Raw genomic sequence first — 71291 nt, 5'->3', positions numbered from 1 at the left:
AAACAAGTCAATTAACGGACACACGAGGGGGGTGATGGTTGCTAAGTGGAACTACCAAATACAAGAAGAGTGGGAGAGGTATGGTTCTATTGCAGCGGAATTAACACAAGGAAGCAAGTTCCCGGGTGTGTAGGGCACTCCAATTACACGTTGTAAACGTTGAAGGCAAGAGATTGAAATAGTGCCATGAAACAGATGGAAGGGATCGCCGCTGCCTTTTCACATGACCCGAAAATCTATAACAGTCTTGTACAAGTTATCGTCAAAGATATTTGGCCATTAACATCGATGCCAATGAGTAGACTTTAATTATTGGGGCCCAGTTGAACACATAGAGCACTTAGAATTAACCCCCACGAACCAAACAAACAAGAGAAGACCAATTCCTCTTCAGCAAATACAGAACACATCTGTTTACGAAGACTTAAAGAAAAAAAAAGCACCACTCCTCCCTATATTCATGAAAGATGTGATAATTATTCGTCCAGTCTAGCAATCTACAGGTCAGTGTGTCATATGATCTGCCCCCAATTTGTGTTCACCGCATCTGAAAATATCCACTCCATATTAATCCATACTATCCAATAATGACTCATGAAGTATCGTTCTTTTCTACATATCTTACATACCGATTCATCAATCGCTCTTCGCAAATACAAACCTTAATGGGCCTAAAACACAGAACCTGGTGAGTGTGTTGTTGTTTTTTTTACTCTCCTGAATTTGACCCCACGAGGACATGATTGTGTGCGCATGTTGTTAGCAAAGCTACAGATAATCACTGATGAGGGAGATTTTAGATGCCACTGAGCTAGAGTTCTCTCAATAAAATGAGGTATTACAGTAGGATGTGTGTTACTTTAAACTTTATCTCCTAATACAAGGTTTAGACTGAGATACTCATGAAATGCTGTATGGGGTGAGGGCCTGGATAGATTTTTGGGGCAGGCTAATTTTGTACAAAGCTTGAATTTCTGGGCCTCGCTCAGCTTTCCCGTAAACACATTTTGTACACGATCAAGACATCTTGCGCCAACTACAATCATGATTGCCTTGAACCTACTGACAAGTATTCAATTTTGCTGAACAGCATCGTACCGTGAAGATAAACAGAGGAGAAGGCCACGCATAAACAGACACTATCATTGTTAAGTTGTGTCATATTCATATGGATCTCCAGTAAGTGTGTAGCACAAACACCTGTACAGGACAGAGAAACTGCAGAAGAAACTTTCTATGCACCACATTAAATACATCTGCAATGTATTTAAAAACATGGTGTATATGAGACAACAGCCATCTTCACCATTTCCAGTGTGCTTAAGCAAACCTCAAGACCTAAGTTAAATCAACACCTTATTGAGTGAACTAAAGCAAATGCAAAAATAAAGGAGCTGATGGACCACATAGCTCTCGTTTATAATATTGTAGGTGAATTGATGAGTTTGGTAAAAAAAAAAAAAAGAGAGAAAGACAGAAGTGAAGTTCTTAATGTGTTGCTAATATATAATGTGACTTGCGAATTATGAAAACATGATATGTTATGGTTATGCATAAATAACTGCCATAATTTGCAGGGTATCATGTTCCGCACACCTTGCTGTACAGTGTGGGCCACCTGTCTTACCTGAAATCAAGGAAAGCAGTGGGCCTGCTGTTTATCATAGCTAACCATCAGTCCTCCGGTCCGGCAAATCTCCTTCACACTTTTCCGCGTGTGGCGAAAATGAAACAAAACGTGCACAACACACGCCTGACGTTACCGTGGAGTTGAAACCGAATCATCGCCACATCTATAATCTGTTTTCTTGACCGACTTTCAAGTCGGCGTTCAGGGCAACGATTACGTCCGTCCAGCGGCTGCCTATAAGAGTGAACTATTCCCCCGCTCTCGTATCGGTGAAGGGAATCGCTCTGCCTGTGTGAGCTCGTGCCCTTCGCGGCCATTCGCTTCGGCAATGGCAGCGGAGGCTGTGTGCGAACGGCCAAATCGTTGACAGATGGCCGAATGTGAAAATTAGGAAACCAAAACGCCTATCGAGGGGGACCGTGTCAGTGTAAGCGGAGGGGGGGGCTGGGGGGGGGAGCACGGAGTCGTCAGTAGACACATTGCATTGTGTCTGAGCCGCGGGGACACCCGGAGACCTCTGCGACCGCGCAAGAGCTATCCCGGTAGTGACCGGCTGCTCGGGCTTCACCAATTATAAACCAGCCTGTTTCACAAGCTCCGCGGCGGATGTTGGAAGCCATGGGAACTGAAACTTGTGTTACTGTTAAATAAAAAATCTATCGGGCAGGAAATTGGTAGTCTGCACACACAGGCACTATAGCAACTACGAACGTGCCTACGAAGGAAAAAAAGGCACACTGTTTACTTCGTAGGCCCGGTGTTGAGAGTGTCTTCCTGAAAAATTGGGCATATATATATATATATATATATATATATATATATATATATATATATATATATATATATGGGCCATCTATCTGCGAGTCATATTGGAAATCATCGACCCTTATTTAGGCCGCCATGGTTCACAGCTATGAAGATGTCCCGTCCAAGTTCGTGGTTCACCTGGACAATATTGACTGTCGAGGGTGGGGGCTAAACGTTAAGTAAAAGTCAGGCGCATTACACGACCATCTCGAGGGGGCTAATGCGTTGAACGACGGGGGTATCACAGGGAATCAGTCAAAGTCAGAAATTACGCTCTTATAAACCGGTTTCATGGTACCACGACACGGAGTCGGATGAGGGTAAACCCTAAGCTTGGAACGTAAACGCATCACTTCATAGTTACGGTGTCGGCGTTTGGACAGACTGACTGCATTATCACGTATGTCATCTCGACACAGAACTTGGGGGTCTCCATACATGTGACACGATTCTCCATAACGCCACGGGATACGGAGAGCCGTAGCCCAACAACTCTCGCTTCCGCAGGACATTAAAAAAAAACTTGGAAAAAAATACAAATATCCAGGTCAAAGTTTGGTGGAGTTTACTTGCCCTCGACGGCGTTGTGCAATGCCCCCTTTAATGCCCCCTGCTCGCCCTTAACGCCTTTGTTATTAGTAATCGCGTGGTATTGCATCGTCTTACCTTGCGCTCCGAACTGCCTACAGAGCCACAAAGCCTGTACACGGCGCAACAAGCTATTGTTCTGTACCGTGATGCCTCCGTGTGGGCCGGGATGTCGTTTGGAAGTAGATTGAAATACAGTATGCAATTTTGCTTGTCCTCGCGATCTTCCCTTATTGCCAGTTTTCAGTCTGCAGCAGCTGGAGATGAAAATCGCGCACCCTGGGTCCTAGCGCCGGGTTAAGCCCTACAGGTGAGAGCAGACGGATCCGGACTGAATAGGATTGTATGGTTAATCGCAATAGTTACCCAAAGGCCGACTTTGGACTGATATTAAGCCACCCGTTTGGCATGTAAGCCGCGATGACACAGAGTTGCACTGAAATCGAATTAAACCATACATATTTACCGTATCTCCAAATGAATCTACAACAACCACACGTATTATGTTAACAGAATCAATGTCACATTAAAATATTTCCAAGTAAACCTCATGCCATTTCACATGAGGGCTCGTATGCAGTCTTGTAAAGTTCAATGAGTAGAACAAGACACTAACACAGACTTGGGGGTTTGATTAATATTGGGGACACTGGTGATAATATATATCAGAATCAGGATTATGTTTATTGGCCATGTAGGTTTGCACAAATATGGAATTTGACTCTGGTTTCATGACTCTCTCGGTGTACTTAAACATAGAATAACAACACTACAACACAATATGTTGTAGTGTTGTTATTCTATGTGTTGTTAATAATAAATAAAATCTCCCTCTCACCATTTGTGAGGTGGTGTGTGTCTTCCTCAAGCTCGGGTCCTCTACCAGAGGCCTGGGAGTTTGAGGGTTCTGCGCAGTATCTTAGCTGTCCCTAGGACCGCACTCCTCTGGACAGAGGCCTCAGATGTTGTTCCTGGAATCAGGAACAACATCTGAGTTATTCTGGGCTGTAAGCTCCACCAAATGGTGCATTATCTGTCCATAACTGAAAGTGAGAAATAGTTAGGCTTCATGAAGTGTCAGTGACTGAGTGAGTGCCTGAGTGAGTGATGGAGTTTCCCCATTTGCCGTGAGAGGTTTTCCATTATGTCATCAGCTGTTCACGGAACCAATGTCAAAACACACGCTTTTTAAACGTAGTCGTATGAAAACAGTCGTTTAATAAATGTAGTTGCAGTCCAGCCATATACTAGGTTTCAACCTAGTCTTGTTTTATTTCAAGGACTTCTGAAATAATGAACATTCCATTTATACATTTCTATTGCAGTAGTCTGATATCTGTTTAAGCTGCTCTGATCACCAAGCCATAGGCCTTACACTGGCCAACCAGTGCTTCCAACTGGTTGAAATCCTAACTCTATAAAATGCTTTAATGCCTGCCTGTTTAATCAGATTGTGATTCTAATATTATAAAGAATTCAGATGTTTGGAGCAAGCACAATCCACATGCCATGCAGATCTACAAAGCTCTTACTTGTTCTTTAGGGCAGCATGAACCAGAATTCATCCTATAAAAATTTAAATAGTTGGAAACAATACTCATGCACAAAAAATTCTCATCAAGATGGATTTGGAGATAGTTGCCTGTTTTAGGTTAAGCATTTAGTTCAGCCTATATAAAGGACAACACACCCATCTGGGTGATCTGATGAAAGCTGTGGTTGGTGGCAGTGGATAAATCAGTAAAGCCAAGTAAATATAAAGTCTGAATCTGCCAGCATAGATGGCCTATAGTATTTTATTAAGCTATGAAAACTACAGGACTTTAGCAGAAATATCAGCCAATAGCTTTGGAGGTGGCTGGGGCATTCGTTGCTTTGGGTATGTAGAAGAATAAAGTGGGGCATCCCAATTAACAATAAAGGGATATCATTGAGTTTAAAATGTGTTTCTCTGTTTGGCTTACAACAGAAGACAAGGAGAAAGTGCAAGAAAACTGTTATTGAGTAGGCTGAGTAATGTCTGTCACAGTGCTTATAAGTTGTATGGCATCTGTAGATGGGCATCTGGGACCTTTCCAACGGCTCTCAACGAAAAAGCAACATCAACTGGCCAAGGAGGAAGTGCAAGCATGGGTTGAGGAAGTTGCCTTTCATGGTGGGGGTGTAGCAACAAGTTACATTGATGAGATAGAAGCGAGCAACAGATTGAGAGATCTTTCAAGTTTAAATTCAGGTTGCCTAAGCCTGAGCACACCAGATTCAGTAATCAATCAGTATACAGTGTCCTACCATATTTCTCCCACCAATTCTTCCAGTATAAGGGCTGAGTCCTCATTATGGCCTCTGTAGGACAAGAAAAGAATGCTGATGCTCATTTGCAGTCTCACCTGAAGATCCTTGGACGACAAATACTAACAGAAGTAATACAACAACATGTTGAGGGTGATGGGAAAAACAGATATTGAGGTGTTCCTCAAGGCATGTCCCTCCTCCATCCAGTGAGGCAAGCCACTGCTTTAATCAAAGGAGAAAGCTACATCCTCAGAGGAGAGTGTCAACTGAGCTCCTCAGAACAGTGCAAGACTGGTACCTAAGGGCTGACCTGGAGAGGCAGCTGAAATTTCAGACGCCATTGTCTTAAAGATCAGGGTAGGTGGTCATGCTTGAGCTGACTATTCCATAGGAAGATCAGATGGAAGCTGCTAATTAGGGGACATGGGCAGGTATGGTGTGTGCCAACTGAGGTCAGCAGAAGAGATTTAAAGACCAGTTTCTCTGCAGGGCTTACAATCTCCTCAGCATTTTAAGAGTGCACAAGAAGAGGGCCAATAAACAAACAGTGGCTGCAGAGAACATCAATGTGGTTGTGCATTAAGAGGAGTGAACTATGCACTGCACATGCAACCTAGTCACAAGGTGAAGACTGATTAACCCTGACTTAATTACTTGGACAAAGGTGTCCAATATTGGCAGACCCATAACATCAACTGACTCCAAGTTACATCACTACTGATGTATTCAACGGCGCAACATATACTTGGCTAATATGAAATAGACAGTAAATATTCAATAAACATTTAAAATCAGTGTTTACTGATCCCCGTGTTCTCTTATGTTGTAATACAAGTATGCTATCGACAATGTTGAACTCAGCAATGTATGAGTACACAGTAGCATTTAAAGTAACATTTAGAGTATGCTGAAGATTTACATGCTGTAAACAACACCAGCCAGGGAAAACGGTGTGAATGAAGAGGTTCTTATCAATTATAACTGAACCTGTTTTTCTTTGCTCAAGGTGTCCTCAAAATTGCAGCTAATCTGTCTTGTATTCTACCCAGCCAGCAATCAAGCATTGGTCTATTAAACCAGGGTTGGTTGTTGACAGTTTGAACAGAAAATAATTACACTGTGAGAACAATCTTCTATCTCAAGTTCCAATTCTCACCTTGTCGTGTGTGTGTTAAAAATGTTCAGCTTACAATTAAGAGGACAACTGTATTTTAAGAACTTATACAAGAAACTGCCCAAAGGCATTTCTTCATCCACGCTCAATAATCCAGTTAAGAAAACCACAGAAAGTTGAACAAGTTCATCTGGACACAACATTTATTGACAGGAAAGTCTCGTCACTCATCTAAGTCACCTCTTCGGTCTCCACTGACTGTAGGTATCCCCACCCTTATAAACAATACAGTGGCATAACGACCGAAAACAACGACTGGTTTCATATGCAAATAGGCGTAAGCATTAACTAGTTTCAATGGCCATGTGTACTATTCACAGAAGACTGGGGAATGTTTGCAATGACAGCATTGTAAGATGTCCGACACGGAGGCTGGGGAAGGGGAGAAATCCCACATGCACTGGTTAAATGTGGTTATCCTAACTGGGCGTTCGTCAAAGCCAGGAAGACGCCCAAACAGTGCACCAGCCGATCGAAGAGAGGAGAAGGACAACAGCTGTCTAAGCGTAAACCAGTAGTGATTCCGTGTGTGGCGGGAGTGTCGGAAAAGCTGAGACACATATTTTCCAAACACTGCGTCTCGGTTGTTACGTTACAATTTCATTCAGGAGACGCTTTTCCATAGACGCGCATCTGAGACTTAATACAACACAAGCAATGATCTAGTCAGGAGACAACAACGCAAGTAAGTACCAAAAAATTAGGTTCAAGTCCGATAAGACTTGGTGTGAACACAGTGCACAAAGGCAATGCATAGGGTGCATAGAAGCGTTGTTTTTTTTATTAATTTTTTAATTTATACGGTAACCGGTTATTTTCTTGCCCGGTGCGGGATTCGATACGGGGTGTACTGCACCACAAGGCGACATCACTAACCGCTCGGCTAAAGGGTCAAACTCGTTAGCTAGGGACTAACGTGTCTTATTAGTAGTTTACAATACCATCAGGTGTGGAGGTGTTCGTGAAATAGCTAGGTCTTTAGCTTCTTCTTAAAGATGGAGAGGGACTCAGAGGATCGAATGGAGTTTGGTAACTCGTTCCAACCCCGGGGAACTACAGAAGAGAAGTCTGGCTAGTGACTTAGGGCCCCAGTTGCTTTCGAACCCCAAAACATGCTGCGCCAGAAATTGGTCCACCCCAGGAATCGGGTCCCCCGACATAAACAGAGCAATATAGTGTACGCTGTTAAGTGCCGGGGGGATTGCCGTGGCTTATACATTTGGAGAAACCAAACAGACGCTGGCCAAGAGGATGGCACAACACAGAAAAGCTAACACGTCAGGCCAGGACTCCACAGTCTGCACCCATCTACAGGCCAGTGGCCACTCTTTCAAGGAGGAGGATGTGCACATCCTTGATAGGTAGGAACGCTGGTTTGAACGTAGGGTCAAAGAGGCCATCTATGTGAAGAGTGAACGACCATCGCTGAACCCGCTGGGGGGGGGGGGGGTGTAAGAGTACATCTGTCTTCATTTTACAATACTGTGATTGCAAACATTCCCAAATCCTCTGTGAATAGTACACATGACGATTGAAACTCTAATTAATGCCCACGCCTATTTGCATATGAAACCGGTCGTTGGTTTCGGTTGTTATGCCACTCTGTATTGTTTATAAGGGTGGGGATACCTGCAGTAAGTTGAGACCGAAGAGGTCACTTAGGTGAGTGAAGAAACGTTTCTCTCAATAAACGTTGTGTCCAGATGAACTGATTCAACTTTCTTTGATTTCCAAAGGCATTTAACCGAGGTGTATCTAAAATGTTGTTCAACAGTCGATATTCACATTTTAACAATATATTTTTCATATTGTAGCGGACTATATGGGCACAATTCACGATAATTGGTTGACGTTCTGTGTCAGTTAGACACGGGCCCTTTAAGAACGGGTTTCCGGGTTGACAGGGTGGCGCTAGAACTAGGAGTGTTGGAGCAGCGCCATGTTGCTCGCTTTGTGATTTTGTACGGAGGAATGAATGACATGTGTTCGTGTGGGGCGTCCGGGTAGCGTAGCGGTCTATTCACTTCCGTTCGTGTAGCCCATGAGATTCCTGCAATTCCCACATTGATGACCCCGATGTTTGTCTGTTGGACGTTTCCACTGACAACTGTTTGTGAACATGACGACCAATGCGGTTTCTCTCAAGCTGTCGGAGTTCTGGGAGTCGTCAGCCTCGGCTTGGTTCGCCCAGACAGAAGCGGACGCCACAAAATACTGTAACGATAACGGATGTATAGGCTCGGTAGCCCTTGGCTAACGGGTCGGGCCCTTTAGTTGACTGGTTAACGTAGTCGCCCGTGGTGCCGTAGTCTCGGGTTCGCGTCCCGGGCGCGGCGGTTCCCGTGAGTGCCCCCTGTGTCCCAAAAGACCCCACTTCTGACACCAATGCAGCGAATTCGGCCGGACTATCACGCGAACTCGGATCTCCCGCGCCGTGGGCGACAACGTTAACCAGTCGACTAATGGATCGGACCCGTTAGCCAAGGATAACGTGTCTACTTATTCATGTACGTTACACTACCCGCCTCCTTCGGGAAACACTTCCGATGGCCTCACGGTCCTTCACGATCTCGCCATCCCACTTCTGACACCACAGCAGCGAATTCCGGGGGCACTCGCAGGAACCGCCGCGCCCGGGACGCGAACCCAGTTCTACCGCACCACGGGCGACTACGTTAACCAGTCAACTAAAGGGCCCGACCCGTTAGCCAAGGGCTACCGAGCCTATTCATCCGTGATTGTTACAATACTATTATGTGGTGTCGGCTCTCGGCATTTCAACAGCAACCAGAGTGGTGAGCCTCCTCAAATATCCTCCGCATCAGGATAAATACGAAACACTCAAGGCTCACTTGTTGAAAACTTTTGAACTTTCTGACCCTGCGGGCCAGCCGGCTCGGTCTCGGTGACAGTAAACCGCCTGAAATTATGGACAGATGCTGGATCTCCTGGGAGAGCACACAAGCCCGACTTCCTCTTCATCCAACTGTTTCTGCGACAGCTGCCTCCTCAGGTACGGGCTGCTTTAGCCAACACCGCCATCACTGTCTGTCGTGTTCTGGCCTAGGAGGCTGATACATGTTTCCCGGCTGGTCAGCGGCACTGCGCGGCCGCGATTTTTCCTGCCGAAACATTTCTCCACTGCCTGGAGACACAACAGTCGCCGCAGCAGCAGCAGCCCCTCAACGGCGGCAGGACCACGGCCAGTGTTTTTACCACGAAAACTTTGGACCCAAGCCCAAGCGGTGCCGATCTCCATGCAGTTTCAGCGCGGCGGGAAACGCCGGGGCCGGCTCTCAGTAGTGGCCATGTGCGTCAGCTGGAGTGGCAGGCTGCTCTTCATCCAAGATACCATTTCCGGACGGCGGTTCCTGTGCGACACGGGCGCGCAGACGAGCGTCCTACCCGCATCGAGAGTAGACATCCTGTCCTGCGGATATGCCCCCCCCCCCGACCAATGAAAGCCTCTAACGGCAACTCCATCCGCACTTATGGCACTAGGTACGTGGAGCTGTGTTTTGGAGGACAGCGGTTCGGTTGGGACTTTGTCATGGCACGGATTTCGTATGTGCCTATGGGCTGCTGGTGGATGTCAAAAACCGTCGCTTGATCGACGCTGTCACTTTCTGCTCGTATGTGTGTACTCTCAGCAGGGCGGACTCCATCAGACTATCTAGCATGCTCTCTGCCGTCGAAGATTTTTCTCCGGCTTCTCGCCGAGTTCCCGGACCTCACACAGCCCACCTTCTCGTCTTCCACTGCCAAGCACGGAATGGAGCGCCACATCGCCACCACTGGCCCACCAGTCTGTGCTCGAGCTCGACGCCTCAACCCGGCCAAGCTCACCTCCACCAGGGAGGAGTTCGAGAATATGGAGCATCTCGGCATCATTCGCAGCTCCAACAGCCCGTGGGCTTCACCCCTCACATCATCCCGAAGCCTGGCGGCGGGTGGTGCCCGTGCGGTAATTACCACCAACTCAACAGTACGACGACAGCGGACCGCTACCCAGTCCCACACACATCCAGAATTTTTCTGCCCACCTGACTGGAAAAGTCATCTTTTCAGCTGCTCGCTTTCTTCAGCCGACAGTTACACCCCAGCTCTCTACCTCGCTGTTCGACACTTCCATTCCCTGCTGGAGGCCCACCAGTTCACGGCATTTGTGGACCACAAACCACTGACATTCGCCATGGCCAAGGTGGCTGAGCCATGGTCCGCCCACCAGCAACAACAGCTCTCCTACATCTCGGATGCACAGCATGTTGCTGGCAAAATCAACCTTATCACCGACTGCCTCTGCCGGGCCATTGCGGGGGCCATCCACTTGGGTCTTGACTATGCCCGCATGGCAGCTGACCAGGCCGCCAACCCAGACATGCAAACTTTCAGGGCAGCTGTCACAGGGCTGCAGTTAGAGGATGTGGCTTTCGACAATGCTGGCACCACACTCCTGTGCAACGTCTCCACGGGTCGGCCCCAGCCCGTAATTCCCACTAGCTGAAGGCGGTGTGTTTTCGACGCTGTCCATGGCCTCTCCCACCCTGGCAAAAAGCTGTTTCAAAGACTAGTGGCAGCCCAGTTTGTCTGGCATGGGCTCAAAAAAGATGTGAGAGACTGGGCTGAAACCTGCGTAGAGTGTCAGCGCTCTAAAGTGCACCGCCACACCAGAACCCCCCTGTCATGGTTCCCCATGCCCAAAAGGAGGTTCGACCACATAAATGTGGACCTAGTGGGCCCCCTGCCCCCCTCCTATGGTTTTACTTACCTCCTCACCATGGTGGACAGGACCACTCAATGGCCAGAAGCCATCCCACTGTCATCGATGTCCACCGACATAGCCAGGGCATTCATCGGGACCTGGGTCGCCCGGTTCGGCACCCCATCTGACCCCATCAGGGCTCACAGTTTGCATCTGAGCTCTGGTACACAGTCGCAGAGAGCAGAGGTTTGAAGCTCCACTGCACCACCGCGTACCACCCGCAGGCCAATGGGTTGTGTGAGCGGTTTCATTGCTCTATGAAGTTCACTCTTTGGGCCAGCCTCAAGGATAGCAGCTGGGTTGACAGGCTCCCATGCATCATGCTGGGCCTCAGGACCGCCCCTAAGGATTTTGTCCCCAACACCACAGCTCACTGGTTTGCAGCCCATCAATGGACCCCACTCCTGGATAACACCAGAGCTTTTGCACCGGTCCCACTTCGCAACACGGCCTCCCACAGTCTCACATCCCCACAAGTCTGCAGTCGGCAGAATACGTTTTGATACGCCACGACGCCCACCGTGGACCCCTGCAGCCTCCCTACGATGGGCTCTTCCACATCCTGGAGGCCAGGAACAAGCATTTTGTCGTGGAAGTTGGCAACAAGCCAGAGTGCATTTCAGTGGCTCGCCTCAAACCGGCTCAGCTGGACTTGGACCAACCTGTTGGACTTGCCCAGCCCCCACGGCGGGGGCACCCTCCTGCCCTGCCTCCATCCCCCAACAAGGCCCCTATGGTTCATCCATCCCCTGCCCTACCTGAATTCTGGGGGGCATATGTAGCGGACTATATGGGCGCAATTCATCATAATTGGTTGACGTTCTGTGTTAGGTAGACATGGGCTCTTTAAGAAAGGGTTTCTGGGTTGACAGGGTGGAGGTAGGACTAGGATTGTTAGAGCAGTGCCATGTTGCTCCCTTTGTGATTTTGTACGAAAGAATAAATGACATGCGTTTGTGTAGTCCATGAGAGAAATTGTCCATCTCTACTTTCCTGCAATTTCCACAATATTTTATATTTAAAACAATGCAAATTCATGTTAATTTTGAGTGAGAATACTGATGAAATACTGCGTAATAAGGACAATGACACTCCGAGGCCCTCCTTAAATTCCAGGTGTAATTCAGTTCAATTCTGCCCATGTGCCTTATTTCCTCATACCTTCTCATGCAGATTTCTGACCAAATTTCGTCCCTTTCACCCTAACCTTGTCCATTTAACATGCTAACGTGACTTATCTCATAGCTAATTTGAGTGAACTGGGTGTGGCAAAACCACACAGCATCTGCTTAGGGGCCAAACGCATGCTTTTCAGGTTTTCATGGAGAAGAACAAACTTTGCAGGTTTTCATGGAAAAGAACAAACTTTGCAAGGCTGCAGTGATATAAAACAATAAGAGGACATTTGTTTTACTAAATGGAGCAAAATCTTTGTATTATATTTGAATCAAAAGTATAACAATGAAATACGGATGTCTTATTTTCTTTACAAAAGTGCACACTATATAAGTATTCTTATCATTTGCAATTAAAGAAATAAACAACTGATTCCTTCGTTTTGTCTCTATTTTGCTCAACTCACACAGGGCCTCAACTGAAACACATTGAACTCATGTATAATGTCAACTATCATACCTGCTGATGTGAAATTATAAGTTTGACTTGCAACGACTCAACTGGGCATGGTTGATTTTCCAGGAAAACATTTATTTAAAAACAAAACTCATCCCATAAGACAATATGCCACACAAGTGGACATCATAGATGGGAAGGTCAATGGCTTGTTAAGATAAAAATAAATGTGGGGGTTAAAAACACGGAGCAGAAACACTGAAGAGCCATGAAACAACTCTTAATATGAACAACATACCATGTCTTCACAACCTACTCGAACCCTCTGAGGAAGAGTTGTATTTTGAAAGTGTTCAAAGTGCTGACCTGAGAAAACAAAGCGTTTGGAAATGTCTTGAAGTCTTTCTGAAAAATATTAATCAAAGAGACTTCCTGAAATGATGATCAAGCCTCAAGAATAAATAATATAGGCTAAATAGTGGGACAAATCAATTTTTAACAGAGACAATAGTAAACGGTAAGAACAATAACAGCATTAAACAACACTCTAGAACACCAACGTAGTGTGTACGTTTGTGCATGACTATAGCTTTTCTGGGTTAACAGTTCTGTAGGTTTTCACTAATTAAATATTATTTTGTATTGTAGGGCAAATGCAAAACGTACTATGATGAGAAGAGTTTTGCCTTTCAGCCTAAAATTATTATCTGATGGACATGAGAGTAGCTTCTGATGTGACACGGGTTTCTTATTACACTTATTTCCAATTCATTTTAACATAGCCTCTCTTAGCTTTGTTTGTTTTTATATATTTTTGTATTTGGCTGGTGTTCTGTACCTGGAGCACTCAGTAACACTTTTAAATTTGCTATTAATGAAAGGTACATTATATTTAAAATTATTATTATTGTTACAATATTACTGGATATACTGTGACTGTCATGCTGGATTATTCAGATGAATGATCTATTTTTGACCTTCTCTGTAAATCAGTTATAGTTCTATTTGAATTCATTGTGTCATGTGCCCTGTGACGGACTGGCGGCCTGTCCAGTGTGTCCTGCCGCCCAATGACTACTGGGATAGGCTCCGGCATCCTCGCGACCCTGACAGCAGGATAAGCGGTTTGGATAATGGATGGCTGTGTGTCATTTGTATTTTGAAGAGTGACTAAACTCTAGTCTAGACCATTTTAGTCAGTTTACTGACATCTACAGGTTAAAAATCAGGTTATGGTTAAAAACATGGCAGGCGGTTCTTGGTACACGGTGATGTTAGCATAGCAGGACAAACGCAGCTACAGTTAATTAAATTAATATTGGATCTATTTGATTTAGGTGTGCAAGCATACACATCATCACTGACAGACAGACAGACAGACAGACAGACAGACAGACAGAGCAGCACTAACATGTGTCAGTAGTACCGTTAATGCTGATTCTTGGCACATCTACATCCAACAGAGCCATTATTAATTTTATTAGCTACAGCGGTATTTATCTTGCTATGCTAATATCCCAGAGTACCTAGACCAGCCTAGCATGTTTGTCCCCCCCCCTTTTTTTTCTCCCCAATTGTACCCGTCCAATTACCCCACTCTTCCTGCTCCACCCCCTCTGCCGATCTGGGGAGGGCTGCTGACTACCTCATCCACGATACACGTGGAGTCGCCAGCCGCTTCTTTTCACCTGACAGTGAGGAGTTTCGCCAGGGGAGGATCACGCTATTACTCACAGTTTTCCCTCCCACCCGAACAGGCGCCCCGGCCGACCAGAGGCGGCGCTAGTGCAGTGACCAGGACACATACCCACACCCGGCTTCCTACTCGCAGACACGGGCAACTGTGTCTGTAGGGACGCCCGACCTAGCCGAAGGTATCACGGGGATTCAATCTAGGGGTCCCCGTGTTGATAGACAACGGAATAGACCGCCACGCCACCCGGATACCCCAGCCTAGCATGTTTTGACCTTTATATGGTTTTAACCTGAAGATGTAAGCAAACTCACTAAAAAGATCAAGGGTTTAGTTACTCTTTAAGGTTATTCATGGATATTTTAAAACTAATAATAAACATTTCAGGAATAAATCTCATATCTTCTATCACATTTATCACAAAGTGATAAAGATAATGACCTAGTGATAACTAAGCCATAAATACAAGCATATGTAGCATAAATTACGATAAAAATTAGCCTTCACCTTTTAATTTTTTTTCCTTAATGAAGATCCAAACTTTTTTTATTTTTTGCGGATTTTTTCCTCCCTTTTCTCCCCAATTGTATCTGGCCAATTACCCCAATCTTCTGAGCCGTCCCGTTCGCTGCTCCACTCCCTCTGCCGATCCGGGGAGGGCTGCAGACTACCACACGTCTCCTCCGATACATGTGAAGTCGCCAGCTGCTTCTTTTCACCTGACAGTGAGAAGTTTCACCAGGGGTGCGTAGCACGTGGGAAGATCACGCTACCCCCCCCCCCAGTTCTCCCTCCCACTGAACAGGCGCCCCAACCGACCAGAGGAGGCGCTAGTGCAGCGACCAGACACATACCCACATCCGGCTTCCCACTCGCAGACACGGTCAATTGTGTCTGTAGGGACGCTCAGCCAAGCCGGAGGTAACACGGGTATTCGAACCGGCGATCCCCGTGTTGGTATGCAACGGAATAGGCAGCTACACTACCCGGACGCCCCAAGATCCAAACTTTTGATCTAGTCTCCATATGAATTTGGCCTGTCTGGATGGCCTTACTGTGCCATAATCACTGGGAATACAACTCTTAGATACCATTCAGAATGCGCAGTTGTGTGCGACATGCTAAACATTTGCACCCCTCATCCACCCTAGCCCGCTTTCAAATATGACTACCCTTCATTCACTAAGCATGTAATAATAGCTAGCTCAGAAATATGGACACATGGGCATGACACAAAGACTTGATGCTAATTTGAAGGACAGTGGCAAACAAACAGGCTACAAACAAACAAACATCACTACTTTCCAAAGAGCCAAATAAACTGACCCAAAGAAGAATTTATCAAGACACTTGCAAACTCTGAACCTTAAAATTGAGTTTAGGTGTTTTAACAAACCTACTACTACTTTCAGCTGCTCCCGTTAGGGGTCACCACAGTGGATCATCCGTTTCCATTTCTTCCTGTCCTCTGCATCTTCCTCTGTCACACCAGCCACCTGCATGTTCTCCCTCACCACGTCCATAAACCTCCTCTTTGGCCTTCCTCTTTTCCTCTTCCCTGGCAGCTCCATATTCAGCATCCTTCTCCCAATATACCCAGCATTTCTCCTCCACACATGTCCAAGCCATCTCAATCTTGCCTCTCTTGCTTTGTCTCCAAACCACCCAACTTGAGCGGTCCCTCTAATATAATCATTCCTAGTCCTGTCCTTCTTCGTCACTCCCAGTGAAAATCTTAGCATCTTCAACTCTGCCACCTCCAGCTCCACCTCCTGTCTTTTCGTCAGTGCCACTATCTCCAAACCATATAACATAGCTGGTCTCACAACCATCTTGTAAACCTTCCCTTTAACACTTGTTGGTACCCTTCTGTCGCAAATCACTCCTGACACTCTTCTCCACCCATTCCACTGTCCGCCCTCTCATTCATTCATATGTATTCCATCTTGCTCCTACTGACTTTCATTCCTCTTCTCTCCGGTGCATACCTCCACGTCTCCAGACTCTCCTCAACTTGCACCCTACTCTCGCTACAGATCACAATGTCATCCGCGAACATCATCGTCCATGGAGACTCCTGCCTAATCTTGTCCGTCAACCTGTCCATCACCATTGCAAACAAGAAAGGGGTCAGAGCTGATCCTTGATGTAATCCCACCTCCACCTTGAACCCATCTGTCATTCCAACCGCACACCTCACCATTGTCACACTTCCCTCATAGGTGTTTTAACAAACCCATTCACATTATTGCAGTCTAACACCGTCTACTGAAGTGTGGACAGTTTTTTTTTCAAAAATGAAAAGTAACAATGTTCTATGTATTCGTGAGGGCATAGAATGAAGAGCAACATATTTGGTCCATTCTTAAAGTGGCCACAGCTTAGAGCACCAAGGAATGATGAACATGCATTAAAGAAAATACACCAGATATCTGGCAGGAACAAAGGTCACAGAATTTTAATTGGCCCGTGACAAAATTTATTGATGTGTAATATTCATGTAAGAGAGGCCTATATACAACCTGCAGTAACACTGCAATAAAAACATTTACTTGAAGTTAGATTACATGTATTATTATATCAAACATACATTAGTTTAATTGAACGAATGCCTAAATAATCAGTTATTTTTCATGTGTGTGTGTGAAGCAAACAAACCAAAGTTGGCTATGTTACACAAGTGAAAAAGCAAATTTATCCAAAATGTTTTATTTTAGGTGACTAAATTGTAGGCAAGCTACACAGCCATGATTGTGTGGTGTTGTTTGGGACAGTAGTTCTAAACCTCAGGGAGCATCAAGGATCATTGCAGGGTGTAAGGCCTGATCTGTTCCAAGGTTCTCAAAAATATATTTATAAAAAATATTGCACAAAATCATAATAACTCACTTACTATGCCATTACTAAAAATATCATACAAATGTATTTAAAACAATGGCTTTACTGGATTTTTCTCAGCATTCTAGCTTCAGAGTTAGTCCTCACTCAGAAATATTTATACATTGTGACCTGCATTCTCAGTGCAACAGTAGGCCAATCCAGCACGTCATAAATCTGTTTAATGATCCTGTTGGAATAGCTAGCTAACACAAACGTGTAGCATTTGTCTGTCATAACATAATTTTATGAGTGAAATATCAATGTAAAGACCTCTGAGAAATTAAGAGAGGCTCATGTTTCATAACAGCCAAAACAGAGGGTTAGCTCCACCTCAGGAGCTTTCTTAACCCTGATTTTGTGGAAGGACATGACAGTTCTTAGCCAGACTGTGTCATTTGTGGCAACAAACTAGCTAACGATAGCCATGCAAAATGTAGAGACAGCAGGAAGCAAGGCATCTGCAGACTGATGATAAAGGCCGTTGGTTGGAGGGGGTCTCAGCTTTTCTCAGATGTATGGGGGGGGGTTCCAAGGAAAAAAATTGTTAGTAGCCACTGGTTTTGGTCACTGTGATAAAGGTGCGCTACATAAGATTGACACCCAACAAAGTACAAGCTGCCTGATCAAAACAAAAACAGAGCCTGATTCAATCAACCTCTGCGCTCCACCCGCAAAATTGCCCTGCATAAATAAATCCCTCTTTGAGAGTGAGGGGAGAATTATCAATTACACTAGCAATTGAAAAGGTAGGTGGAATATTATTCCCAGAGGAAACAAGAAAAAAAGATATCCCTCTATCCCAGACTGGAAGTATGCTAACTTTGAAGGGGGTTAAGTCTTGCCAATATTGATTAATTTGACCACACATTGGCTAGTAACTAAAAAGACAAAACAACCGAATGCTCACTTCCCTCGCGCGTTTGATCGCTTGCCTGAAAGATGAACAAGCGAATTTCGTGCCACGTCACAGCAAGAAAGCTTCATTACAAAAACTCTGCTAGGAAGTTTGTAAGACCCAATAGAAGACAGCTAAATTAAAGCGATGGGAATTCCGGCTCTTTTTAGTGAACCAGCTCATTTATCTCAGCTCAGCAATAAGAGCCAAATGATGTATGATAAATGTGAAAACGTCAAGCACTATTACACATGTGTGTTGAACGTTTTATTTATATTGAACTATGTTTTGTTTGTTGGCGTCTGACACAACAGATAAGTCTCACCGTGCTTGGCTCTTAATGTTATTACCAAAATGAGACATTTCTGGATCTTTTTTAACAAATATATTATAGGATCGTTCTACCCATTGAAATGAAATGAAATGAAATGAAATGACACGATGTTTCGTTTCATTTCACATGAAATGAAACGAAACATCGTGTCATTTCATTTCATCTTCTTCCGTACATGAAATGAAATGACAAAGTGTTCCTGATCCCTGATGAGTTATCTCGGGATCTTATCTTGTGATTATGGATCAGTGATGAAGTAATACTTGGGGTAGTATTGGTCGAGGATCAATGACCACACCGGGTTATAGAACTCAGGTTTAATCGTGGCTCAGTAGGCAGACGTAATAACCATACATGGTAGTGGTGTAACCATAATAACAGTCCGGGTAGTACATAACACCTAGTGTAGTTCCAGTGGATATACATGGCGTTAGATCACTACATCCCCCCTGTTTAGTTTTCAATTTTTACAGTATCAAAATACTCTAGAACATTCCAATGTGGTACAATCATTGATCAGCATTGTACAGTCATTACACAGAGGTTGCCTTCTCTCTTTCTTTTTTTTTTAGACAACACACTCAGAATTGTCCATCTCAAAAAACAATAAACAAATTCAGAGCCCTCCTTTTGTGTGTGATTGTCTCTACTCATAGTCCTTGTAGTGAGCTGGTTTGGAAACAGCTCTTCCATATCTTGTGCGTACTGTCTTGTGTGATTCACAGGTTTGGCTGGAAGAAGTTCCAGCTGCATGAGTGTCCCGTTGAGGTTCTGTGAAGCGGGTTCTTGTGCTCCTCAGTGCATGGGGGTGGTGAATTTCCCGCAAGTGGCTCCTGCCACGTCTGAGTTTGTTCCCATTTGATGTTTGCACAATGTAACTCCTTGGCTCATCGCACTTTTGTACGACGGTGGCTGGATACCAAGTCCCTTTTTCCTTGTTTAGGACAGATACGTGCTGTCCAGGACCGAGTGGAGGTAGTTCTCTGCTGCTGCTGCGGTCATGATGTTCCTTCATGTTTGCTGTTCTCTGCTCCAGGTGGAGTCGGTTTTCCTCCTTGCCTGGGTCCCCTCGACTCGGCACCAGGGTGGTGACTGGCCTTCTGAAGATCAGTTCTGCTGGTGATGGTAGTTTACTGTCAATGGGTGTTGCTCTGACCTGTAGTAAGGCCACTTGTATGTTACCTCCTTGTCTCATGGTTTTCTTCACAATGGATTTGATGTGTTGCACATGCCTCTCAATGAATCCATTGCTTTTTGGATAGGGGGGTGAGCTTGTCACGTGCCTGATTCCCCAGTCAGCCGTGAATTTCTGGAACGCGTGCCCTGTGTACTGGGGTCCATTATCTGTAAGTATCTTGTCAGGCCTTCCAAAAAGAGACATGTACATTTCCATTTTTTGTGCAACTGCCCGGCTGGACACAGGCATGGGCATTTCATCCACTAGAGGGAACTTAGAATATCTGTCCACAATCAGTAAATACTGATGTCCATCGATCTCGAATAGATCAGAAGCTAGGGATTGCCATGGTTTTGACGGTGTGTTGTGTGGGTTGAGAGGTTGCTTTGGATTTGCATCCTGATGTTCCACGCATATGCTACATGACCTGCAGACTCTTTCGATGTCATCGTTCATTCTGATCCAGTAGACACTTTCTCTCGCCAGTCGCCGTGTCTTTTCGATGCCCTGGTGTCCTACATGCAGCTGTTCGAGTATAGAATCAGTCATGGAGTCTGGGATGAGCACCTGTCTGCCTTTGAATATGACTCCTGCTTCAACTGCGAGCTCATCTCTGAATGACCAGTACTCACGTAGTTGTCTTGGTAGAGCTTTGATGTTGTCTGGCCATCCCTGGTGGATCAGCTCTTTCAGTGCATTGAGTCTGGGGTCGCTGGTGGTTTCCGTGCGGAGTGCGTCCTGTTTCTCGGGAGAGAAGTTTATCATTGCAACAGTGAGCATCTCTGGATCCTCGACTTCTGCCTCTATTCCGTCAATGTGCTCGTCCAGCTCGATGTTGCTATTGTTCTCAGGGTTGGGTAGTCGGCTGAGTGTGTCTGCCAGGACCATCTGGTTTCCTGGTCGATACGTGACCTCGTAGTTGTATCCTTGTGTTTTTATCAGCATTCGCTGAAGCCGTGGCGGGGCGGCATGCAGTGGCTTTGTGCATATGGTAACGAGGGGTTTGTGGTCTGTAACTACAATGAATGACTTCCCATACAGGTAGGTATGGTATCGCTGCATTCCATAGACTATGGCCAGCATTTCTCGCTCTATGTTGCTGTACCTGGATTGGCAGTCGTCCAGTGTCTTTGAGCCAAAAACTATGGGTCTTTTGTTCTGCACTAATGCCACGCCCAGTCCTTTCTGTGATGCATCGACCTCAAGTGTCAGAGGTGTGCTTGGATCATAGTACTTCAGGCAGTCATGTTCGTTGATAACTGATTTCAGGTCCTCAAAGCTCTTTTGGTGGTCAGTGTCCCATGTCCAAGGCACGTCACTTTTCAGCAGCACCCTCAGTGTGTGTGCTTTGTCTGCGAACTTTGGGATGTAGGGTGACAGGTAGGTCAGCATCCCCAAGAATCTGCTCAGTTCATCTTTGTTCTGGGGTGTCGGCATTTTCTGGATGTCCCTGATTTTGGCTGGGTCAGGTTTGATACCTTTGTCTGTGTACAGGTTGCCAAAGAATGAGATGCTTGTCTGTTTGATTGTGCACTTGTCACTGTTGAACACAATACCTGTCGTGGCTGCTCTCTCCATCAGGTTCGTCAGGTTCCTGTCATGCTCCTCTTCGCTTGCTCCGTAGACTGCGATATCATCGGCTATGCTGACGACACCGTCGAGCCCCTCCAGGATTTGGTCCATCTTTGCCTGGAAGAGATCTTGAGAGACACTGAGACCAAATGGCAAACGTTTCCAGCAGTATCTACCAAATGGAGTTCGGAATGTGGTTAGCAGTTGTGACTCTTCCTCTAGGTGTATTGACCAATATCCAGCTTTTGCGTCAAGTTTGCTGAATATTTTTGCATTTGCAAACTTCGGGTTCAGTTCCTCCACAGTAGGAATCTTGTGTGGGCATCTCCTAAGGCTGGCATTAAGCTTTTGGGGGTCTAAGCATATGCGAAGGGAACCGTCTTTCTTTGTGCTGTATGCCAGACTCGAGCACCAGTCTGTGTGCTGTTCTACTTTTCTTAACACATCTTGTTCGACTAGGTTATTCAGTTCATCTTTCAGTTTGTCTTTGATGTGAATGCTGCACTTACGTGGTGGGTCTATGAATGGTTCAGCATCCTTTTTCAGGAAGAGCTTGGCCTTTCCACTGAAGTTGCCAATTTTGTCAAACTGGTCTGGGTATGCTCTCTTTAGGTCTGCACTGTTAGATATGGTCATTTTGGGTTTTGTCTGTCTTGTGTTGACTTTTTTCTGGTTTGCATGTCCTTTCTCGGTCACTGCATCTACATTGACAGTCACTAGGTTTAACAGTTCACATGTTGGCAGCCCAACTATGGCTGGCCCTGGTACGTTTACAACATAGAACTTTGCTTTGATCCATTTGGATTCTTTGTACTGGCATGGAATGTCAATGGTGCCTAGGCAGGGGATGGCACGACCACTGTGTGCAGATAGCCTCCTGTTGGTTTTTTTCAGTCGTTTCTGGGTGCACGCATTTTCACCGTACATCTGCTTGAAGGTACGCAATGGGAGTGTGTTGCCTGACGCACCTGTGTCTATCTTCAGACGTAGTGTGTATCCACGACCAGGTAGGTCAGGTGGTGTCACCTTCAGGACTGTGTACGCCTCCTCTCTGGCCGGCTTGCTGTCTATGCTATGCATGCACTTTTCACTGATAGTTATGGAGTGGAACTGTTTCTGGTAAGTACTTTCGTTCTCACTGTCTGTTTCACTGCTACTCTCTACAGCATATATGCGAGTCCTGCTCTGTTGCTTTTTGTCTATATAGGTTTTGCGCTTGTGCTGTTTGTCTTGTGGTGTGTGGGACTTACTTCCCCCGCTCCTGCTCTGGCTGGAGTGTTCCTGGCGCTCTCGTTTGGCCTTCCTGCAGCACCGCTCCCAGTGACCTTTTGCACCACACGCATTGCATTCATCATCATATGCAGGACATCGATGTGGTTTGTGGCTTCTCCCACAGTTACGACATATGCGGTCCCTGTCCACAGTGTGGATTCTCTCATTGTGTGACAGGCTAAGTTTGTCTAACTGTTCATTGCATGCTGTCAGGGCTTCATATTTTCGTCCCTCGGCCAGAACCTCTGCTAAGGAATATCCTTTTGGTTTGCTGTATAGATCATTCCTCAGGGCATCATGGGGAGTGCTCGCAATAATAAGCTCAATCATACGCTCGTTAAGCTCTTCGTCTGAAAACTGACATTTCTGTGCTAGTGTTCTGGCTCTGGTCACAAAATCATCAATATTCTCATCTGGTTTCTGTCTGTGTTGCATCAGTTGCAGTCTATGGATTCTGAAATTTACGTTCAACTTTAGCTGTTTTTCAAAGAAGTCCCATAGTTTGGCAGGCTTTTTCTTTTCATCATCAGTGAGACCACTGGCGTTCAGTCTTTTTAATCCTTCATCTCCGATTCCACGACATATTTTCCTAGCTTGTTTAGCTGCGCCATTTATTTCTTCATCTTCTAAATACAGAGTCATTTTCTGTTTATACAGTGAAATTGCCTCACCCAGGGCCGGGTCTGACCAATTCATCGTCGGTAGATGCGATGCCATGACGTCTCCTGTTACTAGCTAGCTAGTTAGCTTTGCGGCTAGCTCAGCTCCGGCGCACTCTTGCTTGAATGATGACAGAAATTATCCACGGACAATTTTATCAGTCTATCTTCATTCTTCATAGAGAGTACTTTACCGCTGCCACCATGAAGTAATACTTGGGGTAGTATTGGTCGAGGATCAATGACCACACCGGGTTATAGAACTCAGGTTTAATCGTGGCTCAGTAGGCAGACGTAATAACCATACATGGTAGTGGTGTAACCATAATAACAGTCCGGGTAGTACATAACACCTAGTGTAGTTCCAGTGGATATACATGGCGTTATATCACTACAAGTGACATAGAGTCAGTGCATGCTAAGATTTTCACCCAAAGTGACGAAGGACAGGATTAGGAACGATTATATTCGAGGGACCGCTCAAGTTGGACGGTTTGGAGACAAAGCAAGAGAGGCAAGATTGAGATGGCTTGGACATGTGTGGAGGAGAGATGCTGGGTATATTGGGAGAAGGATGCTGAATGTGGAGCTGCCAGGGAAGAGGAAAAGAGGAAGGCCAAAGAGGAGGTTTATGGATGTGGTGAGGGAAGACATGCAGGTGGCTGGTGTGACAGAGGAAGATGCAGAAGACAGGAAGAAATGGAAACGGATGATCCGCTGTGGCAACCCCTAACGGGAGCAGCCGAAAGTAGTAGTAGTAGTAGTAGATAGAGTGAGTGCCGTGGCTGTGCTTGGAAGTCCCAACGAACTTGGCGTGGGGGGCCAGTTTGGTTGCATAGTCTCAACCGGAGACTGGGCAGCTTGTACTCCGTCTTGACTGAAGAGATTTCTATAAAGGGGGCGTGGCTTTTAGCCATACTTGAAGGTGATTGGCTTTCGCCAGGCGAAATGTTCGCTCGAGTTGAACTCCGCCCATTCGCCCCATACCATTGACTTTTCATGCATTCAACGCTGGTCTTAAATTTTGCTTCGCGTTCAGTTAAAACGCACCATACGATTTGACACTTTAACAGGTGCTTAGTGTGTGGATAGCGACGTACTGATAGTTAAAAGTGCGCATCAAGAGTGCCTACACTCCCTCGAGACAGGTGATAAGTACGATCCCTAATCAAAGCAAAGGTTTTGCTTTAGACTTTGTTTTGTCTGGGACTTTTGGAAAGCAAACCATGGCTTCTTTTTACAATCTAACGATTGGCTTCTCTTCACCCGTTCTTGCAGCACATATTTCTCCTCTTAAACTGCGTGAACATGACTGCATATCACAGTGGGTTCAGACACCACAGGAGAAAGCTTCAGGGGAAAAGCATAGAAAGTTGAGTCAGTTCATCTGGACACAATGTTTATTGAGAGAAACGTTTCATCATTCACCTAATTGACTTCTTTAGTCTCAACTGAATGCAGGTATCTCCACCTTTATAAACAATACATTGGCATAACAACACCTTAGTTTTTTACAGAGCCTTTCTAGGAACCCAAGGACGCTTTACACTAGATAACAAAAATAAATACCCCCCCCCCCACCAAAAAATCAAAGCTCAAAAGACTACAGACCATATATAGGACTTAGTAAAAAGATTTCGGTTGTCTTTTAAAATTGTCCAAAGAAGCAGCGTTGCGGATCTGGAATGGAGTTCCAAAGGGTGGGGGCTGCCACAATAAAGGCTCTAGCCCCAAAAGTCCGCAGGCTGGTGTGGGGATGGAAAGCAAGCCCGTGTCTACGAACCGCAGACTCCGGGACGGAATATAGGGGTTGCGGAGGTCTGATAGGTACTGGGGAGGGGTAAGGGCATTGAGGGGTTTATAGCTGAGGAGGAGGATTTTGTGCGGGATTTGACCGGGAGCTAGTGAAGGTGGACAAGGGTGATGATGATGTGTTGTCAGGGCTTGGTGCGGGTGAGCACTCTGGCAGGTGAATTCTGCACATACTGAAGCCTGTCTAGGGCTTTGCTTGGTACCCCCAGACAGGATTCCATTGCAGTTGTAGCGAATTCGGGGGGGAAGTCCGGGAACCGCCACAGCCGGGCCGCGAACCGGTATCTTCCACTCCGCAAGCGACAACGGTAACCAGTCGACTAAAGGGTCCGACCCATTAGTCAAGTACCAACGTGTCTACTTATCCATGCACGTTACACAATAATCCAGACGGGACGTGATGAAGGCATGGATAAGGGTCTCTGCCACGGAGTCTGGAGATGTTTTTGAGGTGAAAGAAGCAGAGTTGGTGACGGATTTGATGTGTGACTGGAATAAGAGGGTGGAGTCCAGAATGACACCAAGGTTGCGGACTTCTGGGATGGGCAGATGGAGCAGCCATCCACGTCAAGGAAAAGATCTCCAAACTTCCGGAGCAGCGCCTTGGGAGTCACAACCATGAGCTCAGTCCAACCTAAAACGATCGATTTCATATGCAAATTGCCGTGAGCATTAACTGGAGTTTCAGTGGCCATGTGTACTATTCACAGTGGACTGGGGGATGGTTGCAATTAGCATTGTAAGATGGCGACTCTTAGGTTTCCCCGATGTACAAGTCACAGAAATTCTCCCGGCACGTAACAGCGTACACTATTGCTCTGTTTGTACCGGGGGACCCGATCCTTGGGGTGGACCAATTTCTGGCGCAGCGTGTTTTGGGGTTTGAAAGCAACTGAGACGCAGTGTTTGGAAAATACGCGTCTCAACTGTTCCGACACTCCCGCCAAATACGGAATGACCACAGGTTTACGCTTAGACAGCTGTTGTCCTTTTCCTCTCTTCGATTGGCTGGTGCACTGTTTGGGCGTCTTCCTGGTTTTGACAAACGCCCATTTAGGATAACCACACTTAACCGAGGCCTGTTTAATGTGGGATTTCTCCCCTTCTCCGGACGCTTTGTCGGCCATCTTACAATGCTGTGATTGCAAACATTCCCCAATCCTCTGTGAATAGTACACACGGCCAGTGGTCACGGTAATTTGCATATGAAACCGATCTTTCTTTCTTTCTTTTTTCTTTTTTTGTCGTTATGCCACTGTATTGTGGGGTGGGGATACCTGCAGTCAGTTGAGACTGAAGAGGTCACTTAGATGAGTGATGAAATGTTTCTCAATAAATGTTGTGTCCGGATGAACAGATCCAACTTTCTGTAATTTTCTTACCTGGATTATTGAGCATGCATAAAGACATTCAGGGGAAAAGCTTATTTATGGTTCAATATCCCAAAAGAGACAAAACAGGTCATTATTATAAACCAAACGGAGAGAACTGGACATGCATTCACTCCACAAACGTATCACTACACCCATATGGTCAAATTTAGGTGAAACTCTTATATAGCATCTAAGTAACCTATACGTTAATAAGTTTTACAGCAAGTAATGTTCGTTTTTGATGTAAATCTAAGTTCTGAAGAAACGGTACACAGCCACGTCTTGTTTACTCCATCGGAAACATTTTAAATAATTACAACTTTTCTACTACTGCGAATTAGAAAAAGGCACAACTAGGCTTAACTGTACTTTAGGCATGCCAATGCAAGTTTATTTATTATATAGGACACTTCATACACGAAAGCAGCTGAAGGTGCTTTACATAAAGGCACAAAAAAGACATTAATAAGAGATACGGAACAAGATAAAGAGACTAGAAAACAAGAAGAATATTAAGATAATAAGCAAAGGAGTTTGTGATATTTTAAAAATGCATCTTCTTTGAAAGTATTTAATTTTAAGAGTAAACACGTTTATGAGCAAGCACGTCCCTCTGTCCTCAGCTCAGTCTCAAGACAATACGCACAAACACAATGAAGTCCACCGGTAGAACGGCGAGACGCTGCTAGTGGGGCTGCTGGGAGTGAAGCAGGCTGGCTTCCACCCGTCCGTGCATTCGCTGCAGCTCACGATGACGATACGCCTTTTAATCGTTCCCTGGAGACACGACTTTAAATAAACGCCAAGCCGAATTTATAAATATTACAGTACACAATAAATCCTACAAAATACGCGCGTGTTTATGTATTAGAAATTGTCACTATCTTCGTCGTTGCCCAACAGGTTCCATAGTGTAGCGGTTATCACGTCTGCTTTACACGCAGAAGGTCCTGGGTTCGAGCCCCAGTGGAACCACATTTTTAGTGGTTCTCAATTTTACCCAATATTTGTCACGATTAATACATAGGCGCGATTAAATGCACTTCGTACTGTATTTATACTCAAACGGCTTCTGCATTCCTGTTATCAAAAGATGACATTTTTTACACATCTGTTCCTACTTTCAGTCTCACCTATTCCTACCGAACCTCTTTTGCAGGTTTAAAGACCTAATAGTTAGGATGACGTTTTCTTCTTCAAATTATGATATAACTTTTACCAATTTCTAATCAAATGACGAATTTAACATTTTTCCATTTCTGACTGGCCATTCCATTTGTGACTATGCTTGCTTTTGCGGGTGCTCTTGTACAGTTCAGTTTACCCTTGTATGAAATAAAAAGTGCAGAATTTATATAATCCCCAATGTTTTGGGCAAACTACCTTAAAATATTAGAGAATAAGTTGTTAAAATCAATAAACATAAACCCTAAGTTGAGTTATACAGCATAAATAAGCAAGTGTGTAACACGCAAAATCTTTCAGGGCAAGAATTTGGATCAACGCTAAATATGTTCACTGCTCCATCAACAAGCAACCCACAGTTTAATACGACTATATTTTATATCACTTTTTAAATAATGGCGCTGAGAAACAATAGCTAGCTGTATACAGTCGTACTTTCCCTGCGATAAGTGTGATAAGATAACAACCGAGGCAAAAGGTTTGCGTAAAGAATCTACTTGGCACAATATTTCAGACCGTTGATAGTTACAAACTAACCAAAGAGCAGCAAACTAGGAGCCCCCAGGCTGTAACATGTTTTCATTCAACATTGTTACAGTGTGTCATAAATCATCTATTAGCTGACTCCCCTTTTGCACCGACGTTCCCATCATCCTTGGCAATTTCATTTTGGGAAAAATAGTTTACATTTTTTTTTTAAACAAATTAGCGTTAGCATCCCGCGGACATCAACTCATATGCTCTATTGCGGACTATTTTGGACCTTCGTGACACACCAAAGATTGTTGGTTATTTCCTTCCCCCCGATTTTTTTTTAACTGTCTCGAATGGAGCAAGGTAGCAGGTTTTCGCATCGGACGTTTTCGCGTGTAATTTGCGGAAAGGCGGCAAAAGAAACTACACCCACGGACAACAACGCCATCTATGGGTTAACCTGCCCAACTGTGGTCCTTATCCCCGATGGAGATAGATCCATGGAGCCCGCTGCATAATTTAGATTATTCAAATTACTCGGTTATAAAAAAAAATTATTTAATTTTTTTACTTTTTAAACAGGTGGCAGACGATGCCATGAAGCTGGTAAAGGTCGTGTTGAACGTTTTTTTTTCTTCCCACCCGCATTACGGGAAGACCCTCCCCTACTCTGCCCCTGATTGGCTAAATCACGAAGGTAGAGAGTACTAGCCAATTAGATACAGAGTAGGGCGGGTCCTCGTGAAATGAGGGTGGGGCGATTCTGAAAGCGGATATTGTTTTAATGTTCGTTTCCTTGTGCAACGTTATATTCCGTCTCCGAAATGGCGAATTTAGCCGCGGCGGTTGCTGCTGCCGCGAGTAGAGATCCAGCGGTTGACCGTTCTTTACGTTCTGTCTTTGGTGAGTTGTTTAACCTTACATTTTCAGAAATAGATTGCTCGTAAGACGCGTTTAACCTAAAAGAATAATACTTTAAGGAAAGCTATGCTGTGATACATGCTAGTTAGCCGGTTAACTGTGTCAGTAGTAAACGTTAGGCAACGAGATGTTGAGTCAATTAACCAGCAAATCTTAATATAATTGAAAGTTCACATTATAATCACAGATTGTGCACACATCTCATTTCCCATTATTATCCTAGTGGGAAACATCCCGTATGAAGCGACAGAGGAGCAGTTGAAAGACATCTTCTCCGAAGTGGGCCTCGTTGTCAGTTTCAGGTGAGTTGGAGTGAAGATCATAAAATCTCAACGGTAATACACGTTCAACTCCCATAGAGAGAAACAAAGGATTGCCTTGAACTCAAACCTGTTTTGATACATTTATCACATCAATATGTTGACGTAGTTGTAAAATGTGAGCCAAATATCGTGAGTCGTCAATGTCAGCATCCCATTAATTGTTGTTAAACACTGCATTGCCAGGGTGTTGACTGATATGGGTTGTATGACGAGCATTTTGGAGAACATTGTCGATGCAAACTTTTAAAACACTCATGTCTTGTTATGTTTATCATCTAAACCTTCATTAGCAGTTTCAATAGCACCAGGCCAGTCTTTCCAAGGATAAATGAATGACTGCATAATGTCTACTGGTTTCCAGATTGGTATACGACAGGGAAACGGGAAAGCCAAAGGGATATGGCTTCTGTGAATATCAAGACCAGGAGACGGCGCTTAGTGCTATGCGGAACCTGAATGGTAGAGAGTTCAGTGGTAGGGCTCTCCGGGTGGACAATGCAGCTAGTGAGAAGAACAAGGAGGAGCTAAAAAGTAAGTCTCTATAGTGGTCCTGTTGTTACGTGGCAATCTTAAAAAAATTCTTGTTTCAATCTTTTTTGGAATTTGCGTCCCAGGAGTCCCAAATGAATGAGGTCTGCCTATGCTCTCTGGTTGATCAACTGCTGCTGGGTGATGTAAAACACGTCACTAACTCTGCAACACGAGATTAACTGTATAGTATGGCAATTCTGCAGCCCATGAGAAAAAAACTGTTGGACAGAGCTGTGCTCACGGCTTCAAAAATGATTGGCTGCAAACTCTGTACCGACTGAATTATACCATATTTGCATTCAGCGGAAAGCCCAGAAAGTTGAATCAGTTCATCTGGACACAGTGTTTATTGAGAGAAATGTTTCATCACTCATCTAAGTGACCTCTTCAGTCTCAACTGACTGCAGGTATCCCCAACCTTATAAACAATACAGTGGCATAACGACCAAAACACAATGATCAGTTTCATATGCACATTACCGTGACCATTAACTAGAGTTACTTTGACAATGTGCACTATTCTCAGAGGATTGGGGAATAGTTGCAATCACAGCATTATAAACTGGTACTCTTAGCCCCCCCCCCCATTCAGGGATGGTCGTCCCTCTTCACATAGATAGATAATTTGCAATAAGATTAAGACGTTCATCTATGAAGCATTTTTGCTATTCCCAATTCAGAAGAGAGAGAACTCTCTCAGAGCATGTCGTTTGTGCGAGCCGAGAGGTGGGACCAGCTCTCTCCTCTTCTCTCACAGACGTACACAAATACTCACACACACAGACCCACAGAACCTGCTCTTTGTAACTACAGCAGAAAGAACTAAATGGTCAAAGTCTGGTTAATTTACTGCTGTCGATGTTGACAATGCTTGTTGCCACAAGTGCAACAAGTGTTTTGTATGCAAGGGCGGAAACACAAGCAATCTTTCGAATCAACTTGCAAAAGTGCATCAAGTACAGGTGGTGAAATGCAAAGTTTTCAACTGCCTAGCTCGTAGTTCATCTCTCATTGCCCCATCCACTTCGGGTACTATGTTGTGTGTGCTAGCAGCCTAGAACCGCACGGTATCCACTCTGCATTACTGTAGTCCACTGACTTCCGGTTTCTACTGCAGTGGTCATACCAGTTTCCTGTTTGTTGGCATGTGCTATTGACAAATTTGGCATATTTTTCATGATGCCTGCAAATTTTACAATGGATAAATTGTCAACAACATGCATAGAATTGTCGACAAGCTTTCACTGGCACCTATCAGCAAACGGGTGAAAAGTTTCAAGTTGTACATATCAAGTTACATCCGTCCGTCTGGACCATCCTCATAATTGTGGACGTAACTTGATATATACAATTTGAAACTTTTTACCCGTTTGCTGGTAGGTGCAGATGAAAGTTTGTCGACAATTCTGTGCATGTCATTGACGTTTATCCATGGTAAATCTTGCAGGCATCGTGAAAAATATGCCATTGTCAGTATCACACACCAACAAACAGGAAACTGGTGGGACCACTGCAGTAGAAACCAAAGTCAGTGGACTACACTTATGCACAGAGCCGATTAACTAAATTATACAAACTTGGGTTAATGATTAAAAGTAACGCTGTGTTGGTCAGGCGTCCCTACAGACACAATTGGCCATGTCTGTGGGTGGGAAGCCAGATGTGGGTATGTGTCCTGGTCGTTGCATTAGCACCTCCTCTGGTCAGTCGGGGCACCTGTTCGGGGGGGAGGGGGAACTGGGGGGAATAGCGTGATCCTCCCATACACTACGTCCCCCTGGCGAAACTCCTCATTGTCAGATGAAAAGAAGCGGCTGGTGACTCCACATGTATTGGAGGAGGCATGTGGTAGTCTGCAGCCCTTCCTGGATCGGCAGAGGGGGTGGAGCAGAGACCAGGACGGCTTGGAAAATGAGGTGATTGGCTGGGTACAGTTGGGGAGAAAAGGGGGGGGGGGTTCCAAAAAAAAATTGAAATTATCTACAAGCCCATTGACTGAGGCCCAAGAGAGAGCGAGTGCGAAAGAGAGCCTGAATGAATGTTTCACTGGTGTTGTCAAGAGATATGACATTTTGTGATTACCTCTGTTTGAACATTTGAGTGGGGTAATTGGACAAGTACAATTAGGGAGAAAAGGGGGAAAAACTTTGCTTAAAGTGTTCGACAATAGTTTACAATGATTCACAGTGAACATCTTGGCCTGGACGGATATGATCGCTACAAGTGATTTCCACTGTAGTTAAATTAGTTAGATAAAACTGTCTGCAGCCCTCCTCGGATCGGCAGAGAGGGTGGAGCAGAGTTCGGGATGGTTCGGAAGAGTGGGGTAATTGGCAGGATACAATTGGGGAGAAAGGGGGGGGGTACAAATAAAAAAGTAATGCTCTGTCCAGACCAATCAAAGAAGGTTGAATCAGTTCATTTGTATGAAAAGAAAAAGTTGTATCCAGATGAACTGATTCAACCTTCTTTGATTTTTGTTTTAACCTGGATTATTGAGCATGCATCAAGACACTGTGTCCAGACATGAGAAAATAAAGCAATGTTAATTCTGTTCTTAATTTGTTTCATTTTTTTTCTCTTAAACCCCCCCCCCCCCCAAAAAAAAAGAACCAATAAGAGTACTGTTAAAGTGCCGGATAGATAAGCAGTATTGGTAAGAGCAGTAGTAGTACCATTAAAATCTTAATGATACCCATCCCTATCCACAATAGTAGCATTTACCCTGGAGCAAGCCGCATCCTAAATGCTTCACCAGTTGTACAAGTATAGTCTCCTTAAGCACATGCATGGGACATATGGTTTCATTAACTGAATTATGATTGTAACAGTATGTTTTTGTGGACACTCCTTGCATATGTTGTGGGCATATATGTTTACTGTTGTTTGAGCACACCGAAACAAATTCCAAATCAACTGTAAAGTTTGTATGGCAATAAATTATTGAGTCTTGAAGTGAGAATCTTTGAGATTGCCACTTTTACGTTGTTGTAATAAAATGTTAAAAGAAACACTCCCAAGATAAACGTGGTCAGGAACAACTTGGATGAGGTTGTAACTTTTTTTTTTGTTGTAATATACAGGCCTGGGAACGGGAGCCCCCATTATTGAGTCTCCTTATGGAGAAAATGTCCAACCAGATGAGGCGCCAGAGTCTATTAGCAGGGCTGTTGCCAGCCTGCCCCCAGAGCAGATGTTTGAGCTCATGAAACAGATGAAGGTATAGGTTACTGACTCGCCATGGTTTTGAACATTCTCAACTGTAAAACACTCAGCAAAATGTAAAATGTTTTATTTTTTCAGCGGTGGGCTCTGTGAATGCATGTACAACCTTTCAAAAATTACAAGCCTACAAAGCTACAATCAGGAGATCTTTTTTTTTATTTTAGAACTAACAAATCCGACTACCTGTTTGCCAGAGTTCATTTTTAGAAAGTTGTATTTTTGGGTTATCTTTTCTCTCCTCAGCTGTGTGTGCAAAACAGTCCCCAGGAGGCAAGGAACATGCTGTTGCAGAACCCACAATTGGCCTATGCTCTGCTTCAGGCCCAAGTGGTGATGAGGATTGTTGACCCTGAGATTGCCCTGGTGAGTGGAATTGACTCTGGGCCGAAGAAGATCTGTCAAGTCTTTTCCAGATCTTGTGCTAACTTGAAACAATTATTGTGCTGGAAGGGGGTATGCTTATAATCGTACACACTGCACATTGGTCAGGCCCATGTTTCAGGAGAAAGGGAAAAAAAGGGGACTTGTACCTTTTCGCGACTACAATGTATTGAAGGAACTGCATTATGTAACGTCTCTATTGTGCTACAGAAAATGCTCCATCGTCAGACAGCGACCCAGCCTCTGATTACCAGCAACCAGGGTGGAGGGGCGCCAGCAGGCAATCCACCTCCTGCCCAGCCTAGTGTTCCCATCTCCCAGCCACAGCCTCTGGTAAACATAACACAACCTTACTCTTGCCCTTTTTCACATGTACCTAGGCACACAGATCTGGTTGGGTGGGACAGCACTTGTAATTGAAAAATATTTTTGCTATTTGATCAGCCTGGAATGCATGTCAATGGAGCCCCACAGATGATGCAGCCCCCTAACATGGGTGGTGTCCCTGGCCCTGTACCCGGACAAGGACCTGTTGGCCCTCCAGGTAATTGTGATGCGCATGCATACTTGGATCATCAACCAAGTAAATACAGATGGCAACCAAAGTAAAGATTAAGAATAATAGCAGTTCAGATCTTTGATAGGGAAAATATGAGTTTGACCAGTACTTTTTGTATCAAATATCAATTCCTCGGGTGTGTATATAGTAATAGAGACGCATCTAATTGTTTATTTGAACCTAGTTTCTATCAGAATTGCCTAGTGGTACCTGTAACCCTGGAAGTGACAATGTCCATATTATTTACCTGGTTTATCTCTTTCTTACTTTACTGATATTGTGTCAGGGTTTCTACTTTTAGGAATGACACACTATTATACAGTACTGTGGTAATGGTATAATACTTATGCCTAAGCCACCAGCTGAAGTGAAGAAATTTGTTTTAGCATTTTTCAGTGGTCCCACACATCTTCAGAAATTTATATGAATTTTTCTAACATTTAGAATATTTTTAAAACCAACTAAATAACACTGAAGATTTTTCAACTGATCCTTAAAAAATGAGAAGGTCACATGTACAATCTCTTCCTGGGGGATAATCCCTTTGGCTCATACAGTCCCTATTACTGCCCCAGTTTCTTTTGTGAAATACTGAAAAAACATTATCTAAAGAGAGAAAAAGATTCCTAAAACAATGGTAAGTCAGTTGTTGTAGGGCTGTATTCTGCTCAGATTAATAATCCCATAAAATATAGTTCCTAATCCCTCATTTTGTTAGTGCTTTGCACTTGTTTTGGCTTGTTTGGCTCACTAGGTGGCACCATAGCCCTTGAATCCTTTGAGGTTCCAATAAACGGGCAAATACAGTTTGATGTAGTCAGCCCAATAATTGCATTATTGCAAATGGGGTTGGGCTGTTTTGTACGTAGATGTCTTTACACAGCACAATTAAGAGTAAGTTTCAAAAACTTGAATCAAAATGAATTCACTATTTCTCTCACAGATGAGCACAACCATTCCCATCCTCAAAACTGTAAAGTTTTTTACAGAGGGGTGTCTAAATTCAAGAATGTGCGAGTAAAGGCTAACACACAGAAGTAGAGTGGCAGGTCAAATGACTTGAATCAAGTGCTACCTGTTGCCAACACTGGAAGCACTTGCTGATGCCCATCAAATATGCTAATATAGCTAAGCTAATATATTTAGCACTGTGCTGCAAAAACATTTTTCCCCATAGAAAAACAAGTCTGTAGGAATTAGAACAGTGTTATGATGATTTGCAGCTTGTCAAATAGATGAGCCTCAGCTCAAGTCTAGACACCACCGCTGTAGGGGGGTTTATATTGACATAAATGAGCATTCTTGACTCGCGTCAGGCCGTCAGCCAGTGTGCAGTAGCCTTGAGAGTGTGTGAGAGAATGTGTATCTCAGGATCCTGCTTCAAATTGCTCTGTTAGTGCTGCTGTGCTTTCTGAGTCCTTCTCTCCTGTTCTTTTCACTTTATCGCTGGCTCAGGAAACCCTCAGCATTCTCCAACAGGATCATCTGGGCAGGCTGCTATCGAGCGGCCTCAAGGTATCACCCACACTTCGTCAATTCTTCCCCAGTTGTCTAGTCAGATCACAGGGCTCTTGCAGACTGGCCTCTACAGAACAACTACAGCTTTACAGTTGGTGAAGATGCATGTCAAGCATCACACTGATACTGTTGTGTTTTCATATATATAAATATATATTTATCCATTATCCAAACCGGTTTATCCTGCTCTGAGTCACGGGGATGCTGGAGCCTATCCTGGCAGTCATTGGGCGGCAGGCAGGGAGACACCTTGGACAGGCCATCACAAGGCGCTATACTCTACCGTCTTTTATTTAGTCATTTAGACAGTTTATCAAACTTTTTGTGAAGGAAAGGTGGGCTTCTGATGAACAGTATCTATGTACAACAAAACCTGCTATGTCATGATAAGCGAAGAGTGTGGACACTGCATGTAAACAGATACAGTGATGGGCTAGTGGCCAAAAGTATAGTACTTGAATGGCTTCAGTTTAATTTGCTACTTTGTTTAAATGTTTTATCGAAGCTTGTACTCAAAGCCAAATTTAAATTTAGAACTTGGATGTAGGAGGAAATTCAGACATTAAACCTAATTGATTAATCCATGCAACTGTTTTGTGTTAAAATGATGGCATCCCTTTACCCCACTGGTCATCAACCATGTTTTTTTTAATCGGCCCAGAGTTTTCAGATTGTAATTTCACCCAAACATCACAAAAGCTAGTTTACTTCCTGAATGACGCCTGCCTCTCTCTGGGTGAAAATAAGCAAGTAAGTGAAAGCTAATTGCTTCACTTGGTGTAGTGTTTGGTTGCAATGGAAAAAAAACCTGCATACCATGGACCTTCATTTAATATGATTGGAGAACAATGTCTTACCTCAGATCTCAGTGGTTCAGTGATGAGGTATAACAGTGCAGTTCAAGTGAAAAAACATCCATCTGATACACCCAATGACATACAACACTATTGTTGTGTGCCATTATCATACAAGGGTTTACAGTTCCGTCTTAAAATATTTTTGTGTATGCCTTCATTTCTTCCTTTTTCTCAGGTCTGTGTCTTGCATGCCAATGTCCTTTTTTATTTTTAATGTGCGTCCGCTTGCAGTTTTTTCATTTGATGTGTCTATGGGTGCAGTTATTTCAAATTGCACCACTTTTTTTCTTTTTTTTTTTACTTATATTTTATAAAATTTCTCTACTCATCCCCTGCATCAGTTCATTTTTTGTAATTTGTCAGATTGGAATAGATACACAAAACCTCCGAAGTAGCTGTGGAGCAGCCTAGACCCTAGCCTGGTTGGTTTCTATCCAAACATTAACTGGATTCTAAGCTAATTTTAGATATGTAAAGCAGCATGTAGATCTGAATGAAAAGCCTTTCATTTAGCAGGTTTTATGGGAATAGATATTCTGTGGCAATACAATACTTGTTCTAAGGTATGACAGTACCATGCCAATGTAAACATTAAAAAAAAAAAGGATGACAAAAGTTAGTTGCCATTGGAAAATTGGGGTGTTGGGCAGCACGGTAGCCCAGTGGTTAGCACTGCTGCCTCACAGCAAGAAGGTTCTCGGTTCGAACCCCAGGCCGTCCCAGGTCCTTTCTGTGTGGAGTTTTGTGTGTTCTCCCGTGTCTGCGTGGGTTTCCTCTGGGTGCTCCAGTCCCCCCCCCCCCACCATCAAAAAGATATGCATGTTAGGGTTAATACTCCTGACTGAGGCAATGGAAAGAAGAACTGGAGTTGGTCCCCAGGCGCTGCACTTGCCCACTGCTGCTATACCACAGGATGGGTTCAATGCAGAAAACAAATTAATTGTAAGAATACAATGTCAAAGTGGCTTTCATTCATTAAATTAAGATTCTGTCAGCCTTAATGGCATATATGGCAGTGTTTTTATGGACATGGTAATTTTCCTTTGAGGAAGTGTAAAATATATGGGGTATTTGGGCTTTTTTTATTTTATTTTTTTATTTTAACATGTTTTTTACGCTCAACTTTTTTGTTCTTATTCATATTCACATTACTCTTCTTGTTTACTTTAATTATTCTTTGAAATTCACATTAAAGGGTATGATGCACATGTAGCTACTGGGACTTGTGAGTGGCGATGATTAATTTTGGATGGAAGGTTGGGAAGTGGCTGCCCTTCCAGTGAGGAAAGCCGATAGTTGGATGTTTCCATCCTTTTGGTAGCTAGTTATTTTTGTTGGATCTGCTTTCGATAAAATTCAGTTTCCCAGGAGAACAAATTATGGAGTTATAAGAAAAGACTCTTATTGGACATTGCTAGTTTTACATATCATTTACACATGGTACAGCTAGAAGTTGTCAGTTTTCAAATGTTTCCAAGGGCCACTCACTCATGGGGGGGGGAAAAATCATTTGCAGCCCTCAAGGAGGTCTGAGTGCAGTTTCACATTCAGTGTAGTTCCCCTGGAGGAGTCCTCGAGGTATGGTGCTTAACCCAAATGCACTTCAGGTATGACTATAAACTCACAGATGTTGATGGCGTCCTGCCAACAGTGAGCACCCCAAGTGTAGATGCTGTCATTATTAATTGCTTCCTGTAGGATTCAAACCAAAGGTTTGTAAGCCTTCCTGCTGAGCTGGGGCTCAAAGTTTGAGATTTTATCCTCAACCAGTTTAAATTATTTGCATAAGACCCATGACTCCATCATATAGGTCCAGGTTTTATGTGAGCTCGGTGCATTTTCGAGGCTCGGTTTTATGTTGTTCAAAAACTAGTTGGTTTTCTCATCGACATGCTCCAAATCGTCCTTACCCTCATCTCTATCTGTGGTCCTGATGGATAATGGTATGAGTGCTAAAAGGACATTGGCTGTTTGATTTTCTGTAATTGTGGTCTTCTGATTTAGTTCCATCTGAGCCAGAGCTGCACTTTGAAGTCTTTTCCTGAACTCCCACTGATGTTCCTCACGCATAGTTTAAGTGCTCCCTTCAAGCAGGCTTCCATTTTCTTTCATTAATTTGAGCATGAAATGCAACAGCGGTTAACTTGGCTCTCTTGTTTAAAGTTATTGCCCAGTGAACAGACAGGTGTTTTGGCAAAACTGAGCTTCTTGACAACTTCAACCTGTTCTGGGAGCAACGAAACCGTTTCAGAATGGACAGGGTTCATTAAAACGGAGTGGGGGTCCACATGCTTACTGCCAACTTAACCTTTGGCCTCCAATAACCAGCCCACTGCTGGTATTTGGAGAGGGTCAGGAAAATCTGGGAAAAGTAAAGCAATCTTTGCTATTCAGGACAGTGAAAATGCCATGGATCATTCCCAGCCCCCTCCCTCCCTCATCACCTCTGAGATATCTCACACAAGCTAAGGATGCAGATAAAAGGGATTGACGAGGTGTTGCTTTGTGGCACCAAAAGTTCCCGCTTATCCAAACTAACCAAGGGCAATCTCCCTGCAGTCAACATTACAGGGTATGCTGACTACTAGGACCGACTGAGTCCTTGTACCACCCCCCATCCCCCTTTTTTTTTTTCCAGCTCATGTCTCCCTCTGCTTACTGGGTATGGACCCACTGCTGCTGATACAGCCCACCCCAGACAGCGAGGAGCAGATCCAAGGTCTGCAATTCCTGTTTTGACCAGCTTCAGGAAGAACAAAGTGTACTCAAAGCGCACAGCTACTTTATCCAATCTGACTCCAGTTGTACTCCAGCAGCCACAGCCTGTCACAAAATATAGGGCAGATGATACTCTTAACACAATAAATTTAGCGTTACTAAACATCGGGTCTTTGGCAGGACAAACATTTTAATCAATGATTTTAATCATCAAGCACAATCTCACTTTCATGTGATTAACTGAAAGTTGGTTAGACCAAGTGTCTTTATGCGTACTCAATAACCCAGGTAAGAAAATCAAAGAAAGTTGTATCAGTTCATCTGCACACAACGTTTATTGAGAGAAACGTTTCCTCACTCATCTAATTGACCTCTGCAGTCTCCAGTCTTGCTTAGACCAAGATAACAGTGCAACTGTTCTTATTGAGTCAACCCCTCCCGCCTTCAGTTTTGTGAGCAAAACCAGAATGCATAAGAAGGGAGGTGGAAAATGCCATTTGTTCAGTGCTTTGCTGCAATGCAAGAAGATATCTTATGGACATTTTGCTTTTTTTGACGATGTGGCACTTTAGTTGAATTCCTTTTCTCGGGTTATATTTCTAAAGATCTGTAGGCCACATAAATACAATGCAAACTTTTTTGATGACTTGACTGAGCTGTTGTCTATAATCTGTATTGACTTTGACCGTGTAGGTATTGCTGGTGATTTAAACATTCGTGTTGACAACCCCCAGGACAGAAGGACTAAAGAACTGTGTTACGTTCTTGATAACTATGGACTGGTTCAGATCATGATGGAGCCCACACACAACAAGGGGCCACACTTTGGACTTCATCATCTCTGAGGTTCTGAACATTTCTAAGGTTGTGGTGACTGATGTTGCCCTCTGTGATCATTCCTGTGTTTTTAGAGTATTATCCCCGTGTGCACAAATGCTCAAACAGGTAATCACAAAATGTCATATCTCTTGACAGCACTAGTGAAATATTTATTCAGCCTTTCTCTTTCACACTCGCTCTCTCTTCTCAGCCAGTGTAGATAATTTCAATTCCTTTTCTTTTTTTTCCTTTTTTTTGCCTTTCCCCCTGCTTTTCTTCCCAACTGTACTCGGCCAATCACCCCATTTTCCGAGCCATTCTGGTCCCTGCTCCACCCCCTCTGCTGATCCAGGGAGGGCTGCAGACTGCCACATGCCTCCTCCAATACATGTGGAGTCGACAGCCGCTTTCTTTTCACCGGACAGTGTGGAGTTTCGCCAGGGGAACGTAGCATGTGGGAGGATCACGCTGCTCCCCCTCCCCCCTGAACAGGTGTCTTGACTGACCAGAGGAGGCGCTAGTGCAGCGACCAAGACACATACCCATATCCGGCTTCCCACCTGCAGACATGGCCAATTGTGTCTGTAGGGACGCCTGACCAAGCCGGAGGTAACACAGGGATTTGAACCTGCGACCCGCGTGTTAATAGGCAACAGAATAGACCGCTACGCTACCCGGATGCCCCAATAATTTCAATTCTAAAATTACAAATGTTACTGATGCCATTGCACTCACTAAGGTGAAGGTGGTCTCTGGTAAGAAAAGATTTCCATGGAGATATGTCATACTGGTCAGAGTAGAAAAGAGTTATAAAGCTGAACACAGGTGGCAAAAAACAAATCTTATGTTTCATTATGACATCTATAAAGAGAGACTGCGCATATATAATTTTGAACTGAGAAATGCAAGGCGGTCCTACTTCTCGGACATCATTGCTAAAAACAATAATAATGCACGTGCCTTGTTTGCTAACAAACCCTCCTGTGGCAGTAGCCTCTGAATATCTATCTACCAAGGCCTGCAATGAATTTGCCTCCGTCAATGATTAAATTCAGAAAATTATGCAGTCAGTGCCTCCATACTAGGTACAGGGTGTGTTTTATGTAAAGCACTTTGAATTGCCTTTTTGCTGAAATGTGCTATACATATTTGCCTTGCGTTTTTCAATAATGAAACTTGGCATACGTGTTATCTTGTTGGATGCTGGTCTTGTTTTGTTTGAAAGAAGCCTTGTCATGATATTTGCCAGATTCTGATCTCCACCAACATCGAGTGGTCTGTCTGGATGTCACGATACTTAAGTACAGCCCCTTCTTAAGGACCAATTGATTCCAACTGGTGAAAGGGAAATGCAGAGTCCAAGAGACTTGCTTTTATTGAATGTAAGTTCAGCTGGTAGTTAGTTGTTGAGGACAAAGATGAGCTTTCAGTGTGAATTTCAACTCTCAAGTCCGTTAGTGGTTCCTCTACCTCTCCGGTCCTCCATAATGAGATATTCCCCTAAATGGCAGATGCCCTTTGCCATTTTTGTAAGCCCACTTTTCTCAACTGGCTCCTGAAGCTGACCACTCTCTCTATACATCTGTTGAAATGCCTTTCAATAGCACTGTGCCTTCCAGTGCTCCAGCTCAAATCAGACATTTTGTTGATAGTCACCTTCCTCCCTGGCATGTATCACAATTCTTCTCTGCTCCTCCTGCTGTTCACATTGTGTTACACCTCAAGCCATGCTGTGTTAATGACCGATCAGTGAGCAGCAGGTCGACTCTTGAGGGATCTTGTCTGTCTTTGGTCAAATTAAGTTGCATGGATAGTGCATGTCTCTGCTTTCACGATCTAACACCATATGCACTGAGGTGGATGAAGAAAAATCCTGCTTTTACCAGGTCTTGGACACAGGCTGAGTGCACACAGACTGTGCTTCAAAAATCCTTTACACTGTAATATTATGTGTGTCTAAATCTTTACACGTGTCTCCACGTGTAAAGATTTAGACATTTGGGGTAGCAATAAGTTAGTCAAAAATTTTCCTGCAAAATTAGTATGTACAAGTTTTTATTCTAGCTTACAGTGGTTAAAGGTTGCAGTGTGCCTGGATTTCATGTCTTTGTTAGTGGCACTCATTTGTGGTGTTGGCAAGCTCCACTGACACACCTAATGTCATATATCTATCATACATGCCTTTCGACTTGATGTTCCCATGGCAAAACAGTACCTGATTTAAAAAAGTCAAGTAATTATTCTCAAATCGAATTTCTAAGTGTGTTTCAGATGTGTGATTTCATTTCATCTTTTTTTTAACCTAACCCATGACAACCCCCCGCCCCCTGCCCCAATCACCACACACACCAGATTTGAGATGGTGTGAACATATAAATTCCACTTAATTTCCAATGGGAGAATTCGTATTGAATCTTGTGTGTGTGTGTGTGTGTGTGGCTCCCCTTAGTGTTGTTTTCAATTCTTCAATTGTCCCTCCCATTTGTTTTGACATCAGACTATAGACAGTTTGCTGTGGTTAGTGTTTAATTGTGTGGCCTACGCGGCGTATCTGATATCACCGTGTTGGTGTTGTTCCTGTGACATCATAATAATGTTGCTCCATGACCATCATTGCAATGGACCCATCACGTTTTGTGCTGTTGTGCCTTTTCGACTCGGGGGGGGGGAGACAACTGTGGGATTAGGTGGTGGTTTGGCTATCGGTTAAGGTTAGGGTAAAGTAAATATTAGGTTGAGGTTATGTTAGGTTGGCTTTGGTATTTTTCCGGTCTTTTTCCCCATGTCGCAAAGGCTACAACATCACAACAACATGATAGATCTGTTGCAACGATGGTCCTGGAGCAACATTACGATGCGTGAGAACAACACCAACATGGTGATATCAGATTGTGCGGCATACGCACCCATACCAACTGTACTGCCCCTGAGATCTCTGTTCACTCCGCTTGGGTGAACGCTTGCCCTTTGTTGTCATGTGTGGGCTGTGAATCTCAGTCCTTTATCAGGTCACTTTTGTGTCCTATGTCAGAACCTGATTGGTAAATTAGGTTTTTCCTCGTTGGTGGGTGTGAAAGCCTGTGGTCCATGTACAGTATGTATCAGTGGTTTACATGTGTTTGAATATGTGATCATTTATTTTCTTGTCAGGGCCAGGAGGTATCCCTCCCAGGGGCTTACTGGGAGATGGTCCCAATGATCCCCGAGGAGGAACCCTACTGTCTGTCACTGGAGAAGTTATTGAGCCCAAGTAAGGACTCTGCCCGGATCACATTACTTTGACACAAGTTCTAAAGTTGTTGTTCTGTATGTTTTTGGAGGTCATTCACCCATGCCACCACAATACCCTTGTGCACGAAGAAACATTTTGCTTATTTTGCTGGGGGAAAAAAGTCATACACCCTCAAAGCTGCAAGTTCGTTTTTATAACATTTTTTTTGTTTTTGTTATGTAGATCAATCTATAAGTGTTGTGTGTCTTATATGTGTATTTACACATTTCTAGTCGCGCCTACATGGGGGCTCCACCACCCCACCAAGCCCCGCCCATGCACATGGGCCAAATGGGAGGTGGACCCCCACCAGACATGAGAGGACCTCCTCATGACATGAGAGGCCTACCCATGGTTGAGACCCGAAACATGATTGGAGACCCCAGAGGGCCCCCAATGATGGAACCACGAGGGCCCCCGATGGAGTCACGAGGGCCCCCGATGGAGCCACGAGGACCCCCGATGGAGCCACGAGGACCTCCAATGGAAAGCAGAGGTTAGCTTTGTCATTAATGTTTCATAGTCTTTGTTTGGAAGCTTAAAAGCACTTCGGAAAGTGGCATCGTACACACAATTTTTTAATCAGTTTAGCTTTCAAACGTACTATTTCTCTCAAAGTCTTTACCATTTGATGTGTTTTACTGTTGCTTTAGGTTTTGTACAAAACAAGGACCATATTTTTTTTTTTTTTTTGCCTCATCAGACAGGGAAACGGAGCTCCTGCTTTATATCTTTATGAGGGGTTCTTTACTGTAATCTGAATAAACCCTTAATGGCGTGTACAGTTATGTTTTGGATACTTCTGACCTGGTCTACACCAGAGCCAATCCAATTTCATTGAACACCATAAACATGTGGGCACACTGCCAGTTAACAATACACAAGTGCTTTGTCTTACTTGCTGATCGGTTTCAAGTTGCTGTACTTTTTATACACTTGCTCAATCTCATTTTGGTGTCAGCTCCAAGGAAATTTCCAGAATGTTTCAGTGACTGAGCACTACGTTGTATGAAAACATCAGTTCACCATCAGCTTACAACCTCAACTCACAGGCTCTAATTACTTCAGGGTATAAACTTCCTAGGACCCAATTTTTTTTTTTAACCTGCTTAATTTTCTATTCACATTACCCATACTGCCCTACTTCAGTGTTGGTAGTACTCAGCAATACTTGATTCATCAAGAATGTAAACCCTTGTTTCACCATTTATATTTTCCATCCATCCATCCATTATCTTAACTGCTTATCCTGCTCCCAGGGTTGCGGGGATTGTCATACAAAATGAAATTGCGCTGCTTGTGGTTGGACGTAATGTTGAACCCTCTGCTTATCTATGAGAACCAGTCTAACTAATTGTAATACTGGTGATATATACTTTATTGATGTGGGCCTCACTAGTCAGATTCCCAAGCACCAGTACTACGGATAGAAATTATCAGATCTTTTAAGCACTGTTGACTCACTTTTGACTTTGTCTTCTTTTAGTAGGCCGCGACCCCAGAGCTATGGATGCTCGTGGGCCCGTGTCTGGGCAGAGGGTGCCCATGGCAGGAGGAATGCAAGGTCCAGTTCCCCACAATATGGGTCCTAATGCACCTCCACCTGCAAGAGCGGTAATGGCTGTACGAAATGTGTTTTTGCAGTCAACGGATTAGTTGACCACCTTTAGCATTACTTAAGGGGAACCCATTATTGTTCCGCTCATTTTGACTCACCTCTGCTTTTGGAAAAAAAAAAAAACTTTATTTTTCTCTTTCCTCTGGCATGTTAACTCGCTAGTTGTAGCAAGTCCTTTTATGTTTTGAAATTGCTTGCTCAAGTACAACAAATAGCCAAAATGCCACACACAAAAGGTCCTACTGATTTCCTTCTCGTGTGTAATGCCCCTTACCCTCAAGGGTCCTGCTCATGCTGGTGTTCCACAGTCTGGAGGAGGCTTCAGCCCAGGACAGAGCCAGGTTTCCTCGCAGGACCAAGAGAAGGTGTGTGTGTGTGTGTTGTTAAACTAGGAAAATATTACGCTTCAACAGATTTTGTGTGGCTAACATTTGTGTTGACTGTCAAAGATTTTTAAAAGGACTGTCTGAGAAACTATTCAGAACTAATAGGAATGTTGTGCCTCATACACATCATCTTTTTTAAACTGGTAGTTTTCCCACTTAGCTTCCCTGCCTAGGATGAAAGTGTCTTTGAACAAGACATTAGGTTTCTTATAAGTTCATTGACCACAAGTCACTCTGGAGAAACCTGTCAGCTGACATGAATTAAAAGAACTGAAAAACAAAAACGATTGTCTCTAAGTTTAAACAGTGAAGACTCCTTGAAGTATCATAACAAACCTGTGTTACGTGGTTGACCTGTCTTTATTTTATACCCCCTTAGGCTGCTCTGATCATGCAAGTACTGCAGCTCACCCCAGAACAGATTGCCATGTTGCCCCCGGAACAGAGACAGAGTATCCTCATCCTCAAGGAGCAGATTCAGAAGACGGCAGGGGCGCCTTGAAGAGCCCGCTGCCTATAAAACTAAACGGTTTGTAGTAGAGCTTTTTTTTACATTTTCCATGATGGTGCTGCTATTTCTATTGCGAGTGTGAGACTGGTTACGCTTTCTAAGCATGTTAATACTTGGCATTCTTGTACAGCCAGCCCTACCACTATCTCTGAATAGTTGATGCAAAGATATACCTTCCTAGACTTGGTAACACCTTCTTTTTTTTTCTTTTTTTTTTTTGTCATTTCAGCTCTGGGAAACTGGTTTGCCCACACCCCTGCTCCCGTTACCTCCATTTTCAACCAGTCCGAAGACATCCCCTCGTAATAGAACATTTTGTATACTGTGTTTTGGGTCATATCTGCTTTTTATATGAGCTAATTAAGTTGAAGCTTGCTAATGAAATGCAAGTGAATCTTCAGAGAGTGACATTTTGTGAGACTCGAACAGAAAAGCCAAGAGCTCGATGTCGTGTCATAGGGTTTCATTCTCTTAAAAGTTCAGTGCTTTTATTTTGTGCCACTGGAAGCAGTTGGCTTTCTGGATGTTTTGTTTTTTAATTAAAAACTGAGACATGGACCATCTATCGTTTCTTTTCCCCCAAATGAAATAAGGTTTTATATAAGAGCGGTGTGCCTATGTTCGACCCAGAACACCCACACAGGTGTTATCATTTGAGTTGGCTGATTAGACTTCTTCTCAGGTCGGTCTAGGCTTGTACACTCTGTTTGATTGATATCCATCTGACTCTACTGTGTTGGGTTTGTTGCACTCGTTAGACGGGACAGCTTACTCTGTTGGTTCTTTTGAGAACCTTGTGCCGTACATAACTCCACCCAGCCTCAACCTCAGAAGAGGTCTTATCGGCTAACTAACCAGAAACGTGTGCGTGTGTCCTTTGTCTTTTAGAGTACAACAAATCCCATTTTGGATTGTTAATTACTGAAGGCACATGCCCAGGTCTTCACAAGGTGACTCATAATGGGTTATGTGAACGACTGACCTGATTCGGCCTGGTTTCTTTGTCATTATAAGGAACTATCTTATGACTGGAAATTCTTGCTTTCCAAGAAATGCATTTCCTCCTTAAGTAGCACCTATTGAAAGGAAATGTAGATTTGTAGACATTACGGAAGGAGAGAAAAACACTTAAAATTATTGGTCCACTTTATTTTCAGTACATAGTTATTCATAGTATCTACAGTGCATTCAATCAAGACCCATTTTTAACTTGAAGAAAACATTTGTGAATAAGTTCAAACATGGTGTGCAGTGCTTTGTTCAAGCGTTGCTTTAGTCGAAAGAAATCACTATAACCACTAGGATGAAAAATGTTTTCATTCATTCTGTAAAATGGCTTTATGGGTTCAACAGTCGGCTATGTAAAGATATAGTCAGTAACAACATGAAAACCTATGTTATACCCACACTGTTGTCATCCTTCCCCCTGTTATCTTTTTTTGTATATCAGTAATGTAAAAATTCTTCCCTCTAACCTTACACCTTTCCAAATCTCAGGCATAACAGGTAGTGTGTGAGATGATCACACAGAGTATACCTTTAAGTGAGTGATGTCAAACAGCCTTCTTCAGAATGCGTACAACCCGGGTTGTATGCATTCTGAAGAAGATACGTTCTATAATTGTAATTTCCCCCTAAGCAAGTGAACCATCATGGGAAACAGGAAGAGTAATAACCAGCCTCTGAGCAGTGCTGCTGTGCCTCACATAGCCCCAACAAAGAAGGCGAGGTGGGGCGTTTCTGTTTGCTTGACAAGATGGATGAAAGAGGTAGACTCAAAAGTAGTTGACACATGCCCATCCAGAGCAGACAGATCTGTTCCAAAGCATTAGCGTCGTGAACTGTTTTCCACTGAAGCATGGTGAAAGAATCTTTTCTCTCAAACATTTTAAAAGGTTGAAGAGCAATCTAGTCCTTTTAAAAAGAAAAGCCCAATGTGCTTTCTCATTCCTCTGCTCAGAAATTCTCTTTGTTGAAGTAGAATTTGGTCTTCCGGGGATCGACATCAGAGTATTTGGCACACTTCTTGCCTAACACCTCAGCTAAGCTTTCAGGGCCACACAGGAAGGTCCCCACCACAGCGCTGCAGGCATATGCAACAAAATGAAAACGGTTAGTTTCCTGTTTAAACGCATATAACACAACATGTGTGACACATGTAAACATTATAAGAGTTTCAATTAAGTCTTAGCCAAATTATTTGATCCCGTTTAATTGATTAAAAATAAAACCTTATTGGGAATGAAGATTTTAATCCTTGTCTTACGTGGGGTTCTCTTTGCGGACTTGTTCAAACTCTTTGTCCCAGTTGGGCCTGCCATAATGGGTTTTTTGCCTGAGACCAGTCACCACGTCAGTATCCTCATCAAAATGAACCATTACATGAGTAGCCTGTTGGGCAGCATAGATAAGGTAAAAGGAATGTATATTCAACCGCTGTGGGTCCAGTACAAGTTTAGACCACAATGTGCAACTGTGGACAAAATCTACCCACATGACTCTGATCCCAGCCTGTAAGAAACAATTTGTAGGTGAGGAAATCCCCCATGCCTCTCTCCTCCATCTCCTTCTCCAGCACCTGTAGGAGATCGGCGAACCACTCAAAGGCGTGTGTCTCACGGCACAACCAGTAGAAATAGATCTGCAACCAGGAAAGAAATGGCAACGAAATGATGATCCTCCCACTCGGAGAAAAAAAAAACATGGGTGTAGCTTATGACAAAAGGTAACAACAATACAATGTGCTCCTTATTTCATAACGCAATGAGTGGTTTTGTCAGTCAAATGTTGCATGGCACCTGGCCACACAGTAAAAGAACTGCGGGTTTGAAAGGCAATAGCAAGCTAGTAAGACCTGATGAGGCCAAGTTTGATTACGGTTGTTACCTTCCGAGTGCGTAGCCTTGGGTTGGAGTCCTTGAATTTGTACCAGATGGACTTGAGGATGGAGGCAAATGGTGTGACTCCGATGCCAGCACCAACCAGCATGCTGACCTCATAGTCAAACACGTCTTCACTCGCTGTGCCGAAGGGACCATCCACTCCCATTCTGAGGAAGAAGGGGTAAGCCATGAATAATCAAAACTGGGAAAAAAAACCTCCGCTCAGCTGTAGCCACAAAAAACACCTGCATGGTGCTGAGGGACTATGTGGGTCAGCGAATGGTGAAGTCAGATCAGTTTGAAGTAATTTTTAATGATGTGATGTAAAAATATTTGCAATAACTGTAAACTATAATAACTACACTCCCTATTTTAAGTTGTGTTATAGAAGGCACTAACTTGGGTCCCTGTGCCCCCTCTGGCAGCGTCTCTACCATACTGATGAGTTCCTGGGTCCAGTCCCCAGCTAAGCGAATGTGGACACTGAAGAAGTCTTCCTCGGGGGCAGAGGTCATGGTGAAGGGGTGCCACTCAAGTTGGGAGATGCTCGGGCAGTTGAGGAAGACATATTGCCCAACCTCCATTTTGAAACCTTTCTTAACCAGCTGCAGCTCCAGCACCTTAGACGGCCGCATCACAATCTGAGAATTGTGGAAAAAATGAGGAGGCAAAGAGATTTTACTATGAGGATAGGCAAGTCATCTTAGATGCCCTAAAGATCGGTTATGCTCCAGACTTACCTTTCTGTATGTGACCTGCTGCATGTAACGAATGAAACGCACAAGGCGCTCACACAAATATAGGACCATAGGGCCAATCACCCACATCCAGGTCTGAGAGGGAGGAGAGGACACAGAGTGACATGAGGTTAAGTGAGTTTACATTTTGCAGTGCAGCAAATATGTCTCACAAGCACAAGGTTCTGAAGATTAACACAAAATAAACTCCAAATGACCAACCTGTGGGAAGCCCCCGGCAAACTGAGGGATGGGACACTCGGGGATCCTTCCCCACTCCTCAAATCGATCCTTACAGATGGTGAAATTGTGCGGTGGGTCTGTTACCGTTTGACTCCGCACAATGCGCCTGTTTGGACCAGAGCATATGAATGTATTTGCTCAGATTTGAAAAGCAAAAAAAACCCCAAAACAAAACCCAGCCATATCCTGCTGAAACAGATTTCTCATACTAACCCTGCTCCATGAAAGACCAGACCCGCGAAGAAGATAATGAAGAGGTGGTGTGTGTACCAGAAGACCTCAAAGTAGTTGCGCCTAATGAAGTTCATGGAGGAGGTAATGATGAGAATGAGGGCCAGGGTGATGATGACCCCCGTGAGACCAGCGATGGTGGTGAAGACGATGTAGGTTGGAGCCTGCTGGGCATCCTGTGACACGGGCAGCGAAGCACAGTGGTTATAACCTCGGGTTACTTCTCCATAAAGAGACCCGCACCTGACAGATGAGAAGAACCCAACCAGGAAATGACTTACGATGTCCGTTATGCGGAGGGGGTTCAGGTAGGTGGTGCTGTCCGTGTCCGACAGGTTAGACAGGGCTGTGCTGAGGCCACCATAGACGCCACGTCGGCTGTTGTTGTACCACTCCACGTTGAGTAAATGGGCAATCGTGTGAACAGCTACCAAACGTAGACGGAACAAAATATTAAGTCTGCAGTCAAGGCTTTCATTTGTTCTCATTACCATGTATATTTTCATGTTCTGTGTAGCTGATGGATTCAAGTCTCACTGTTTTCCATAATTTGAATTCTACTTCCTTCCGGAGAAGAGACGCCGGCTCCCCTGACTTTATTACAAGTCTTTCAGGACACAATCCTTTCATAAAATGCCTCTTTAATTGGATTTAATGCTGAATTAAAGTTTACAAAGAGCAGAAAACAAGAACTGGGACTTCAGTGGGCAGCTTCAAAAATTTCAAAACAAAAAGCCAACACATAGGGTGTCGGTGTGGTTTGTTTTACACATCGGACAAGACAAAATGTTTGCACTCCCACCCCAGATTTTCACCATATCTTCAAATACACCCTGAGTCAATATTTAATTTAAGATTCTTTTGTTGCTCTTGCAGGTTATCTTAAAGATAACATTTTTTTAAACAATCTATTCTGTCACCCCCACTATGCTTCTGTATAGGATGACTGACCTTGGGAAATATAAAAGGACTGTTTGTTTTTTTTTAAGTTGTCAGACAAAGAAGCCGAGTGTCTACCTGTCATCAGGCCAATCATGTAGGCAACCAGTTTGTGGAAACTCAGATTTTTGTCCAGCTGTTTCCTCATTGTTCGACCGCAACACTGAAAGATGAAGGAAACGGGGAGTTGAACATGGAAAAAAGTCTTGGGGGGGGGGGGGATTGTTGAAGTATACACAAATTACATGTAGTTTTTTGTTTTTGTTTTTTTTGTCTAGCCCCAACAAATAATAGTCCTCTCACCATGAAGGAGCCCCGGATCAGAGACAGCAGGTTTCGGCACACGGGCAGGAGGATCAACATGCAGTTGAAGTTGAGGACGGCTGCAGGGGCCCTGGCCCACGCCAAAGCAGACTGTAGGGAAGAGAGGTCAAAAGTCGTATCCACAGGCATATGTGTTGCCAAATTTTGCATACCCAACATATTCGTGGTGTGGGGGGAACGTGCGTGCACACGCCTAACGTGATTCATCAATCAATCAATCAAGCCATTATTTATCCGAACCACTGATCCTGCTCTCAGGGTCGCGGGAATGCTGGAGCCTATCCCAGCCGTCATTGGGCGGCAGGCGGGGAGACACCCTGGACAGGCCTCATCTCTCTCTCTCTCTCTCTCTCTCACACACACACACACACACACACACACACACACACACACACACATCTAGGGACAATTTAGTATGACCGATTCACCTGTCTTTTGAATGTGGGGGGGGGGGGGGGCGGGGCGGAGCACCCGGAGGAAACCCACGCAGACACGGGGAGAACATGCAAACTCCACACGGGACGACCCCCAAGGTTGGACTGCTCCGGGGCTCGAACTCAGGACCTTCTTGCTATGAGGCGACCACGCTAACCACGGCGCCACCGTGATTCGTCCATTACACTTCAATTTCACGTAAGGAAAAGGAATAACAACGGCAATTTATAGCTAGATTTTTTAAAATAATTTTATTCTATTTATTTATTTTTACTATTTGTAGATCAGTTTATCAACCGAAAAAAAAGGTGACCTGCAACTGGGGAAAAGCTTCTGCTGTCGGCATGCTACGTTATTTATAAAATAAACCGAGGGGTAAAACAAAAAACAAAAAACAGTTGAATAATTTACATATTGGGCTTTTTCAGTTTCTTTGTGATCCGTCTCATGTGTACCGGATCATATGAGAAGGTACAAATTATATTGGGGGATACAAAATTCGGCACACCGTTCTTTTTTTCGTTTTTCTTTTTTTTACTTGTCATGAGCAAAGTAACCAAGCAACAGACTCGTTCTTTGGAGATAAATTGTTCTCACGCCAACAAAACTCACCCCTAGAAGATGACGCGTGTAGAAGAACTGATCCCCCAAGTCGTAGAACAAATAAAACCAGACGAACAGAAAAATATTGATGCCCATCCATATCACCTGCAAACCAAGCAGGGGATTAAAACGTCACACGACAGACAGAAATTAAGGCGTCGTCAGAGCAAATTAGCTCATTAACGATTTGGTTGTATAACGTTCAAGTTGCACTTAGAGAACAGTTGGGAAAACAATAATAACACAATATTTGATAATTGTTATTTGCACACAAAGTGTAGGCAAATTATAATCAATGATCTCCTTTATTACAAAATCATTTTTTGGCAGATGGTGATACAGTGTAAAGTGAAATTGTGATCCATGCTCTTACCAGTATGAAGGACGTGAGTCCATTGTTGATAATCCAGTTCCCCATACTGATGGCTTTCTACGCTAACACTTGCTTTGCAGTCTTACCTACCGTTTTTATACGCACATGGTCAAACCCCTCCCATTGAAAGGTAGACTCAAGGAAGCAGATGAAATATTGGTCCAGTTGCGTTATTCATGAACTTCCAAAACACTTCCATTTGCTGCAGCTAAAACTTCAACATTCCTGACCTGTCCCTGAAGAATGAGGAAATATCTGGGAGCAGCTCAGCAACAGACCTAGAGTAGAGAGCTTATCTCTTATTTTACAACCACGTGAAACGTTCAGGAAGAACCATTATAGCCTACGTGTTTTATTGAAGGTGAAATCCAGACATGAAAAAAAAAGCAAACACTAACGATATTTTAACATTTTATTCAATATTCGGTATCAGTCATGTCAATACATTAATTACATTCTGAAATGCATACCCCCCCCCCCACAAAAAAGACACTTTTGTGATAGTCGCAGTTTTTTGAGTCTCCTCTCGGCAAGTTTTTCAGCAGATGATTTTCATTCACTTTTGACCACTTTATGCATTTCTGCGAAGGCAAAATTGCAAATCAAATCAAGGCAACCTGAAGTGACAGTGAATAATACAAGGCATTCATCACACAGTGCTGTGGGTGAAACTGAATAAAAGGAGGGTAAACTTTATCTGACCTTTTCCTCTCCGCCTGTTGCATCCCGGGGTTTCATAGTGTGAATACATTTGCAGCACAGTCATCAAGGTGCACAAAGTACACTGGGGATGTCCCAGTCGGTTTCTGCAGCCGGAGAACCTTGGCACATCTCCCACACACCTGCTTCACTCTGTCTGGCCTGATGCTGCTCTCTCAAGGCAGTCTTTGTATATTACTGCATATCTCAACACCCTACATTCTTTGTTATACTGAGCCCCGATGGTGCCCAATACCTTCAATCAAGACATCATGAGTTACCCTTTCCCTCTGTCAAAACCATGAATGAGGAAAGTTTCATACACCTGAGAACAAACGATAAAGAGTATTATCCAACACATGGCTTAGCTTACTCAAGTAAAGGCTCCGCTCTGCATGCATCTTTATTCTTCTAATAACGCACCATGAATTATAATTTCTGTGTTAAACCAGCTGAGACCTCACTGAGTAGCACACTTGTCCTCTAAAGTGCAGCGTAAGCACCACTGTCTCATCTCTCCCTAATGTGCATTTTGCTCAGCAGTGAACTTCTGAATTCATAAGGCATTATGGAAATTGCTAAATCTCCACCAAGTCCTCCTCAGGCAGCATCCATGGTGTCATCGACAATGGCCGTCTCCCGCTCACCCAGTTGACTGGTGATGTCAGGAGGTTGCGTATTTTGGGGTCCAAGGAGTTCCAGTGGCTCCTCTGGCACCAGCACCATGGTGGCAGCGGTGGAGTAGGAGTGGGGAGGCTCCCCCCTTTGCCTCCTTTCTCCTCCACTGTCCTTATGACAGCAGACACAGTGCAAGCAGTCATGGACATTGTACTTGAAGAGGCGTCTGCAGGGATGGCAGAACTGGTAGAAGAGAAGCATAAATAACACAGCCAGACTGTAGCAGATCAGCAGCTGGACAACCAGCAGCGGGGCACACACGTACTCATAGAAGTCTGACTTGTAGAAGTACCATAGCGAGATGAGGAGGACGTTTTCAATGAAGCGGCCACAGTAGTAGGCAGCCAATTGGCCCCAGCGCTGCTTCTTCTCTATGAGTTCTCGGTGGGCCAGGTCCAGCTGCACCGCTGACCAGCAGAAGACATTGATGCAGGCATAGAGCAAAGTAAACATGCACAACACCACAGTGGTTCCCAGCTTAGAGAAATTCTTCTCAACATTCTCTGGCAGCGAGCCCTTCCTCGCCCAGAAAGTAGCCCAGGGCAAGAAGAAGAAGAAGAGCAAGTTACCCAGACCAACAGGAATCACCCAGTAGGTTAGTGCGGTGCTGAAGAGGACAAGGGAGATGATCCGGGTGGCGATCTCCAGCCCTCTCCACACGATCATGCAGAGGTAGGCTGCAGGACGTACCCGCACCTTGTAGTCATCATATCTGATCTGGATGGCCAGAACGCTGCACACCAGAGCCCCGTACGTGATGGAGATTAGTGTGATGAGCATCAGAATTACTGGGAAGACAGATGAGAGTTGTTTGTCAATACAACTGTAATCATCACTTGTAAGAGACACATTTAAATTGGTTATTTGACTTAAGTTGGCAAGTACCAGGGATCTGACAATAATGTCCTAAAAAAGCATTTCGAAAGTGACGTAAGGCAACTCCTGTCCCTCGCAGAATGACTTGGACTTTATGGTGAGTAATGCCCAGAACAGCCATTACACAATTTTAGCATTTTAGACGAATAGACTCACAGTCATTATGAGAAAATCTGCACTCCTCGACTCACTACACCTAGCGCCAAAGGCTATATTGCAGGTTCAATGTAAACCAATGGAACATAGCAGAGGGGCTCTTGGTTGTAATAACAGTCATGAGATTCATCAGAGCAATATATTACTATTATGTATTCCATGTTTGGAATTGTAAGGTTTGTACAAATGGAAATAATGACACCAAGGCAATAGCATAATGTCAGCACTAAAAACATTAACTAGGATCTATAAAAAAAGAAATTCAGACTTTCAAGCAATCATTTACACCATTTGTACCCAGTTTCAAGATAATTGGTTGATAAAACATGGGAACTTTAAGCCTTGAAATGTAAAGTGAAGACATCAACATTTAGCAACCAACTGTCACTAAGTATCTTTGGGGGATGGCATCGCTACGTCAGACCACGCTGGGCAGGGCGCCACTCTTGCGATAACTTACATCTGGCTTTGAGGAAGTATTTCTCCTGGATTGTGGCATACAGTTGTAGCGTGAGCTGAGGGGTGGAGCCCAGAAAGGCCTGGATGACCGCGGTGCGTTTAAAGGCGTTCCTGTGGGCAGCCAGCTTGCGCTCCGAGTGGCCGATCTCCCACTCCATGGGCATACCCTCTCCCTTCTTCAGATTCATCTTCCTGGCAATGGTGACGTAAGACTCCTCCTCTTTACCTGCTTTGAAATAGATGACCAGTGCTTCAAGACACCTGGGGAATAAATCAGAACGTAAATGAGAGCGGAGGAAAATTTTAAAACGATCGAAAAACACTGTGGTGGTTACGTTTTTGTATAATGATTGGGCGGGGTAATTTTCTATGGATTTGTTCCATGAACTGTGACTTCGCCAACTAAATTCAGTCAGTTACAATAAATCTTTCACTGCTGATGAACGCTGACATCAGTTTGTGGAAACATAGTCTCTGTAGCATTGTATAAAGCTGTGCACCCCATAACCTCTTTCTTGGTTCTGTTACGTTTACCAAAACAGAGTAAATTATATGAGCCTCCACCAGAGGGCAGTTAAAATAAAGAAACTACATTGCCAGCCTCAACAAGACAGAATGAAAAGCGTGCCAATCCCAGAAGGGTGTGGTTTTCTAACCATTTGCTAGGTAACATGACGACATTAACATAATTAAAGTGGCACAAACGTGTTTTTCATGCCTTCTTTTAAAGGAGGGCGATGTCTTACTGCAAGATGTTTCCCTTCTGCTAGAAGAGAACAATTCATCTCCAAGGTGTCCAATTTTGGAGATTTGAAAGATGCAACTTTACTTTATGTCCATACCAATGCATTTAGTAGTAATTCTCTCTCTCTCTCTCTCTCTCTCTCTCTCTCTCTCTCTCTCTCTCTCTCTCTCTCTCTCTCTCTCTCTCTCTCTCTCTCTCTCTCTCTCTCTCTCTCTCTCTCTCTCTCTCTCTCTCTCTCTCTCTCTCTCTCTCTCTCTCTCTCTCTCTCTCTCTCTCTCTCTCTCTCTCTCTCTCTCTCTCTCTCTCTCTCTCTCTCTCTCTCTCTCTCTCTCTCTCTCTCTCTCTCTCACTCACGAAAACTCCTTTACGCCAGTGTTTCCCAATCCAGTCCTCAAGGAACCCCTATCCTGCAGCTTTTCTTTGCAACCCTGAATAAAACCTGTTTGTAGTTATTCAACCAATCAGCACTGAATTATGTCAGATGTTGCACACCTTGCATAATTAAGTACTTTGAGATGATTGGTTGAGTAAGTACAAGCAGGGCTCCCTATGCAGGGTTACAATGAAAATCTGCAGGATAGGAGTTCCTTGAGGACTGGGTTGGGAAACACTGCTTTACGCATTACAGGGCCACATAAACATTCAGTACAAGCATGGAAAAAAAAGCAAAGAAATCCTTGAAAAATTACTCGCAAAATTAACTTTATATTTTTCAAGGCTGTTAGCAGCTGTGCTTAATACTGAACTGGGGAGCCCACCCCTCTGAGGATTCTCACCCCAACAGTATCTCACAGGGCAATGCTGGAATGTTTTCATTTGCTCCAAAATGTCGAACATCTCCAACTTTGGACAGAGGTTTTAGAGGCAAGTGACTCCCAAGTGCATTCCCCTTCCCCCACAGTTAAAATGTGCAGGATGCCAGACCCTTCTAGTACTACACCTCAAACTCAGCAGTCAGACATTTTCAGTCCCTGTTATTTTAGCTGTTGTTAGGTGGGGTAATTTCAGTTTCAGTGCTCTTATGGTGCAGGCAAAGGATCGCCCCACTGACCATCTTTGTCTTTCAGTGAACTGTTTGTCTATAAACTTAAAGGGAGAAGTTGGAGGTTGCAGAGAATTTTCCTATTGTCGTCTACAAATCCCTCTCTCTCATTTATTACTCTGCAAGGTCTACAGTAGCGGGGAGGGAGACCATGATTTACCGTCCATCTTCTCCAAGGATCTTGGCACTACAATGAGCTGAGAATGCAGCTATGGGGGTAGTGTACTCAAGCAGGCATGCACTTAGGATTCTGAATGCGACTGGGGGGCAGGCTGAATTTCACTCAAGGGAGAAGAGAAAGAAAAAAAAACATCGACGAAGAAAGAATTAGCCTACCTAAAAGAATCAATATACTGATTTTTCATAGGAAAGTGGTCATGCATTTTCAAAAGTAACACAAACGCTGCCCTGTAAACACAAACTGCATAATCTGTTCTGTTATTTCTCATACATACTGCTAAAGAGAGCAAAACACAAACAAATATGAAGTGAGAGGAAGTGCTTTAAAATAAAAGCAGGACAAAACATGTTTCTTCATGACACATCTGAAATACTAAAACTTTGTAACAGAGCAGTGGTAGAACATTCAGGATACTCTTTCAGCAACTCTTCAGTAAATTAGAGAAGTCTCATCCAGTTTTGTGAAGCAAGTGTATATTGCTGCCTAATTAGGAACACAGGAAATGCCATCAACAAAGCCATGTTGAACAGTGCAAGTTTTAAGATGTGCAAAGAAACACAAACACTTGCAATTACGGTTTCAGCTTTGCATGCTGAGACTGGACCTGGCTGACTTTTAGGGCAATTATGTAGGTAGTCTATACCTGCCTTGGGAAAGGATCACAATCTTAAAGGGAGAAGTCAGAACAAGCTCTGCTGCAAAATAACCCAACTCTGCACAAACAGATTTCCTGTTTACTATGACTTCCTATTTGACTATGACAGTTCCTAAATATCCTCGGGTGAACACCAATGGTGCTGTCAGCAGGTCTTTAAAAAAATATTAGTACCAATATTCTACTGTAAACTGTATGTTTAAATTCCCTTCCTCACATTAAGACTGATTGTATAAGCAGCCCAGGAGACATGCAACACCGGATTGTGCACCCACAGCAGAAGATAAACAGTGACATCCTTCGCAAGCTCCACAGGAAAACATCCATCAGGTCAAAAAAGAGCAGCGGTGATTAGATTACAACAACATAGAATAGAATAGAATAAAGACGTAAAATCAATGATCATTGCACAAGGAATGCACTAACATCACACATAATGTGCAGCTACTTTGTTTGCGTAGGCTGACTGCACTGTTAACAAAAGCCTTTTATGGAAGCTTCTCTGGGCCAGGGGCATTTTAAATTGTTGGGCCGATGGAAGCATCTTCGGCACCCTCGGGGGGAAGGGGTTGTGAACGTCAGGGTTGTCATTGCATTTCTGTATACAGCTGAATTATATAAATATTTTTGTTGTTCATCTTTGACTGGAGTGTCACTGACTGTGGCCAGTTTTTTAGTAGTGTTGAAATTGCCATGTTATTCTGAATATAGAACCAAAAGAAGTTAAAATTACTCATGTTCATGTATTGTTGTTTCCCTGTTCCCTGTGTATATCATGTGGCATGTATGTGTGTACATCTATTCACTGTATGTGAGGGTCTGTGCAAAGGGTGAAAACAAATCTCCTCTTGTAGGACAATAAAGTATCCATCTACCTATCTCAAGGACATTGTGTCTTCACACCAAATCCCTAACCGCTTTGAATTAAAATGAGTCACTGTCTTGCCTTCTTAAAAATAAAAGCACAATTGTCTCTGAAGCTCAGGGGTATCGTCGATATGTGCCCCACTGTACAATTCCAGCCGCTCTCCAGTATCTTCAGTGCTGAGTTAACATAATGAATGCATTCCCAAAATAACCAAATCAACAAGTTTAGGGAATATCATAAATAAGGAAAACAACATGGCAACTTAATTTTTAGTTTGGCGGTTTCGCATCTTCCATATCCTCACTTCAAGATGAAACAAGGTTTGAATCTGGAGGCAGTCTGACCCGTTGTGGTTTACGACATGTGCAACTTTCTGTAAGGGGAGGGGATGACATCCAAAGACATCTAGGCCCTCCCGAGTATAATTATAGAATCAACCAAAGCCCGAACTTGGTCCAGTTACATAGGGAGCTGCAGAGCACTGCTCCATTCAAAGAGTGGACTTACACAGTGGGTAATACTCTGCAAATGTGGTATTTTGTGCTGATTTGTCAAAGGCCTACTGCCCCCCCAAGACAAAGGTCTTGGGGGGCAGTTGATAATGCATGGGGTTGTTGGACTTGCAGGTAGTGACAAGATAGCTGGATGTGTTATAACAGTTTTTGGTAAACTGCCTTGCACAATCAGCAAACCCAAATTGGTATTGAAGATAAAATAACTTTTCTTTTGAGTAGTCCTACAAAAGAACTGCTTTTTCTCTCGTGTTTAGTTGTAGTAAAAATAAAAACAACCTTCTCTTTGATAGTGGTTTGTCAACCATATTGCGACTCACAACTACAAGCTCTGCTAAAAGTATAGAAACAATAACACGGTTTATCAATTCTATGTCTTTTGGCAATGCTTTCTATTACAAGCCATTCTTTCTGTGGTGGCGACAACCATACAGATCTCAAGTCAATTTTGAATTGCTTGGCCTGCTAACAGCCACACCCATAAACTGTCTGTGACAGCAGACTGCATCCTGCATAGCACCTAAAGCAGCTTTGTTGAAAAATCAAAGTTCAGCATGAATAGGAAGACATTGTGTTATAATTATTCAAACCGTTCCACCTATGTGCCCAGGGCTAGCCCTATGAGTCACTGTTTGTCAAACAGGCCTCTTGACTGAGGTAATCAACTGCAGTTAAAAGAACAATGTCCCTCTTCAGCCCAGAATGTCACAAACAGCAATGTGGATCTGTAGCGTAAGTCAACTTAAATCCTGTCAAACACCATTCATAGATGGCAGGTACTTTCAAAGGGTTATAACTTTGCTGTTTCTTTGACAGAAGCACTTCGTTGCTGGTCATATTATGATTCTGGTAGCCTATGATAAACTATTATTTACTATTAGATATTATGTACTATCAACTACAATAAAACGTGAAAACATAAATGAAATAGCTGTAAAAAGGTCATTATTATTGATGTCCGTAAAGTGATCCTTCCTATTCTTTTCCTTGACATACATTTGTTGGAGGTAGCATACACAATAGGGTGTATGTAATGTTTGCATTCGCCTCTACCTGCCTTGACATGCAAGAATAACCCACGGCATGGCATACTTACTCTTGCAACCTAGCTCTCCATACAGGCATAACATCTGACTAGTTATCTTAAGATGTCAAGTCCCCTTTGTGCATTTGTGTTGGTAATACAAAGATCGCTATGAAAAGTGCAAGGCCAGAACAACTGTCGATTCAGTGGCATTACACCTCAGTTGTCATACGACTGAGGGAAGGAAACAGTCCACATGTGTGCAGAATCACTTGACTGACCGGTCTGACGGTGCAAATAGGATGTCCAGGGGTGCATCTTCACACAATATAAACAAAGTATCCTGTTTGCAGGAGATGCACAGCTACCTAGGGCCGGGCAGCAATTCATTATCATCATCCATCATCTTTTATTGGCATTGTTTTGGGATGAAATCTGGATGCTGTCCTCCGAATTAATGACAAAGAGGATCTATTACCTAAAATATCTCACAAAATAAGGCCTGAAATACTTGAGGGGAGGGAGCATCGTTTGAAAATAAATTTTTGTTCCGAGGTTACATTTCACATTACGTAATATTTCCCACATCGCCCAGCATTGCACTATGCCTACCTAATAAGTGGGCCCAGGAGGAGTAGGTGCAAGAACAGGACCAGAGGTCGGTCTCTCCCCAATTCTCTGTGAAAGAACGTCAACGCCAGCTGAATCAACACGGCCGGGACCAGCATGAAAGTGATGGTAAAGCCCATCCAGATGTTGTCGCCGGACTTGTGGTACATGCTGCACAGCACAGACGCACTGACGAACTCTGCGCAGTACAGAGCGGTGGCGAGCAGCACGCTGAGAGGCGGCCGGACGCGGCCGTGATTGACAACCAGCACAACTCCGTTTTCCGCCGGGACGGTGTCGTCTTTGGACCGCTCCGTGGGCTCCCTTTCAATAGGGTCCTGATCCTCCATGACGGATCTTAAAAATATGAAACGTGGGTTAAAATGACAGCGCTCTTGAAACGTTCACAAAGCCACGCCGTCCACGACACAAGCGGCGCTTTATCACCGGCCACCGGAGCGAATAGGGGACGACTTCTCCCGTGGATCCCGTTTGACTTGTTGAGCCGTGCGCTCCATTCTACACAATGCAATCACATTCTGTTGCACTGTGCAGTAACGTTCAACGATCTTGGCGGTTTGGTGCAGGCTAACGTTACTGAGTCCACAAAGTTGGTGACCGACTAGCACAACGCATTGCAATCCTCGGTGGTGCCTGAAACACTCTCTACCTTAGGGATCCGGCTCGTTGTGATCCAACATGTCGTTCTCCTCAAGCTAAAGACAGTCATTTTAGCAAAAACCCTGGGGTTAAATTGAGGCTACCGCTCGATGATGTCTCGTCAGAGTTGTTGCCTGTCATTGTAGGTTTGCCAAGTTCAACGTCGCAACGTAATTGTGTCGGGCGTATTTGGCTGTCTGATCATGGCCGCGGCTCCTACATAAATATTTGAGAAAAAACCCCAGTCATCCTTTCTGAGCGAAAGATCTGACCCGTCTCCATCTGTGAAGTCTCAGAGCTAGTTTCTGAAAAACAGGTGTGTCTCAACGTCTATTCAGAGTGCCCCCGGGGTCCTAAAGCGGTATCAACCGCAAACGTCAACGTCATCATTAGAGCCTCGAAGTGGGCGGAGCTATATGGGGAGCGACGTCATGTGACTGGCCGTTGGCCATACGGTAGTGAAACTGCCGGTTGAGTAGTTTTTTTCCTACAAAAACTAATTTACAACAAGGAGGTATACGAGGCATACAATTGTCATACAGGGGGAGGAAAAAAAACAACTTTGTACAGACCAGGGGAGTTCAAAGTCCATTCGTTTTAAGTCCTTTCAGAGTTCAAATAAAATGTACTTTCTTTAAAACATCGAACGTCTTTTTATAGCTTTTTTGTTTTTCACATTTTCAATTAAGTTGCCATACTGCTTGAGTTCAACAACAAACGATGAAAGCAGGGTTTGGAGTCAGACCATTTAGATTTGTGGATGTGAAATTTATCAAGAATAATCAGAAGCTGAATTATATAGGTAATATTGGTGTCCATCCCATAAAACAAAAAATATAACATCACATCAAATACATTAATCTGTACATAAGTACCAATTTTTCCATTTATTAAGTCTTGCATATCAATTCAAATTAATTTGAATGGGCACAGTGAAAAAACAAATGAAATATAGTTTCTTTATCTGAATTACAAAAAAACAGGTATATTCCATATTCAGCTTAAATAATTTCAAGACTTCTTTAGCAGGGTAAATTCGACGTAAGATCTTGAAGGATACTTCTTTCACTTTATTAATACAATAATTGTTTAGAATACAACAAGCTTTTTTTCCACTGTAAATCCCTCATGATAGAAGACCAAAAGACTCTTACTGCAGGAGATGTAACACAGTCCAAAGCGTTTCTGATGTGTCTGTTACTGCACGTTTTACTCCGAATATCAATATCTCCAATAAAATGTTGCTTCAAGCTAATAATGTTCATTTCTGTGAGGTTACAACCCTTTAAAAACTGAAGACAACCCATGGGATTTGCATCAAAAACAATAGCATATTCTTTGGGTGTGATTAATGTCTTAAATTCTGAATATGACAGTAACTCACCATTTCTATTTCTCAACTGACCAACTATAAAATTCAGTTGCCAAACCATGAGCGATAAAACTGGGATTTATTTTTTTATAAAATATCCTTATTATTGCAGATAAAGTATCAATGAGGACTGAAATTGTGTTTATATACCAATACCCATGCTAAAAGAGTGTATATGGAAATTAGCTCATTTAATTGGGATTTTGTCAACAGAAAATTTACATTTTAACAAAAAGTCAATACCACCAGTAGAATTAAATACATATGTGGGAAACACATACCAGATACTGTTGGGATTCTTTAAAAATTCTATAACCCACTTAATCTTAAAAGTATTATTCAATAAATTAAAACCCAAGACTTCAAGACGACCTTGTTCTTTACTACCTTTAATAACTTCTTTTTTAAGATAATGTTTTTTTCCCCCTCCAAATATAATCATATAGAATCTTATCCAATTCCTTAGTAACATTTGTTGGGACACTGACCGACAATGATACATTACATTACATTACGTTACAGTCATTTAGCCGACGCTTTAATCCAAAGCGACTTAAAATAAGTGCATTTAACGTAGGAAATCAGGAGAACTACTAGTCATCAGAAGTCATAAGTGCATCTAAACAAGCATCTAAGAGCAAAACCAGTGCTAAAGTAAAAGTGCAAGAAAGAGATTTTTTTTTAGATGAGTAAATACATTAAGTGCTAAGAACAAGTAACAGGGTAGTACTTCTTAAAGAGGTGAGTTTTCAACCTGCGTCAAAAGATGGGCAGTGACTCTGCTGTCCTGACATCAGTGGGGAGTTCATTGCACCACTGTGGGGCCAGGACAGAAAAGAGCCGTGACCGGGTGAATCGGCAGCAAGAGCCTCTGAGCGACGGGGCAACCAGGTGTCCCGAGGCAGCAGAGCTAAGTGGTCGGGCGGGGGTGTAGGCCTTGACCATGGCCTGGAGATAAGAAGGAGCTGTTCCTTTCACTGCCCTGTAGGCTAGCACCAGTCTTAAACTGGATGCGAGCAGCTACTGGGAGCCAGTGTAGGGACATGAGAAGGGGAGTTGTGTGGGAGAACTTAGGGCAGTTGAACACCAGACGAGCTGCAGCTTTCTCAACAAGCTCCAGAGGTCTGATGGCCGATGCCGGGGCGCTAGCAAGGAGGGAGTTGCCGTAATCCAGCTGGGAGATGACCAGAGCCTGGATGAGCACCTGTGCCATCTCGTTGGTGAGGAATGGGCGAATCCTCCTGATGTTATAGAGGAGAAATCTGCAGGAGCGAGCAACCGATGCAACTTTTGCAATAAACGACAGTTGGTTGTCCAGGATCACACCCAGATTCCTCACAGTCCGAGTTGGCATCACCACAGCATTGTCAATAGGGGATGGCTAGGTCTCGGTGCGGGCAACCTTTCCCCGGGAGGAACATCAGCTCTGTCTTGTCCAGAATGAGCTTCAGGTGGTGTGTTGCCATCCATTCCGAGATGTCGGTCAAGCATGCAGCAATGCGTGTCTCTACTTGTGTGTCAGAGGGAGGAAAGGACAAGATCAGCTGGGTGTCATCGGCATAACAATGGTAAGAGAAGTCATGCGAGTGAATAACAGAACCTAGGGATGTCGTGTACAGGGAGAAAAGGAGAGGACCCAGAACCGAACCCTGTGGAACGCTTGTAGTCAGTCTGCGAGGCTCCGACACAGATCCATGTCACTTGGTAGGAGCGACCCATCAGGTAGGATGTAAACATTGAGAGTGCAGAGCCTGTGACACCCAGCCCCTCGAGGGTAGAGAGGAGGATCTGGTGGTTCACTGTGTCGAACGAAGCTGACAGGTCCAGGAGTATCAGGACAGAGGAGAGAGTTTGCTCTCGCAGAGTGCAGCAATTCTGTCACTTCAAGGAGGGCTGTCTCTGTCGAGTGACCCACCCTGAACCCAGACTGGTTTGGGTCCAGGAGGTTGTTCTGGTGGAGGTACAAAGAAAGTTGGTTAAATACAGCACGTTCGAGAGTTTTTGGATAGAAAGGGTAGAAGGGAAACCGGTCTGTAGTTTTTGATGTCAGAGGGGTTAAGTGATGGTTTCTTGAGAAGGGGGGGGGACTCGAGCAGTCTTGAAGGCAGATGGAAAGCATCCTGCCTGGAGGGAGGTGATGATGAGGTGGGTTAGATAGGGAAGGATTTCAGGTGCTATAGACTGAAGAAGAGGGGCGGGGACCGGGTCAAGGGAGCATGTGGTGGGGTGACTGGATGTGATGAGGTTTAGAACCTCATCGGGGGAGAGGGGAGCGAGGTGGGATAGGGTGGGACGTGGAGAGGTGAGGGAGGGTGCAGAGGGTGGGATAGTGCAAGCAGCACTAACTGGGTGGTGAGAAAAGGAGGATCTGATGTCATTTATCTTCTTGTCAAAGAAGTTAGCGAAGTCATCAGGGAGAAGGGAGGACGGAGGAGGAGGAGGTGGGGGTTGAAGAAGTGTAGAGAAGGTTTCAAAGAGTTTCCTAGGATTAGAGGCAGAGGATAGGATTTTAGAGCGATAGAAGGCAGCCTTAGCAGCAGAAAGGGAGGGGGAGAAAGTGGAAAAAAGAGATTGGAAGTTGAGAAGGTCCTCTGGGAGTTTGCCTTTTCTCCATTTGCGCTCTGCCACTCTCAGGCTCTGTCTGTCAGTACGTACTGAGTCAGTCAGCCAAGGGGCAGGTGGAGTTGGGCGTGCAGGCCTGGAGGTGAGGGGACAGAGATTGTCCAGAGAAGAGGAGAGGGTAGAGAGAAGAAGATCAATAGCAGTGTCAGGGGGTAGGAGAGAGAAAGATTCAGGTGTAGGGAGGATAGAAGTAACAGGAAGAAAGATCAGTGGCGGAGAGAGAGCGGAGGTGTCTACGGGTGGAAACCATGTGGGTAGGGGAAGGGGCTGAGGGGGATGAAGAGAGGAAGGGAATTATTTTTTTCGGGGGGAGAATATTGATTAATGCAATGCACTGGGAGGTTTTTCATGTTTTTTATCCTATGTTAATGTCCCTTGGATGCCTCCGGGATGGTCACCTCATTTCTGCTTCTATCTTAAATGTTTCAGACGTGATCGATGGCTAATCCAAATACACCTCAGAGAGGAACAGATGGGTCTTCTATTAGGCTGGTGAGTTGGATTGTCCGTGGATTGGGGGGGGGGCGGTAAAGCGATCAGGACTGTTTTCACACCTTAAGGGGCTTAACACTGACATCGCTTTCCTTCAAGAGACTCATCTGCATCTAAGTGATCATAACAGAATGCGTAAACCCTGGATTGGGCAAATATTCTATTCAGCTCTTAACAGCAAATCCAGGGGCACTGCTATTTTGATTAATCAACGTGTCCAGTTCTCCCCCACACAGATTATTTCTGACCCCGGAGGGCGTTATATCATAGTGGTACATTATATCAGACTTCAGTGGTGTTGGCCAGCGTTTATGCCCCTAACTGGGACAACCCACATTTCATGACCTCCCTTTTTTCCAATATTCCAAATTTGGATACCCACCCTCTTATTTTAGGGAGGTACATGAATTTACTGATAGACCCTAAACTTGACTGCTCACACCCTAGAACACTCACACCCTCCGCCATGTCAAAGACACTGTTGTGGAGTTAGAAAACAACGAGACAGGAGACGTGAGAGTAGATGTAGTCGAGGTAGTTTACTAGCTCCAACTTAGCATGTCATACATTCGACAACGACACTGAACTGTGAACCGGAAGCGGAAGTGCATTATCTGACCCCTTGCCTCTTCCCTTAAAGGTACACCGTCCTCTTAGGTGAATGTCTCTCGTTATATAGATGTGGGTCACCACACAGGCCCCCCCAGAATTCACCTACACAAAACAATGCAAAACAGCAAAAGTGCAAGTCATGAACATAAAAATAGACTCTACAACAGAACAGTCAATGACATAGTGCAAAGTCACGGGGAAAACAGGTGACGAGTCGGGGGGCGGACCCTGCGGCCATAACGGCTGCACTTCACCAGAGCTGAAACAGATGGGGCCGAAGCAGGAACAGAGGCCGGTGCCAGGGCCGACCTAGGAGGGCGCCCCCGCCGCGGGGGTAGGGCCAATTGCATTGGCTCCCCAATGTCCAAGTGAGCAGGCTTGAGACGGTCTATAGCGACCCGCTCCGGCTTGCCCCCCATGTCCACCACAAAGTTCTTATCCCCCGCCTCCAGGACGTGGAAGGGCCCGTCGTATGGGGGCTGCAGCGGGGACCGATGGCTGTCGTGCCTAATGAAGACGTACCTCGCCGATGGCAGATCCTTGGGGACGTAGGACCGGGGGAGGCAGTGTTGAGACATCGGAACGGGAGCGAAGGCACCGGCAGCGCTCCGGGACGCACTGAGGTGAGAGGCGGCCAATCAGGGAGCCGTAGCATCCGGAAGAAACTCCCCCGGAACCCGCAGGGGCTGGCCATACACCAGCTCAGCGGAGGAGGTCTGGAGGTCTTCCTTCGGGGCCGAACGCAGGCCGAGCATGACCCACGGGAGCCGGTCCATCCAGTCGCAGCCAGTGAGGCTTGCCCGCAGAGTGGCTTTCATGTCCCGATGGAACCGCTCACAAAGTCCGTTGCTCTGCGGGTTTATCGCCGTAGTGCGGTGGATCTTCACCCCCAGGTGCTCAGCGACCGCCGTCCAGAGCTCCGAGGTAAACTGGGAGCCCCGGTCGCTCGTGATGTCACCAGGTGTGCCGAAACGGGCCACCCAGCAGCCGATGAACGCCCGTGCTACCTCTGCTGCCGTCGTGGAGAACAAGGGAATAGCCTCTGGCCACCTGGTGGCCCTGTCCACAATAGTGAGGAGGAACGTATAACCACGGGAGGGGGGCAGGGGACCCACCAGGTCAACATTGACGTGGTCAAACCGCCTCTCTGGAGCCACAAACGGCGCCAAAGGGGCCCTGGTATGGCGGTGCACCTTGGCGCGTTGGCACGCCACACACGAGCCGGCCCAGGCTCTAACATCCTTACGGAGCCCAGGCCAAACGAACCTGACGCTCACCAGCTTGGTCGAGGCCTTCACTCCTGGGTGGGAAAGGCCGTGGACGGTGTCGAAAACTCGGCGACGCCAGGAAGTAGGCACCAGGGGGCGCAGTTGACCAGTGGAGATGTCACAGAGGAGGGTGGTGTTGGCCGCGTCGAACGTCACGTCCTCCAGCCGTAGCGCCGTAGGGGTCGACCGGTAGTCTTGAACGGTCGCTTCCTTGGCTTGGTCCGCTGCCATAGCGGCGTAGTCAAGTCCCAAGTGAACGGCGTTAACAACCGCCCGTGAAAGGCAGTCGGCGACGAAGTTATCCTTGCCCGACACAAGTTGTATGTCCGTGGTAAACTCGGAAACCGCCGCGAGATGGCGCTGCTGACGCCCAGACCACGGTTCTGAGGTTTTGGCCATACAGAACGTCAGCGGTTTGTGGTCCACGAAAGCGGTGAACTGTCGGCCCTCCAATAGGAACCTAAAGTGTCTGGTTGCGAGGAAGAGACCCAGTAGTTCCCTATCAAAGGTGCTGTATTTGCACTCGCTCTCACGGAGTTGTTTACTGAAGAACGCCAACGGCTGCCAGCCCCCCCCCCACCCACTGCTCACACACGGCCCCCACGGCGTAGTCGGAGGCATCCGTTGTAAGGGCTATGGGGGCGGCAGGCGACGGGTGAGCTAGCAGCGCAGCGTTGGCCAGCGCGGTCTTGGCGGCCACAAAAGCCTCGTCCATCCCCGAAGACCAGTCCAGCTCGTCCTTAGACTTCTTACCCCGCAGGGCCTCATACAGGGGACGCATGATGTGGGCGGCACGGGGCAGGAAACGGTTATAAAAGTTCACCATGCCCAGGAATTCCTGCAGCGACTGTACAGTGCGGGGGCGGGGGAACATGGTGACAGCCTCAACCCTGGCAGGGAGGGGAACGGCCCCCTGTGGAGTGATGTGGTGCCCGAGGAAGGTGATGGACGACTCCCCGAACTGACACTTAGCTGGGTTGATGATGAGGCCGTGTTCGCTGAGCCTGTCGAACAGCTGTCTGAGGTGCGTCATGTGTTCCTCCGCCGACCGCTGGCCACGAGGATGTCGTCTAAGTACACAAACAAAAATGGCATGTCGCGGAGCACAGAATCCATAAGGCGCCGAAACGTCTGCGCCGCCCCTTTAAGGCCGAAAGGCATACATAAGAACTCAAAGAGCCCAAAGGGTGTGATGACAGCCGTTTTTGGGACATCCAGTGGGTGGACCGGCACTTGGTGATACCCCCGCACTAAGTCGATTTTGGAATAGATGGCAGCGCCTGCCAGGTGGGTAGAGAAATCTTGTATGTGCCGTATGGGGTACCGGTCGGGGGTCGTGGCATTGTTTAGGCGACGGTAGTCCCCGCACGGGCGCCGACCCCCGTCGGCCTTAGTAACCATGTGAAGAGGGGAAGCCCACGGGCTGTCAGAACGGTGGACAATGCCGAGGCGCTCCATAGTCGAAAACTCTTCCCTGGCTATTGCGAGCTTGGCCGAGTCGAGGCGTCGGGCCCGGGCGTAAACTGGGGGGCCCACTGTGGTGATATGATGTTCCACGCCGTGCTTGGCCACCGCCGAGGAGAAGGTAGGTGTGGTGAGCTCGGGGAAATTTGCGAGCAGGCATTGGTATGGATCCCCGGTGGAGAGTGTGTTAGCGAGGCACAGCGCTCCAGTCCCCCCAAGTGTGCAGGGGTATGACACAAAAGAGACGGCATCAATCACACGACAGTTTTTAACATCCACCAGCAGGTTGAAAGCACGGAGGAAATCCGCACCTAGGAGCGGGGTGGATACAGCAGCCATCACAAAGTCCCAGCCGAAACGTCGGCCGCCAAAACACACGTCCACATGTCTGATACCGTATGTCCGAATGGACGTGCCGTTGGCGGCGTCCATCTGGGGGCCGTGACTGTCGGTCATCGTGTCCACAGCTTGTGCTGGTAGTATGCTGCGTTGAGCGCCAGAGTCAACCAGCAGCCGCCGGCCCGACAAGGAGTCTCTGATGAACAACAGCTTGCAGTCACGGCCGGCGCCCATAGCCGTTAACGAGCGCCGGCCTTGGCGTTTCCCTGAACCCTGTAACTGCAGGGTTTGCGACACTGTTTTGCTTTTGCCCCAAACCTGGCATGGTAATAACAGAGCCCGTCGTCAGGTTGGCGGCGGGCTGTCACCGCAGCCGCGGTGTCCATATAGTCGTACACAGGTGGTGGTGGGGCGGTCGGGTGGGGTAGCAGGGCATGCACAAACTGTTGCCGGTTGGCCAGGAAAACCCTGTCTGCTTCAGCAGCCAGAGAACGGTAGTCCTTGGAGGCGGCGAGAGGAGAACTGGCCAGTGCTGTGCGTACAGGTGCGGGGAGCTGCCTCAGAAAAATGTGTGTGAAAAGAAAGGCCGGATCAGCCGATCCCAGCACAGACAGCATTTTTTCCATTAACTCAAGACGGTTTGCCGTCGCCGAGGCCATTCAGGGACAGTAAACGGTCTGCCTTCTCCAGCTTCGACAGTTCAAATAGTTTCAGGAGGAATGCCTTTATAGCATCGTACTTGCCAGCAGCTGGCGGAGCTTCCAACAGTGTCATTGCTCGCGCCGTTGTCGATGCGTCTAACGCCGCCACTACGTGGAAGTACTGCGTTGCATCCTGCGTTATCCCTCTCAGCTGGAACTGGGCTTCCACATGTTGAAACCACGGCCGTGGATTATGCTGCCAAAAGTCGGGTAGCTTCAAAGTAGCGGCGTAAATGCTAGCGTTAGCAATAGCCATGTTGTTAGCACCGGCGTCGGGAGCGGGTACCGCGGCAGCATTATTCCCGGCGTCTTCGTTGTCAGACATACTCGTATTAGTAGTTCGATCACGTCGGGGTCACCAATGTGGAGTTAGAAAACGAGACAGGAGACGTGAGAGTAGACGTAGTCGAGGTAGTTTACTAGCTCCAACTTAGCATGTCATACATTCGACAACGACACTGAACTGTGAACCGGAAGCGGAAGTGCATTATCTGACCCCTCGCCTCTTCCCTTAAAGGTACACCGTCCTCTTAGGTGAATGTCTCTCGTTATATAGATGTGGGTCACCACACTGTCATCCTTCATGAGTCAGTTGGGCTGCATAGATCCCTGGCGTTTTTTTCACCCGGTCACAAAGGAATTCTCCTATTTCTCGAAGGTACACCAAGCTTATTCTCGTCTTGACTATTTTTGTGTAGTCA

The 71291-nt window shown here is 44.9% G+C and overlaps 3 protein-coding genes and 1 non-coding gene across 5 annotated transcripts; 2 read left to right on the top strand and 2 right to left on the bottom strand.

The window, feature by feature from the left end:
- The first annotated feature begins 27394 nt into the window (after window positions 1–27394).
- Window positions 27395–27467, top strand: trnav-uac (transfer RNA valine (anticodon UAC)). The gene has a single exon. It is a non-coding gene; the product is annotated as a tRNA-Val (tRNA).
- A 1495-nt stretch (window positions 27468–28962) lies between these two features.
- Window positions 28963–46351, top strand: cstf2 (cleavage stimulation factor, 3' pre-RNA, subunit 2). 2 transcript variants are annotated; one of them, XM_056282768.1, is made up of 14 exons: window positions 28963–29054; window positions 29296–29374; window positions 29757–29926; window positions 33010–33146; window positions 33395–33514; window positions 33743–33865; window positions 33977–34076; window positions 35547–35606; window positions 43154–43253; window positions 43508–43770; window positions 44761–44888; window positions 45174–45257; window positions 45658–45807; window positions 46019–46351. In XM_056282768.1, exons 1-13 carry the CDS (start codon window positions 28976–28978, stop codon window positions 45778–45780), a joined length of 1566 nt encoding a protein of 521 aa, XP_056138743.1. In that variant the 5' UTR covers window positions 28963–28975; the 3' UTR covers window positions 45781–45807; window positions 46019–46351. The 2 variants fall into 2 exon arrangements, with proteins under 2 accessions (XP_056138743.1, XP_056138744.1); XM_056282769.1 differs by lacking the exon at window positions 35547–35606.
- Window positions 46352–46510: 159 nt separating this feature from the next.
- Window positions 46511–52601, bottom strand: nox1 (NADPH oxidase 1). Its single transcript, XM_056282767.1, has 13 exons — window positions 52557–52601; window positions 52193–52288; window positions 51125–51235; window positions 50900–50984; window positions 50164–50309; window positions 49865–50058; window positions 49631–49757; window positions 49412–49504; window positions 49071–49312; window positions 48676–48838; window positions 48284–48430; window positions 48056–48180; window positions 46511–47872 (listed from the first exon to the last, which is right to left on the bottom strand). The coding sequence occupies exons 1-13, from the start codon at window positions 52599–52601 to the stop codon at window positions 47746–47748; spliced, it is 1701 nt and encodes a 566-aa protein (XP_056138742.1). The 3' UTR covers window positions 46511–47745.
- Window positions 52602–53019: 418 nt separating this feature from the next.
- On the bottom strand, window positions 53020–61648 carry xkrx (XK related X-linked). The gene is made up of 3 exons (XM_056290279.1): window positions 61064–61648; window positions 55426–55685; window positions 53020–54721 (listed from the first exon to the last, which is right to left on the bottom strand). The coding sequence occupies exons 1-3, from the start codon at window positions 61408–61410 to the stop codon at window positions 53856–53858; spliced, it is 1473 nt and encodes a 490-aa protein (XP_056146254.1). The 5' UTR covers window positions 61411–61648; the 3' UTR covers window positions 53020–53855.
- Window positions 61649–71291: the final 9643 nt, after the last annotated feature.

The sequence above is a fragment of the Lampris incognitus genome, chromosome 1 (assembly GCF_029633865.1).
Source record: "Lampris incognitus isolate fLamInc1 chromosome 1, fLamInc1.hap2, whole genome shotgun sequence".
NCBI lineage: Eukaryota > Metazoa > Chordata > Actinopteri > Lampriformes > Lampridae > Lampris > Lampris incognitus.
This window is presented reverse-complemented; position numbering and strand designations above follow the sequence as displayed.

What these genes read in the sequence shown, in the direction of transcription:
- xkrx (XM_056290279.1), bottom strand. Translation starts at nt 61,410, where the DNA reads ATGGAGGATCAGGACCCTATTGAAAGGGAGCCCACGGAGCGGTCCAAA. An exon ending in CTCCTGGGCCCACTTATTAG is followed by an intron (nt 55,686 to 61,063) that starts GTAGGCATAGTG and finishes TTTATTCCCCAG; the next exon opens with GTGTCTTGAAGCACTGGTCA. An exon ending in ATACTTCCTCAAAGCCAGAT is followed by an intron (nt 54,722 to 55,425) that starts GTAAGTTATCGC and finishes CTGTCTTCCCAG; the next exon opens with TAATTCTGATGCTCATCACA.
- nox1 (XM_056282767.1), bottom strand. Translation starts at nt 52,601, where the DNA reads ATGGGGAACTGGATTATCAACAATGGACTCACGTCCTTCATACTG. An exon ending in ACACGCGTCATCTTCTAGGG is followed by an intron (nt 51,236 to 52,192) that starts GTGAGTTTTGTT and finishes TCTTCCCTACAG; the next exon opens with TCTGCTTTGGCGTGGGCCAG. An exon ending in CTGGTCTTTCATGGAGCAGG is followed by an intron (nt 49,758 to 49,864) that starts GTTAGTATGAGA and finishes TGGTCCAAACAG; the next exon opens with GCGCATTGTGCGGAGTCAAA.
- cstf2 (XM_056282768.1), top strand. Translation starts at nt 28,976, where the DNA reads ATGGCGAATTTAGCCGCGGCGGTTGCTGCTGCCGCGAGTAGAGATCCA. An exon ending in TTCTTTACGTTCTGTCTTTG is followed by an intron (nt 29,055 to 29,295) that starts GTGAGTTGTTTA and finishes TTATTATCCTAG; the next exon opens with TGGGAAACATCCCGTATGAA. An exon ending in GAACAAGGAGGAGCTAAAAA is followed by an intron (nt 29,927 to 33,009) that starts GTAAGTCTCTAT and finishes TGTAATATACAG; the next exon opens with GCCTGGGAACGGGAGCCCCC.